Raw genomic sequence first — 72,089 nt, 5'->3', positions numbered from 1 at the left:
GGAGGAGGAAGCCAAATTGCCCCGGTACGCCACTGTAGCAAAACTGTACACTGTCAGCAACAACACCATCAAAGCAGTGGAACCCTTGATCCCGTCCGACCAGGCGGAAGACAATGGCTCCAAGGGGCAGCTGGAAGACTGGTGCCAAAACTTACATGTGGGCACCGACTCCACCCCCTCACACCAAAAGCATGGGGTTTACCGGGTGGTACAGGAGTACGAGCGGGTCTTCAGCAAACACCCCCTAGATTTTGGGCAGGTGAAAGGGGTTAAACATCAAATCCCCACGGGTGATCATCCTCCCGTTAAAGAGAGATACCGCCCTGTACCCCCCGCACAGTATCAGCGTGCCAAAGAAATGTTACGGGAAATGAAGGAGGCTGGGGTTATCAGAGATAGTTGTAGCCCCTGGGCAGCTCCACTAGTGCTCGTAAAGAAAAAAGATGGTACAATGAGAATGTGTGTAGATTACAGGCAAATTAACCGCATTACACATAAAGATGCTTATCCACTACCCAGAATAGAGGAGTCACTAACAGCCTTAAAGTCAGCTAACTATTTCTCCACCTTGGATCTCACCAGTGGGTATTGGCAGGTTCCCGTGGCAGAGGCGGACAAGGAGAAGACTGCATTCACGACGCCAATGGGCCTCTGCGAGTTCAACTGTATGCCATTCGGGCTCTGCAACGCCCCAGGGACATTCCAACGGTTGATGGAGTGCTGCTTGGGCCACCACAACTTCGAAACCGTGCTGTTGTACCTGGATGACGTCATAGTCTACTCCAAGACTTATGAAGACCACCTGAAGCACTTAGCAGAAGTGTTTGAGTCTTTGTCAAAATATGGCCTGAAGATCAAGCCGTCCAAATGTCACCTCTTGAAGCCAAAGGTACAGTACCTGGGTCATGTGGTCAGCGCAGAAGGTGTGGCACCTGATCCGGAGAAAGTCACCGTAATCAAGGACTGGCCAAGACCCACCACGGTAAAGGAGGTGCGGCAGTTCCTTGGGCTGGTGGGCTACTACCGAAGGTTCATTGATGGTTTCACCAAGATAGCAGCGCCCCTTCAAGATCTCCTGGTGGGCCAGCCAAAGCAGGCTAAGAAGCAGAGCCCTCCCTTTGAATGGAGCAGCCAACTAGAAACATCCTTTGTCCAGCTGAAAGGGGCTCTCACGGGAGAAGAAATTCTGGCCTACCCTGACTACAGCCAGCCGTTTGTACTGTATACAGACGCCAGCAACGTGGGCCTGGGAGCCGTGTTGTCCCAGGTGCAGGGAGGCAGAGAGAAGGTGATAGCGTACGCCAGTAGGAAGCTTCGGCCCACGGAAAGGAATCCAGAAAACTACAGTTCCTTCAAGCTGGAGTTCCTCGCTATTGTTTGGGCAGTGACTGAACGCTTCAAGCACTATCTGGCGTCGGCCAAGTTCACCATCTTCACGGACAACAATCCGTTGACACACCTGGCAACAGCCAAGTTAGGTGCGTTGGAACAGCGGTGGATGGCCCGGCTGTCTAACTTTGACTTTACCATCAAGTATCGGGCTGGCAAGAAGAATAACAATGCTGATGCGCTGTCCAGAATGCCCCACTTACCCGAATCTGGAGAAGACCTGGATGAACTCGAAGAGATAGAGTTACCGGCTTTCCATCATCAGGGTGTTTCCCAGTGTGAGCATGCTGTGGGAGTGAAGCGCTCGAGCCAACACGAGGTCTCGGTTAACCCATTACTCCACCATAATTGGGAAGAAACACAGAATGGTGACCCGGCCGTGCGATTGGTCAAAGAGAAGCTAGCGCAAGCTGAGACCCATCTTGGCCCAGACGCTCCAGAGGAAGCCCAGCAGCTGTGGAAGGAGAGGGGACGACTGTTCACCTACCAAGGCAAGCTCTGCAAGAGATATGTCAACTATCGAACAAATGAACTTGTCTGGCAGATAGTGGTTCCGCAGAGGGATGCTCCAATGGTCCTAGCAGCGTATCATGATAACGCAGGACACTTCGGGTGGAAGAAGTTGGAGGCCTTACTCCGTGATCGGTTCTACTGGGTGCACATGAGAAAGATGATCGAGAAATGGTGCCGAGACTGTGGCCCGTGTAACTTGAGGCGGAAGGATGATGCCAGCCAAAGGTCTCCCCTACAGCCAATTGTCACGAAGCAGCCCCTGGAGTTGGTGGCCCTGGACCACGTGAAGTTGACACCAAGTCGGTCAGGATATGTGTACGCCCTCACCATTGTGGACCATTACTCTCGTTTCCTGGTAGTAGTGCCTGTGAAGGACCAGACAGCCAGGACGGCAGCTAGAGCGTTCCAGGCATCCTTTTGTCGACCGCACGGCTATCCGGAAAGGGTACTGACGGATCAGGGTCCTGCATTCGAGGCTGAAGTGTTCCAAGAGTTCTGTAACATGTACGGTTGTAAGAAAATTCGAACCACACCGTACCACCCCCAGACCAATGGACTGTGCGAGAAAATGAACCATGTGGTTATTGATATGCTGAAGACCCTACCGCTGGAAGAGAGGAACCAATGGCCAGAAAAGTTGCCAGATCTGGTAGACCTGTACAACCACATCCCAGTGACTTCGACCAACTGCAGCCCCGCTTACCTGATGCGAGCCAGACCAGGCAAGTTGCCTGTAGACTTTGAGATGGGGACTGTGTCGCCTGAGGCGGTTCAAGAAATAGAGGATTGGGATGCAGAACGGCAGCAGCGGTACCGTAAGGTCCAGGAGTGCGTGGAAAGGAGCCTGTCTCAAGCAAGAACGAGACAAGAACAGCATTACAATCAAACAGCCCCAGCAACTCCCTTAGCACCTGGAGAACAAGTCCTCAAGAAGAAGCGGAAGACGCATAAGTTGGATGATCAGTGGGAAAACGAGCCCTACACCATTATCCCCTCCAACTTTGACAATAGTAAGGTATGCCTCATAAGCAAAGATGAAGGCAAGACCTGCCAAGCAATTTCCCGAGACCGCCTGAAGACGTGCCCTGAGCGGTGCAAAGTTCAAAAGGAAGTGGAGGAAGTTCGAGAAGAGGGGGAAGAGATGATACAAACAATCCTCGGCAAATTCCCCAAGACTTGGACCCGCATAAATGGTGCCGTAGTGGTACCGGTCCTGACGTTCCCACAGTTGGTCGAGCCAGAAACAGAACAGGTTCCGGATCCACCCAAAGAACCGTCCGCCCCGACACGAGGTGACACGCCAGCAGTGGAACAGGAGGATCAACCCCCTGTCAGTGGTGAACCTGTCATACCCTTGGCGACTCTTAGACCACATGGGCGATCATCATGCATACCTATTGGGGTTAGGCCTACCGGTAGTGCTGAGATAGGAGACACACTAAGTAGTCAGGGACAAACACCAGAGCTACGCAGGTCCCAACGCAGCACTCGGGGACAACCCCCTCTAAGGTATAGGGAATCAAATGTATAAAGGAGAAAGAAAGAGTATTTATTGGAATGTAAATAGTTATGCGAAATGTCTGTAATGTTGTGTACAAAATGTTTTTCTTTTTCTTTGATTGTGAAAATGGACAATTGGGCCACTGGACTATGGGTGGCCAACACCTAAATTGTTCATAGTTAGCACCAGTGTGCTCGACACCCCTGAAGAAAAACCCGTCCGGCGTGCATAGAGTGGGGTCATCAATGCTCTGACGCACGCCCAGAGCCTACGTTGGGGGTTTTATCGCGGCGGGTCCCCCATGGAGCAGTGTAATGGACACCCGGCAGGGAGCCACACTGGACTCTTATAGTACTGTTTGAATTTGTAACGTTAAAGAGAATGTGCCTCCCATATTGGGATGAAATGTATGACATGTTATGTTTTGTTTCCACAGTCCGGGAGTACTGAATTTAACTAAGGGGGAGTGTGGCGCCCTAGGACCTGGTCGCCACAACAGCATTGCCCTCCCAAAGGGTTAATGCTGAGCCTGGAGGTAATTGGGAGATCCATTGGCCAGCAGGTTTAACACCCAACACAGTTCTCCCTCCGGCCAGCAGGGGGAGCTCTGAACCTGGAATTCCAGGGAGCCTTCCTCTACCTGACCAGAGGGAGGAAGTGGAGTCAGTCTGAAGGGAGTAGTGGAAGTGAACAGACGCAGAGTGAGCTGTCCTGTGAATCTGGGGCCTAGAGCTGGAGCAGCTTGGCCCAGAGAAGTAGGAATAGCTGAGAGGCAGCAGAGAGACTCAGACATCGGAGTCTGTGGTTGCCAGGGTATAAAATCCGTCCCTGGTAGCCGAGTCCGAAGGGCAGGAGAGCTGCAAGCCCCTGGCCCAGAAAGATCCAAGGTACAGCTGCAGCATCAGGGCCCGGTGTGGACTCCAGCGGAGAAGCACCAGAGAGAGGGTCTGCGCAGCCACCTACAGAAAGAAGGGACGTGCCATCGGTCCCAGCAGCAAAGAGGGCCATTGCTGGATTCAGAGAAGCAGGGTCCTATCATCACAAAGCAAAGTACAGGAGTAGGCCTCATACTCAGCTGGCCAGAAAGATCATCCCAAGTACTTCCAGGCCGACCGGATCCCCATCACCACCTGTAACGGTCTCCCAGGACTGGACTGTTCCCAGAGTAAAAGAGGAGAAGGTAAAGAGACTGTTGTTTGTGCCTGGTTCTTTCCTCGCCTGTCGGCCCTGCACCGTGTTAGCCACACAACACCATAGACTTTCACGGGCACCAACGGTATCCCGGGGCATCGCTCCACCTGTGGGGAGCAGTACCATCATAGCTGTCATAACATCACCCCGGAGTTCTCCCATAACAGCGGCGGCTTAATAGCCGCATACCACAGGTGGCGTCACGAACATTAACTCTAACTCATCAGCCACATATTCAACTGACACCCACCAGGGCCACGGAGCCGGGCCCAGCCACCACTGACTACCACCGGACTAGTCCGGCCCGGCACCGGGTGTCCCATAGCCCTGGGGTGGGCGAGTCATTATACTTGATACATCTTTGACTTGCATGAATATTATCATATTTCCCTGAAAATAAGCCCAGCCATAAAAATAAGCCCTTGCAGGAATCTTCGGCCAATTCAAAGTAAGGCTTAAATATAACCCGTACCCCGAAAATTGCGGTTCTTTAATGAAGTGTCCGTGCAGCTAAAAAAGTTAGAGATACTGCAGGAAACTTCATTAAAGACAGCAGATACCCCCAAAAGAGAGAAGACAGAAGACTCTGCAATCATACTCACCAGACCGGGACGCTGTGGAATGCGAGGACCTGCGGTGGAACACAAACATATAAAGTGATACCTTACTGCAATGGTGACCATGGGCGCTGTGGTACTCGAGGACCTGTGGTGGTACGCAGCGAAGACCTGCGGTGGGACACAGCGATGTGTGTTTCACCACAGGTCCTCGATGCACTCCACCGCAGGTCCTCACCTTTACAGCGTCCCAGGTCACTCTGTCTGCCGGCATCTCCATATGGATGTGTGTGAGTGCCGGCCGGCCAATAACACGGGAAGACCGCTGTTAGAAGACATGGACCTGCAAGGAACCCACGCTGAGGACCGGGAAGCAAGGGAGATATCTGTGATCTGTTAAGTATGACTCCCCTGGGGGGTCTGCTTTTTTGGGGGTAAGCTTACACCCAACCCGTGCTTCCCCCAAAATTGGGATGAAAATATTCCGAACTTTGTAAAGAAAGATAATAAATTGGTTTGTGTTGCTAATTTCCTAGATGCATAGCTTTATTTTCTGGGGGCTCATAGAGCTGTGCGAGGGTTTATTCATTGTGTGGTCATTGTCATTTTTTTTTTATTGGTACCGTTTGGGGGGCATACAACATTTTGCTTTGATTTTCTTCTTTACCATATGAGTTAATTAACTGAAATATCATTCAATTTTCAGTCTTTCATATCCGATCCACTTTTAACCCCTTAACACTTCATAACTCAATTATGCCATGGAGTAATATCAGGGACTTCAGACAGGTCTCAGAATCAGAGCTCGCTCCACACAGGGCAGATGCTGGCTGGATTACATGGCTGACATCTGCCTTTAACACTAGAAGTCCCAGGAATTTCGAGCTCCATAGGGTTCCAATGGTAGAAATGTCAAATGACCCCTCTCTGCGACTTCTAGTGTTAATAGCAACAATCAGTGCTACTGACAAACATTGCTCTTATCCTCTTAAACGCCTCTGTCAACTATTCACAGTGGTAGTTAAGCACTTTGTTTCATCCCGTCCATCCGTTCACGTGCTCATTGTGTCCCCTGCGACACATTCGCAGGAAGCTGATGTGCTACTATGACAGCCGAGAGCTGAAAATGCAAACACAAAAATTAGCTGTGCCTTTAACCCCTTCAGCCCCCGGGCACTTTCCGTTTTTGCGTTTTTGTTTTTTTGCTCCTTTTCTTCCGAGAGCCGTAACTTTTTTATTATTCCGTCAATCTTGCCATATGAGGGCTTGTTTTTTGCGGGACGAGTTGTACTTTTAAATGAAACCATAAGTTTTACCATATATTGTACTGGAAAACAGCAAAAAAATTCCAAGTGTGGAAAAACTGCAAAAAAAGTGTGATCGCACAATAGTTTTTGGGATGTTTTATTCACCGTCTTCACTATATGATAAAACTGATCTATCTATGTGATGCCTCAGGTCGGTGCGAGTTTGTAGACATCAAACATGTGTAGGTTTACTTGTATCTAAGGGGTTAAAAAAAATTCACAAGTTTGTCCAATAAAAGTGGCGCACGTTTTGCGCCATTTTCCGAAACACGTAGCATTCTTATTTTTTGGGATCTATGGCTCAGTGATGGCTTATTTTTTGCGTCTCGAGCTGACGTTTATAATGGTACCATTTTTGTGCAGATGCTACGTTTTGATCGCCTGTTATTGCATTTTGCGTAAAACTTGCGGCGACCAAAAAACGTAATTTTGGCGTTTGGAATTTTTTTGCCACTACGCCGTTTACCAATCAGATTAATTGATTTTATATTTTGATAGATCGGGCATTTCTGAACGCGGCGATATCAAATATGTGTATATTTATTTATTTTTTAACCCTTTAATTTTCAATGGGAGGAAAGGGGGGTGATTTGAACTTTTAGGTTTTTTTTTTTTTTTTTTTTTTCAAACTTTTTTTTTTACTTTTTTTTTATTTTACTAGTCCCCCTAGGGGGCTATAGCGATCAGCAATCCGATCGCTATTATCTATCTACTGATCACAGCAATACAGCTGTAAACAGCAGACTCAGTCACTTTGATTTTCCCTCTGCTCTCGGCCGAGGCAAAATGAAAGTGAAACATCATAGCTGCAGGCGTCATCACATGACCCTGTGCTACGATGGCAACCACCGATAGTCACGTGATAACACACGTGACGTCCGGTGGGGGCGGCGGTAAGTAAAAAACATGGCCGTACGCATTTAGATCTTGCTGCCAGACTTTGGCAGCAAGATTTAAGGGGTTAATGGCCGCGGGTGGAAGCGATTCCACCCGCGGCTAGCAGGCACACATGTCAGCTGTTGAAAGCAGCTGATATGTGTGCCGATCCACGCCGCCTGCCCGCGGCAGGGGGCGGGGCTTAACGGGACACGATCCTGGACGGATAGATCCGTCCAAGGTCGTGAAGGGGTTAAAGGGAATTTGTCAGCAGGTTTTTGCTACCTCATCTGAGAGCAGCATGATATAGGCAAAAAGACCCTTAATGCAACGATGCATCACTTACTTTGCTGGGTGCAACCGTTCTGACACAATCAGAGTTTTTAGATTCAGAGTGTAGTAGAGCTGAGATCTCTCTCTCTGTACAATGTCTATAGACAGTGAGCTGCTAATCACAGCAGAAGCAGAAGGCATGGTAGACTAGTTGACCTCTAGCTGACTTTTTCAGGCAATGGTAATCTCCTGAAACTAAAACAAATGTACCAGGTAAACAACAGCACACAGTGTGATAAGAGAATCATGAAATCTCTGTTAACCCTTATATCATGCTGTCTTCAGATTACATAGCAAAAACCTGTAGATAGATTCCCTTGAAGTGGTTGCAAACACAAGAATAACAAAAGTTTGTATTTTTATTTAGTTATTTTTTTAAATTTCTTTATTTTCAAATAGGGACAAGTGGGTGATTTTAACTTTTAAAACTTTTCCTACTTTTCGCTTATTATTTTAAGGGGTCTTGATTTTGAACCTGGGACCATTTGAACACTTGTATTATATAATTTAATCACAATCTTATATGATGGGTGGGGAGTATTAAAGATGGCGGCTGCCATTGCACCCTGTGTTTGCATCATGGGACTGGTCTATGGGTGCCAGAATGAACACCCACCACTCAAATACTGTTGTCAGAGATTGCAACAATTAAGTGTTAAAAACAGTAATGATAAGAGCTAGCTAGCTCTGGTCACTGCTGTTAGAGGCAGGTGATCACTGTATAACACAGCCTGCAACTGCCCTGCATGGAGCAGGTTAAGCACCCAACATAGCGTGTTCTATTAGGGGATTTCTAGAATTATAGCTATTTTTTCATTAAAAATAGAGACTGTAAAAAATACAATGTATTGAGCAAAAACAAGCCCCTGTGTTGCTTCTTGGCCCTAATTCCACGTACTATATAAATGCTGTGTCTGTGTATGCTGCAGTGGCCCCAACATTCCTCATACAGTGCCATTGTGAAAAATACAGAAATGCTGCCCTCTAGTGGATAAAACTCTACAGAGCAACTCAGCTGGAAAATGATGTTCTATATTGGTGCTGATCCTCAGAGAAAATGACCAGCATGCATAATACAGAATAAGGTTGGTTTCAGTTGTCTGTGTTTTAGGTACATGTGACATCCGTTTTTAACACGGATGTCACACGTACCCATGTTACCCTATTGTGTACTCACACAGTCGTGTTTTCACAAGGACCGTGTGGCTCCGCTATTTCACCCAGAGACGTGCCCGTTTTTTCTCCGGCAGCACGGGTGTCACACGGACCGCACACTGATGTGATCCGTGTGACATCAGTGTGACACGTACCGGAGAAAACACAGGTTTTTAAATAAAAAGATTTTCTATATTCACCTGTATCCAGCGATGCTGTCTACGGCTCCGGACCCCCGCATATTATTTTCATTGATTATTCACCGCAGTGACCAGCTGGGAGCAGGGGCATTGCGGTGACAGTGTCGGAGACAGCACCGCCGAGGAAAGCACCACCGAAGACAGCATCGCCGAGGACAGCATCGCTGGGGACAGCATCGCCGAGGACAGCATCGCCGAGGACAGCATCGCTGGGGACAGCAACACCGGGGAACAGCATCGCTGGGGACAGCATTGCTGGGGACCTCGCTAGTGACAGGGGAGTATCCTGCCAGAAGTGTGTGTGCAGGGACGTCCAGGAGGTCATCGGATTTCCCAAATAACTCTGATGACCTCCTGATGACACCCCTGCGACAACTGCGCTACAGCAAGTGTCACGAGGGTGACTTCCAGGGGTTCATGAGAGTTCATTGGGAACTCCGATGACCCCCTGGATGTCACTGCACAAACTGCTGTATACTCACCTCACTCAGTTTTGGTAATGAAGTAGATTGTCCACAGAGGAGAGAAATGTCCTGTATGTTCTCTCATTGACATGGAGAGAAGGCAATGGAACAATGGTCTTAGGCGGGCTTTGTACACTACGACATCGCAGCTGCAATGTCGGTGGGGTCAAATCGAAAGTGACACACATCCGGTGTCGCTGTCGATATCATAGTGTGCAAATCCTTTTTGATACGATTAACGAGCGCAAAAGCGTCGTTATCGTATCATCGGTGTATTCTCCGACATTTCCATAATGCCGCTGCAGCGACAGGTCTGATGTTATTCCTTGTTCCTGTGGCAGTACACACCGCTGTGTGTGACACCGCAGGAGCAAGGAACATCTCCTACCTGCGTCCTGGCTGCAATGCAGAAGGAAGGAGGTGGGCGGGATGTTTACATCCTGCTCATCTCCGCCCCTCCGCTTCTATTGGCCGCCTGCCTTGTGATGTCGCTGTGACGCCGCACAACCCGCCCCCCTAGGAAGGAGGCGGGTCGCCGGCCAGAGCGACGTCGCAGGGCAGGTAAGTGCATGTGAAACTGGCGTAGCGATAATGTTCGCTACGCCAGCAATCACAAGATATCGCTGCTGTGACGGGGGCGGGGACTATCGCGCTCAACATCGCAGCATCAGCTTGCGATGTCGCAGCGTGCAAAGTACCCCTTACTGTGCTTGTATGAACTATTCAACCATTATTTGAATTAAAATATTTTTTTTGTCAGGGTGTACCCAGTAAAGGGGTCCCATTTCACTCAACACGATATAAAAAGTTTTGTAGATACATATCTGTGTGTTCCCATGTTTCCCTGATTACCTTGGATGGATGACATTTACTCTGTGTATATCACAGTTGGAGATTGGCGCATGTGCTCAAAGTTGTGGAAACTTCTCACACAATAGGGAGTAGAGACCCCAAATCACATGCAGAGGTTCACAACAGTACAGGTGTCCATGGAGGATTTTACAAACATCGCTGACTGCCATGGCGTCGGCGGGATCAGTTCAGACTACAGATTCTGACATTCCGCCTGATAACTTCTCTGATGTCTGTGATTAGCGCAGGGAGACTCATGTTTCGACCAACAGATTGGTAGTTTATAAGCCAGCTAGCAAGACTTAATCTCTGCTGGTCTGCATATCAGTCTTCTTTCATCACATGTTATGTGCGAGCCAATCACATCTACTCACCTCCTATATATGCTGGCTAGATCCTTACTTCTATGTCAGCTATAGTTTATCTAAGCTGGTTTGGTGAGGTCTTGTGATGCAGACTAACTGGTAGTTGTAGTACTTGTTGCTTTGTGAAGTTGTGGAGTTAACCCTTGTTATCTTTTGTTGCTATACTCCTGCTCTTGCTTTTCTCCTGGGCCTCTCACTATTTGTTCCTGTGAGTTTTAAGTGTGTCAGAGTTATGGTTTTCCCCCTCTCTTTTCCATCTCACTCCTGCCCCTTCCTTCCCTGATGGGAGGGTGAATCAGATTAGTTCTGATCAGGAGCATAGCCAGGCACAATACTCAGGCATCTCCACTATTAGGGGTAACCCCAAGGTTAGAAATAGCCTAGGAACCCCTAGCGTGAGGGACAGCATGCCCCTCGCTATCCTACAGTCACATCGTGACAATAGGTCAAAATGTGGAGAAACATGAATGTAGCAGGGGACGTCATTCATATCAATTAGGAGAAATAAAACCTGAAAACACTAGAAACATTGAATCTGGGTATTTGTCAAGCAGACATTTGAAGCCTCATTTGTATACAATGCAGATGATTTATGTTTTTACTTCATTACTGCTGTGGAATAACATTCACAGTTGGTAACCCATTTCAATAGGTTCAATAGAGTATCCATATACAAAAAATTCTGGTGGGAACTTCTGTGGTGGTAGCATTAACATTAACATAACATTAGGGGGGCCTTGTGGCACTACTAAAACGATCTTGTGATCCACCATTTGTGAGCCACCATGTAGCTAAGGTCATCCTGTGAAGTCATCCTACACAGTTATTAAGGAGTTACATAGTTATATAGGCTGAAAAAAGCCCTTGGTCCATCTAGTTCATCCTTCCTCCACCAATTCTACATTTTGTCATTAAGTCATATATAACCATCAATGTTGTGTGTACTGAGGAAATCATCCAGCCCTTTTTTAAAAGCTGTTATAGTATCTGCCATTACTACCTCTTGTGGTCGGCATTCCACAGTCTGACTGCTCTAACTGTAAAGAACCCTTTCCTATTTAGCTGCCGGAATCGCTGTTCTTCCACTCGCAGTGTATGCTCCATGGTCCTTAGTATTGTCTTTGGAAGGAATAAGTCATGTTAACAGTGTGAAAAAGGCGGTTATTTTCACCTCTGACATTCATGAATATCTGGACCGGCAGGCGGACTCCCGACTGAATCGCAACAGCTTCATATACAGTGCCTACAAGTAGTCTTCAACCCCCTGCAGATTTAGCAGGTTTACACATTCGGAATTAACTTGGCATTGTGACATTTGGACTGTAGATCAGCCTGGAAGTGTGAAATGCACTGCAGCAAAAAAGAATGTTATTTCTTTTTTTATTTTTACTTTTAAATTGTGAAAAGTTTATTCAGAGGGTCATTTATTATTCAACCCCTCAAACCACAAGAATTCTGTTTGGTTCCCCTAAAGTATTAAGAAGTATTTCAGGCACAAAGAACAATGAGCTTCACATGTTTGGATTAATTATCTCTTTTTCCAGCCTTTTCTGACTAATTCTGAACTTGTGAACAGCACTCATACTTGGTCAACATGGGAAAAACAAAGGAGCATTCCAAGGCCATCAGAGACAAGATCGTGGAGGGTCACAAGGCTGGCAAGGGGTACAAAACCCTTTCCAAGGAGTTGGGCCTACCTGTCTCCACTGTTGGGAGCATCATCCGGAAGTGGAAGGCTTATGGAACTACTGTTAGCCTTCCACGGCCTGGACAGCCTTTGAAAGTTTCCACCCGTGCCGAGGCCAGGCTTGTCCGAAGAGTCAAGGCTAACCCAAGGACAACAATGAAGGAGCTCCGGGAAGATCTCATGGCAGTGGGGACATTGGTTTCAGTCAATACCATAAGTAACGTACTCCACCGCAATGGTCTCCGTTCCAGACGAGCCCGTAAGGTACCTTTACTTTCAAAGCGTCATGTCAAGGCTCGTCTACAGTTTGCTCATGATCACTTGGAGGACTCTGAGACAGACTGGTTCAAGGTTCTCTGGTCTGATGAGACCAAGATCGAGATCTTTGGTGCCAGCCACACACATGACGTTTGGAGACTGGATGGCACTACATACGACCCCAAGAATACCATCCCTACAGTCAAGCATGGTGGTGGCAGCATCATGCTGTGGGGCTGTTCTCAGCCAAGGGGCCTGGCCATCTGGTCCGCATCCATGGGAAGATGGATAGCACGGCCTACCTGGAGATTTTGGCCAAGAACCTCCGCTCCTCCATCAAGGATCTTAAGATGGGTCGTCATTTCATCTTCCAACAAGACAACGACCCAAAGCACACAGCCAAGAAAACCAAGGCCTGGTTCAAGAGGGAAAAAATCAAGGTGTTGCAGTGGCCTAGTCAGTCTCCTGACCTTAACCCAATTGAAAACTTGTGGAAGGAGCTCAAGATTAAAGTCCACATGAGACACCCAAAGAACCTAGATAACTTGGAGAAGATCTGCATGGAGGAGTGGGCCAAGATAACTCCAGAGACCTGTGCCGGCCTGATCAGGTCTTATAAAAGACGATTATTAGCTGTAATTGCAAACAAGGGTTATTCCACAAAATATTAAACCTAGGGGTTGAATAATAATTGACCCACACTTTTATGTTGAAAATGTATTAAAATTTAACTGAGCAACATAACTTGTTGGTTTGTAAGATTTATGCATCTGTTAATAAATCCTGCTCTTGTTTGAAGTTTGCAGGCTCTAACTTATTTGCATCTTATCAAACCTGCTAAATCTGCAGGGGGTTGAATACTACTTGTAGGCACTGTAGGCCAAAGAGGCAGCATGAGCAGATTATGTGCCCCATGTTCCACATCATCATCACCAATGATAACTATGTGGCCAGACCATTCACCTTTTTTTGTAATTTGTTGTTGAACTTTAAATCAGTTAGCGTATGAAAATAAATTTGGATTAAAATGTTTTTTTCCATTAATAACTGGGTGTATGAGTTCATCTCCCAGAACGTCTACCATGGCATTATTAATCTATGCTATATTTTGGATTGACACCTAGTTTTGGCTGACAAATACCGATGTACAATAATTGAGATTGTGGACTGTTCAGTTTTTGAATTGGACGCTAATAAATGGTACAAACCCACGGTCATGATGATAGAGGACGGCAAGAAACTGGGGCTCTTAGACTGGCTCCCAGACTAGGGGGCCTAGCTATCCCTTATCTCAGAGTTAGCGCTGAAGGTGAGGATGTCTGAGCCACCAACCTGACCCTGCTCTCAACCAGCCCTGATCTTATACCCCCTCCACCCCACTCCAGGGGAAGGCTGGGACACGAGTGTGAAAGAACCAACAGAGATAGACAAACAGGGGAAACCAAAACTCTATTTCACAGCACTCTCACACAAAGGTATAAGACAATAAGAGGTAAGGAGGAAAATAAGAGCAGGGAGGAAACATCAAGACAATGAGATTCCACAACAACTCCAAGTGACTCGCCCCAGGGCTATGGGATACTCAGTCCCGGGCTGTGTATTACTGGGATGTGTCACTGGGTGGCCGTTGCCTGGTTCCGTGACCCTGGGGTCGCTTGAAACGGTTCTGTACAGGGGAATATTTAATAAAGTTTTTATCATGACTCCACTTGCAGGTTGTGGTTATGGAGATGGAACCGCCGCTGCAGAGTCTCTCACCGCTGGGGCTGATGGTAATGGCAGCCTGGATGTTGGGCCCTCTGCAAGTAGGGTCGAGGCCCCAGGGGATAGTTGATGGAGTTAGGCGCGGAAAGAAGGTAGGCCACACGAGGGATTGCAGTGTAACTGGGTTCTTTACTCACAGCAGTTTGATGGCTGGCACCCGGAGGAAGGCTGGTGTTCACCGCTGGTTCCCTTAGTCCCAGCGCCAATTTGGTGACCTGGTGGCTTTTTTCCCCTGGTGGGTCCCCGAGGCTTGGAGCGTCTCTCAGTCTTTAGTCTGTACGGCGAGCAGTGTGAACGCTGTAGGGTCGGTGTTCCGTTCTGGTCCCTGGTTCTCCCATCACCGCTGGTGCCCCCGGACTTTACAGTCAGTGAGGTCCTGGATGGTCCCCTCACTGTGCAGATTTTATCAGGTCTGCCTGGAATGTTTGCCTGACCTACGGTTCTGTACCCTGTCGGTGCTATGGTTCCGAGAGTACTCCCGCGTACTCCACCAGCAACCACACGCCTGAGCCTGACAGGTCACTGTTACACACTCCCGTCAGTGCGGTTATGTCCGTCTCCTCTCACTTCCACTTACTAACTGTCTGACCCCCTCCTCCCTGGTTGTCATCTAGTGGACTGGATCGGCTCCACCACTGGTTGGCCATCCATTGGGTCCAACTCTAGTCTGTCACCAGTCCTTGGGAAAGGGAAAAACTGGGATTATATATGTGTTTTGGTGTTACCGGCACTGGTCCTCCAGGTTCTTCCAGGTTCCTAGGGGTAGGCCCTGCATCTTTGACAGGATGCAGTACCTTGTAGCTCCTGATTATCTCAGGGGCGCTACACAAGCACCACGCAATACAATCACCAGCAGGACTGCGACACACCAGCACACAGACTGACACAGCAATAAACTATAGTCGGCTTGGGAAGACAGATTCTACCATCTTAAAAAGGTGGGGAGTAAATGTGATAGGTTTCCAATAACGTGATCCCAGAGGTAACCAGAGGTTAATGCTTGCTATCCTGACCATTACTGAGCACACAGCTGGACAACGCCTGAGCAACTCAAACACCAGAGAAACCATAGTGTGGAGTGTCAGAATCTGTAGTGTGAACAGCGTCTGATGCTGCCATGACACTTTGTGAGTTTTGAGTACAACCTCATGTGTCAGCCATATGCACAATAATATTACTGCTTCAATTTTTAACTGATTAAAAAAAATGTAAAAATGAACAAATGTAACATTTCAAGGTTGTGGAAAACAATGACGATAGGGAATCAGACACTTTAAAGTTTTATTTACATTTATTTGAGGTATTTTACAAATTTTAAAGCAACCACCACACCCCCAGAAATATAAAGCTCTGTAATAAAAAAATATATATATATTGTTTGCTTTCCTTTCCCCCTCTTACCTGAATAAAGCATTTATTTAAAAGGAATCTATCTTTGCTATGAATCTCTTCTGGCAATGTAATATGAGAGCATCATGATGTAGGGACAGAGACCCTGATTCCAGCAATTTATCACTTAATGGGCTGTTTGTAGCAGTTTTGATAAAATCCCTGTTTTCATTGCTGCCGATATAGCGGTTCTCTGATTGCTGAGCTCTGTATAGCTCCACCCACACCACTGATTGGCAGCATTCTTTGTACACTGTGCATAGTAAAAAAAAAACTGGATATAAAAAGCGCATATTGGGTCTTACCAGGATAACAACAGTAAGAGTTAATGAAAACCACTCATCTGAGATGGTTGTGTGACAGACAACCAGTATTAAAGCATGTATCAGCTTCTGCAGACTCCACTTGCCAAAGGCAGAAGCAAGAAAAAAACAAGGTTACGTCCGCACTGCTGTGCCAATAAAGAGTTAATTCCAAATAAGAGCAATGCAGGGTGGTTTATTCTACGCGTTTCGGAGATAACCCTTCTCCTTCATCAGGAAATCCACCAAAAATGGTCATTTTTGGTGGAGATCCTGATGGAGAGGGGTTATCTACAAAACGCGTAGAATAAACCACTCTGCATTGCTCTTATTTGGAATTAACTCTTTATTGACACAGCAGCGCGGACGTTTTTCCACTTTTATCCTTGTTTTTTTTCTTACACTGTGCATAGGCAGAAAGCTGCCAATCAGTGGTGGGGACAGAGTAACAGAGCAGGAGGACTAGTCCTCAAGTGATATCTCCTACTGATAACATAGTGATTTTATTGTAACAACAAACAGCCCAGTAAGTGACACATTGCTATAATCAGGGTGTCAACCCCTACACTGTGCTGCTTTCAGATTACATAGCAAAAACCTGGTGACAGATTCCTTTTAATATATTGATTTTGAAGGCAACTTTTTAAAGGGGTGTTCCAGCTTAAAACATTATTATGATGAACAAATTAATTTGCAGGACGGTGGTTCGGCGTTCAAGTCAGTACTCTGAATAGGACACCTGGGAACCACTTCTTACTTGCCGGTTCATCGTTTAATTAGCCGTCCTGGCGTTACGTTATTGCGGCAAAGTGGCGCACACAATATATTGTTCCAGGCTGGCTAATCAAAGGAGGAGTCGTGGATGGCAGACGGTAGGGGGTTGTGCCAGCGGACACGGACTACTGACCTGGCCATAGGAGCAGGGTACTACTAAGGTATTCACCCATCTCTGTATATCCTATCCATAAATACTAGAGCGTAGTGGTCCGAAAATGGCACAACCCACTGATGGCCAGAATGGAGGACACCATTTCTTGCTATGACTATGGCTAGGTGCAGGGTGAGTACAGTCAGTGACGCTCAGTGAGCTCTCCGCCACTCTGTTTACAGTCTATGGCATCGAAGCAAACAGTCTTATAGTGAACACTTCTTCCATATTCCTCTGATCTGGCCTGAACAATCCTACATTTATACATGACCCAATTGTACATCAATGGTTTGCACAGTACCCTAATATTTCCGTCTATGTATGACATGAATACCGGCTTCCGGTGCTCCTTGTACAGTGTCATAAACCAGTATCCATCTTAGCAATATTTAATAACTGTATATCTGTATTTACGCAGACGCACAGCGGATTATCCAGTGGATCACTACTCTAGAAATAGATATTTAAATACTAAAAAAAAGAAAAACTAACTTTGCTAAATAAATTATTGAACATGAAGCCCCATTTTCTAGAGATTGACAAGCGCATGCTTTTAACAGATCTTATTAAAATGGTTGCGCTTCTGGCACAATAACGGAGCTTTCAGTTGTCATCCCTCTAGCCCATCAGGACTAATAGAAACATGGAAACCTATAGTTAACTCCATTTTTTGGTGGCTCACTTCAAGATTAAAGACAGTATATATAGCTGGCACAATAATGGAGCTTTCAGTAGTCAGCCCTCTAGCCCAGCAGGACTGATAGAAACATGGAAACATAAATAGGGATGATTGAATACCAAAATATTCACCTTCGCGATAATCTGATGATTAGGTCGCCGCTATGCGAATATTCGATGCGCAATGTAAGTCTATGGGAAGCCCGAATAATTGTTATTCGGGTTTCCCATAGACTTACATTGCGCATCGAATATTCGCGAATAGTCGAATAGCGGTGACCTATTCGGCGAATAATCGCAAAGGCGAATATTTGTGGTATTCGATCATCCCAAATAATTAACTCCATTTTTTGATGGCTCACTTTAAGATTAAAGACGGTATACATAGCTGGTACAATAATGGATCTTTCAGTTGTCATCCCACTAGCCCAGCAGGACTAATAGAAAAATGGAAACATATAGTTAACTCCATTTTTTTGATGGCTCACTTTAACATTAAAGATGGCATACATAGCTGGCATAATATTGAAGCTTTGAGTTATAATCCCTCTATCCCAGCAGGACTAATAGAAAAATGGAAACATATAGTTAACTCCATTTTTTGATGGCTCAATTTAAGATTAAAGATGGTATACATAGCTGGTATAATAATGGAGCTTTTAGTTATCATCCCTCTATCCCAGCAGGACTAATAGAAAAATGGAAACATATATTTAACTCCATTTTCTGATGGCTCACTTTAACATTAAAGATGGCATACATAGCTGGTATAATAATGGAGCTTTCAGTTGTCATCCCTCTAGCCCAGGAAGACTGATGGAAAAATGGAAACATTTTGCAAACAACTCCATTTTTTGGTGGCTCACTTGAAGATTAAAGACCGTATACAAAGCGGTCAGTCACTACATATGTAGTTTTGAAGCCTCATGTACATTGCTGCAATACAGCCGGGTAAACCTAGATGTGTAAGAACACCAGAAGCTTTATAAAGTCTTTGTGCAGCCTCTATTCACACCACTCTGTTTGATTTTCTATATTTCAGACCTATCAAGATGGCGTTTTACGTGTTTTTGTGCCATAATTTACACGGTTCTATATATTATTTTGTATTATACTAACTGATATGTCAGCTGTAGCTCAGAAATAGGGATTGCTATTAATTATGCTACAAAAGGTTTATCGAGCCGTTACCTACTAAATACACTCGACTAGAACAAAGAAAAGCGAAAAATGACAAAACTGTACCAAGTAAACAATCAATAATCGGACATTGGCACGGGTATGCTTTCACATGGTTCTTATCGGCTGGGAATGGACATAGATGGACATGATGGTGCTTTTCTCACTACTGGTAGGTTTCTACTATTAGTCCTCTAGCCCAGCAGGACTAATGTGGGCTGGAATAAGTAAAAATTACATTATTTTGGTAAAGATAACATAGTATGGTCAAAAAGTCAACATAAAAGAAGCAAAGTAGAACTGACTCATGTATACACTATAGGGGACATACATTGCAGACATAGCAAGATCAGTCTTTGGAGCGTTGCGTGCCGCTGCAACATAGCACTCCTCAATAGGCATGGCGATTGGGTCAACAATCATTTCACGTATACTAAATTGGAAAATGTCTAAAATCGGCCACTAAGGAGACACTGTTATGTTGTCTGAGGTTCTGAAATAACAGTATGAGCCTCATAGAAGTCCACGGGAAAATTCTCATCAAAGGTTATCACTGTGCTGGCATATGTAGTTCACTTATAACGTCCCACTAATGGCCGCTTCAGTCCAAAATCTTGTTTTCTGACAGTAAACTTGTGCTTCAGAGATGGAAAGCAATGATTGTCATCAGCAGCGTCACAATCAGCGTGTTCCCTGCGCCTAATAGACTGCTGGCCGAGTTTCTTGGTAAGAACAGGGCCGCCCTCGCCACATTAGACGGCTCGGATTTCAGATTTGCTTTGTCTATAGCAACCAAGGCGAAGTAAAAAATGGTGCCGTTTTTAATAGTGGTATTGTGAGGAGTAAAACGAAATTCTTCCCGCGAACCGGATGATGACGGCGTCAGACTGGAAATATTGACGGCCGTGCCGTTTTCAAAGTCGTCCAAGAGCGTCTCGCTGCTCAGGCTCATCCGTAAATCGTAACTGGTAGCTGAAAAGGAAAAAATACAAACCATCAAAAACTACAGAAACGGAATAATCTCTGTAATACACAACGTTTCATAGACTTAAAGGGGTATTCACATCGCCAAGATCCTATCCCAATAATAAGAATATTAGCAAATATTTTCAATTAGAAATGTAGTATAGTTCTCCTGATATAGCCACGTCTCTTACCTCATGTGCAGGGCATTGCAGTAGCTTAGGTATTCAAGGTTACGACGACTAGCAACGTAACTAACTGTCCCCATCAGTGGTTGTAATAACCTTGGATGCCTAAAGGAAACCTGTCACCAGATTTGCCGATTATTATGAGCTGCGGCCAGCATTAGTGAGCCCTTATACACAGTATTCTAGAATACAATATATAAGAGAACAAGCCGCTGTGTAGAACGTAAAAAACACTTTTATATTACTTACCTAGAGAGGCAGTCCGGTCCGATAGTCGTCGCTGCTCTCCGATCCGGCGCCTCCTCTCTGCTGCGGTTGCCGTCCTCCTATCCAGCCCAGGCCAGCAATGTGGTCCTGCACAGGCGTGCTTTGATCTGCCCAGTTGAGGACAGATCAAAGTACTGTAATACGCAGGCGTGAGGAAAGGTTACAGACCACCCGCGCATGCGCACTACAATACTTTGATCTGAGCACGGCAGATCAAAGTGCGCCTGCGCAGGATGACCTTGCAGGCCTGTGTGGATGACGTAGGATGCGTCATGCACAGAAGGAGGAGGACGAAGATCGCCGCAGAGGAGGCGCCAGACTGGACAGCAGCGACTCCCATCCGACTAGACTGCCCCCTAGGGGAGTATTATAAAAGTGTTTTTTACGTTCTACACAGTGGCCTGGACTCTTATATACAGTATTCTAGAATGCCATATATAAGAGCTCAGTGGTGGTGGCTGCAGCTTATAAGGGAATAACCTGGTGACAGGTTCCCTCTTAGCGACTGTAATGCCCTGCACATAAGGTAAGTGACATGGCTATATCAGGAGAATGATACTACATTTCTAATTCGAGGTATTTCCTAATATTATTATTACACCTACTACATATTGGGATAGTATCTTTCATATGGGAATAACCCTTTAAAGGGGTATTCCCATCTGCAAGTTCCTATCCCAATATGTAGTAGGTGTAATAATAATAATATTTGAAAATCCGTCCCAATTAGAAATGCAGTATAGTTCTCCTGATATAGCCATGTTTCTTACCTCATGTACAGGGCATTTTAGATTAGATATCCATGGTTATGACCATGAACAACTAATTGACTACATAACTGTCACTATATGAGTGGATGTAACCAAGGATACATAAGGTCCTGCAATACCCTACACATGAGGTAAGTGACATAGCTAATCAGGAGAACTATACTACATTTTTAATTGGAGGAATTTAATATTATTATTATTATTATACCTACTACATATACGGATAGGATCTTGGAGAATATTCCTTTAATTTCATGTAATTTTCTAAGTTCATTATTATAAATTAACCCTTATTTACTTATTTTTTTATTTTTTACTTCCTTAGCCAGTTTACTAGACCACCCCTGACAATAGCAGCACTATGATTATATTACATATCATACAAACCAAACTGATCAAAATTCATCAACAAGCCAAATGATTTCAAGCCAAACGCTCATTTTCAAAGCTGGAGTGAATGAGAGCCATTGCCTTACTTATCATGAGCCATTTATAACACTGATTTTTTTTTCCACAGACCCATTCATTTGAATAAGTAATTTTAATTTGCAAATTGGATAATAATTGGTCTATGAAAAAAAAAATGCACTAGTGAATATAACCATTGACTATAATGTACTGCTGGTGGTTTTGGTACTGCATTTATGTACTAGTGGTGGTTCTGGTGCTGTATGCATGTACTGATGATGGTGATTCTGGTACTGTATTCTTATACTAATTGTGGTTTTGCTGATTAATTTATCTACTGAGCACTGAGTTCTGGGCATTAACTATAATCTAGCTTCTCTACTCTTTCAAGTTTTGCGGAAAGAGCAAGGATTATCAGATCTAATTTATCATGTCTGATGGTTAGTGTAACTTTTAGGATATTTTGAAATAAGATATGCTTCCAATTGAGACTTATACTTCAAATGTATAATGTTGTACCAGCAAGATGAAATAGTGAAATATTCATTCATTTCAAAATATGAAAATAATGCACTTTCATAAATGACAACCAACACATACCATTCCCTTTATCTTCATCATCACCAGTGGCTGTCCAGGTCAATACAACAATTTTGTCCTCAAAGTCCGCAAACAAATCGGTGATTCTACTAGGTTTAAAGACATCTGGTAATGGGCCAGCTGGCACATTGGACACTACAAAAGCACCTCCTGAGGCTGTACGGCTAAAATTTCCCAAATTCAGATCTTCAACAGTAATTTTTGGTTTTGGAGGGTTAGAGAATAAGGTACCTGTGAATAAAAAAAGAAAAATAAGGTAAAGGTGACTGAAAGTAATAGAACATCTTATATATACACAACACACAGCACACAGCCTATATACACAGTCTATAAACATATATATCCACAGCCTATAAAAAAATAAAGTAAATAAAATATTTTATATATATATATATATATATATATATATATATATATATATATATATATATATATATATAAAAAATATATATATATATGTATATATATTTATTTATTTTTATATACAGTTAGGTCCAGAAATATTTGGACAGTGACACAATTTTCGCGAGTTGGGCTCTGCATGCCACCACATTGGATTTGAAATGAAACCTCTACAACAGAATTCAAGTGCAGATTGTAACGTTTAATTTGAAGGTTTGAACAAAAATATCTGATAGAAATTGTAGGAATTGTACACATTTCTTTATAAACACTCCACATTTTAGGAGGTCAAAAGTAATTGGACAAATAAACCAAACCCAAACAAAATATTTTTATTTTCAATATTTTGTTGCGAATCCTTTGGAGGCAATCACTGCCTTAAGTCTGGAACCCATGGACATCACCAAACGCTGGGTTTCCTCCTTCTTAATGCTTTGCCAGGCCTTTACAGCCGCAGCCTTCAGGTCTTGCTTGTTTGTGGGTCTTTCCGTCTTAAGTCTGGATTTGAGCAAGTGAAATACATGCTCAATTGGGTTAAGATCTGGTGATTGACTTGGCCTTTGCACAATGTTCCACTTTTCTGCACTCATGAACTCCTGGGTAGCTTTGGCTGTATGCTTGGGGTCATTGTCCATCTGTACTATGAAGCGCCGTCCGATCAACTTTGCGGCATTTGGCTGAATCTGGGCTGAAAGTATATCCCGGTACACTTCAGAATTCATCCGGATACTCTTGTCTGCTGTTATGTCATCAATAAACACAAGTGACCCAGTGCCATTGAAAGCCATGCATGCCCATGCCATCACGTTGCCTCCACCATGTTTTACAGAGGATGTGGTGTGCCTTGGATCATGTGCCGTTCCCTTTCTTCTCCAAACTTTTTTCTTCCCATCATTCTGGTACAGGTTGATCTTGGTCTCATCTGTCCATAGAATACTTTTCCAGAACTGAGCTGGCTTCATGAGGTGTTTTTCAGCAAATTTAACTCTGGCCTGTCTATTTTTGGAATTGATGAATGGTTTGTATCTAGATGTGAACCCTTTGTATTTACTTTCATGGAGTCTTCTCTTTACTGTTGACTTAGAGACAGATACACCTACTTCACTGAGAGTGTTCTGGACTTCAGTTGATGTTGTGAACGGGTTCTTCTTCACCAAAGAAAGTATGCGGCGATCATCCACCACTGTTGTCATACGTGGACGCCCAGGCCTTTTTGAGTTCCCAAGCTCACCAGTCAATTCCTTTTTTCTCAGAATGTACCCGACTGTTGATTTCGCTACTCCAAGCATGTCTGCTATCTCTCTGATGGATTGTTTCTTTTTTTTTCAGCCTCAGGATGTTCTGCTTCACCTCAATTGAGAGTTCCTTAGACCGCATGTTGTCTGGTCACAGCAACAGCTTCCAAATGCCAAACCACACACCTGTAATCAACCCCAGACCTTTTAACTACTTCATTGATTACAGGTTAACGAGGGAGACGCCTTCAGAGTTAATTGCAGCCCTTAGAGTCCCTTGTCCAATTACTTTTGGTCCCTTGAAAAAGAGGAGGCTATGCATTACAGAGCTATGATTCCTAAACCCTTTCTCCGATTTGGATGTGAAAACTCTCATAGTGCAGCTGGGAGTGTGCACTTTCAGCCCATATTATATATATAATTGTATTTCTGAACATGTTTTTGTAAACAGCTAAAATAACAAAACTTGTGTCACTGTCCAAATATTTCTGGACCTAACTGTATATATATATATATATATATATATATATATATATATATATATATATATATATAAAAACACACACAGCCTATATACACATACAGCACACAGCTGGTATACACAGATTATCTACACATATATGCACAGCCTGTATAACCATACACATATACAATACACGTAATACAACTTATACAATTACCATCACAAGTCTGCATTCCTGTGTTTAATAACTTTATATGGATAGTGCAGTCATTTTGAGAGTCTTGATAGAGTAGACATCATACTAACATTGAGGGACCCATAACATTGAGGACCATAACATTGCAGGACCCATAACATTGAGGAACATAACCTTGAGGGACCCATAACATTGAGGATCATAACATTGAGGGACCCATAACATTGAGGAACATAACACTGAGGGACCCATAACATTGAGGAACATAACATTGAGGGACCCATAACATTGAGGAACATAACACTGAGGGACCCATAACATTGAGGAACATAACATTGAGGGACCCATAACATTGAGGACCATCACATTGAGGGACCTATAACATGGAGGAACCTATTCAGCTGCCAAGGCCAACTATTGTCAGCTCCCAGATAACCCCTTAAATCAGGGGTCGGTAACCTTTTTGGCTGGGAGACCCATGAACGCTACATATTTTAAAATGTAATTCCATGAGAGCCATACTCACCAGGGGTGAGCGGTGGTGGTGGATCGGATCAGAAGGTCCCAGGAGGAAGGGTCGGCGATGCTGCGGGCATGGAGGGGCGGGGAGGGAAGTTGTGACTAAGGAGGGTCAGTATGCTGAGGGTTGGTGATACTGCTGCAGGCTCGTGGGGTGTCACGGCGGCGGGCGCCATTGATTAGCCGGCGGGCTGCTTTGGATCTCCTGTAGTTGACGAGACCAACTTCAAGAAAATGGCCACGTCGCGTGCGCAGATCGACGTGATGAACTTCAAGAAAATGGCTGCGGAGTCCTATCTGTGCGGCCATTTTCTTGAAGTCGATTTTGTCAACTGCAGGAGATTAAAAGCAGCCCACAAATCAATGGCGCCCGCAGCCGCGACACCCACAAACCTGCAGTATCGCTGACCCTGCGCCACCACTGCCACCCCGGTAAGCCATATGCGGTTTGTAAGACGCACCCCCATTTTCCCACAGTTTTGGGGGAAAAAAGTGCGTCTTACAAACCGGAAGATTTGTCTGAGAGCAAGATGTGGCCATCAAAAGAGCCACATCTGGCCCGCGAGCCATAGGTTCCCGACTCCGGCCTTAAATGGTACCACGGATTTAGTAAAAGTTGTTTTTTTTCCACAAAATTAATTCGTAAGCATTAGACTGACATCCGAGTATTAGCATTTACATGCTAATCTTACCATTCTCAATATAACCAGGGAGGTACAGCGCCCGACTCTTTGGTACGGTGGCTTTGCTGTCTGTCTCTTGACTTTCTACACGTACTTTCAAGTTATACCTGCCATTTTGATGGAAATCTGTGAAGAATCTGGAATATATTCCGTCATTCTTGATGATATCAGCACCTTCAAAGGAAGCAAAGATTATTTAAAGAAAACGCAACACTTTAACACTTTGTTATCAAATAAAAAAATCAATATCAATAAATTATCAATATCAAATTTTGTTTAGAAAAACACAAGTAATTGCACAAATGAAAGACTATGGACACCTGTACACAGAAGTTTTGTTATCGGTCATTTGCTTTCATGCCGGAATCAGAAAAGATGGCTGTCAGCCTAATGGTAATTCAGCCGACACCAAACTAGTTGGTTTGGTATCTCAAAAGGGAGGAGGTTGGACACAGATCTGCAGGAGACAGTGGGGAAAGCATCTAAAGTGTCATGGAGAGCAGAGAAAACAGGACTCAGACATGGAGGAAAGCATGCGGAGGGGAATTTACTTTGCTTGCAATATGATGTTACATTAAAACATAGGAAGACAGAAGCTGCCAGGATATACATAGGGCTCATATCCAGCCTGTATTACTGGCAGGGATATTTCTGCAAGACCAAAACTTTATATATTGAGACTCGGATCATGCTACAAACCAATATGAAAATGAATAAAGACTGCAGACTGAAACTTTGATTTCTATTATATTACCAAAATGTAACTACTAATATACTGTATGTAAAAATCATTTTTAAATGTCAAAAAGTGTCCAATGCCTTACAGGGAAGTAGTCACGTCCCAAAACACTAGTAATCTTCAGATATGGGGTTAATCTGCAGGTTAAAAGCGTTCTATAGATATTTGGCCATCACACTGAAAGCCAGGCAGCTTGAGGCTTTACAGGGAATCTGTCACCAGGTTTTTGCTACCTAATTTGAGAGCAGCATGATGTAGGGGCAGAGATCCTGATTCCAGCGATGTGTCACTTACTGGGCTGTTTAGTGTAGTTTTGATAAAATCACTGTTTAATCAGCAGAAGATTATCATTCAAAGACTACTTGGTACTCTGCTAGGTAGCCCAGCATATCCATGAGCTCTATATAACCGCTAGATCCGCAGCAGAGAAACTATTGATTTTATCACAGTTACAGCAAACAGCTCAGTAAGTGACACATCGCTGGAATCAGGGTCTGTGTCCCTACATTATGCTGCTTGCAGATGGGGGAGCAAAAACCTGGTGACAGATTCCTTTAAGTCATAGAGGTGCACCTGGGACAGCGTCAGTCACTACTTAGAACATGTAGATTAACCCTATATCTGCAAGATAATAGCGAGGTTTTTTTATATGACAGGTTTCCTTTAAAGGGAATCTGTCAACAGGTTTTTTTCTATGTAATCTGAAGGCAGCATGCTGCAGGGTTAACACAGAATTCAGAGATGTGTCAGTTGTCAAGGTCCGAACTGTTGTTTACTTGCAATGTTTGTTTTAGCTTCAGGATCTTATCACTACTTGACTATATTAACTCATGCCTGGCAGTCCGGCACACCTCCTTCTGTGATTATTAGCTCACTATCTATAAAAAGCCTCGTGTGGGCGGGTACAGCTTTCTCAGTTCTGCTGCTTTGCTAAATCTAAGCTTTTATTGTGTCTGAACGATGGCACTCAGTAATGTAAGTGATACATCATTGGAATCAGGGTCTCTTTCCCTACATCATACTGCTCTAAGATGAGGTAGAAAAACCTGATGATGATTCCCTTTAAGAATAAATTTGACAGTACTACTAATTCCCAGCAGGTGGAGCACAGAGACTGTTGTTTAGAACCGTTAGCATGGCATAGGTTTCATCTTCCCAATAAGAAAGTTGTCTGAAGCTCACTGATACAGAAACACCATATTTGTTTAGATTTTGGGGCACTATGGTACCATCCATATAGATTTCACTTGACTGTGTGTATTGCATTCATGTACAGGTATATATTTTGCAGTGTTGTTACCTGTACTTTCGTAAGCACCATCAGCAAATAGATATCTTATAAGTATAAAGTGGTTGCTGAGCAGCTGAATCTTTTGAAATGTGCAAATATATATATATATATATATATATATATATATATATATATATATATATATAGTGGAACCTTGGATTATGAGCATAATTGTTTCTGGGAGTGAGCTCTTAAACCAAGTTACTCTTATATCAAAGCAAAATCTTCCCGTAGGAAATAAATCGGGCTTTACAAGCTGCGATATCGTTAGTGAATTATCGTCGGGGTCACGGTGTTTGTGACGCACATCCGGCGTCATTAACGATATCGCAGTGTGTGACACTTACGAGTGACCTTAAACGATCGCAAAAGCGGTCAAAATAGTTTGCCGCGGAGAGGTCGTCCTGAAACTAAAAATCGTTTTCTGCTTATTAGCGATGTTGTTCCTCGTTCCTGCAGCAGCACACATCGCTGTGTGTGACACCGCAGGAGCGACGAACATCTCCTTACCTGCCTCCACCGGCAATGCGGAAGGAAGGAGGTGGGCGGGATATTCCTCCCGCTCATCTCCACCCCTCCGCTTCAATTGGACAGCTGCCGTGTGATGTCACAGTGACGCCGCACGAACCGCCCTCTTAGAAAGGAGGCGGTTCGCCGGCCAGAGCGACGTCGCAGGGCAGGTAAGTCCGTGTGACGGGTGTAAGCGAGGTTGTGCGCCACGGGAAGCGATTTGCCCCTGTCGCACAACCAACGGGGGCGGGTACGATCGCTTGCGATCTCGCTAGCAAGATCGCAGCGTGTAAATTACCCTTTACTCTAATGCAGACAATTCGTTCCACATCCCAAAAATATTTGCTGCATTTATACAAACGTATTACAGTAATACAATATAATGTCCTGTATTCATATACAATTATTAAAGTACTCTAATACAAAATACTGTACATTAAGAAACATAAAACAGATTAAACTGCACGTTAGTTTACAATAGAATTGTTGGTGTGCGGGATGTACAGTAGAGAGAAAAAAATGCTATATAAATATGACAATCTTTATTCTAGAACAATGCATAAAAAACACCCCCCCAAATCAATTCTCCCCAAAATAAGGGCAGAACTAAGCCAAATGGGGGGTAGGAATACTGAAGATTACAGTACAAGCAATGAAAGAAAGTACAATACTGTATTCACAAATGCAAACTGATAGACATGCTATATAGTGTATACTGTACTGTGCAATGGTGTACTGTATACAGTACATATGCACAGAACGTTACCTCCAGAGCGGGTCAGAGTGTGGTGAAAGGACAGAACCGGAAGTGTGCACGGTGAGGATTTGCTCTTATTGCAAATCATTGCTCTTAAACTAAGTTACAAATTCGTAAAAAGCTTTGCTCGTCTTGGAAAAACGCTCTCAAACCAAGTTACTCTTAATCCAGGGTTCCACTGTATACATATACTGTAGGTACTACAATTACTAGATGAGTCTGATGGTCGCACCTCCATGACTATGAAGTGCTACTCTATGTAACTAGAACGATATTGTAGAAATCATTTTCCTCACTGAGATGATTTTCCTATTTTACTAACCTGCACCATTGTCCAAAAGTGGCAGCGTAATCACTTTTCCGTTTTGCGGCTCAATATAGGCAGTGACTTTTGCATGCAGAACTGGAGCCAGTCCCTGGGTGACTGTGGCATACACGATCATTGGAGTAGGGAAGCTGTTGGTGTCAGCATTCATGTATGTTTCTGCGATGATTGGGGGAACATTCGGATTGGCGGCTCTGGAATTTACGGTCAAACCGAGAACTTGTTCCCCTGTATAAGTATTACATATACTGTATTCCCAATCGCCTTTCTAAAATGGAATATATACAGTTTGTTAGATTTTCAGCTAAGTACATGGGAAACCTTATACATTTTGATGATAGATAGATAGATAGATAAATGTATACAGGTAAATAGATAGATAGATAGATAGAGAGAGAGATAGAGAGATAGATAGATAAATGTATACAGGTAGATACGGTAGATAGATAGATAGATAGAGAGATAGATAAATGTATACAGGTAGATAGATAGATAGATAGATAGATAGATAGAGAGATAGATAAATGTATACAGGTAGATAGATAGATAGATAGATAGATAGATAGATAGAGAGATAGATAGATAAATGTATACAGGTAGATAGATAGATAGATAGATAGAGAGAGAGAGATAGAGAGACAGATAGATAAATGTATACAGGTAGATAGATAGATAGATAGATAGATAGATAGATAGATAAATGTATACAGGTAGATAGATAGATAGATAAATGTATACAGGTAGATAGATAGATAGATAGATAGATAGATAGATAGATAGATAGATAGATAGATAGATAGAGAGATAAATGTATACAGGTAGATAGATAGATAGATAGAGAGATAGATAAATGTATACAGGTAGATAGATAGATAGATAGAGAGATAGATAAATGTATACAGGTAGATAGATAGATAGATAGAGAGATAGATAGATAAATGTATACAGGTAGATAGATAGATAAATAGATAGATAGATAGATAGATAGATAGAGAGATAGATAGATAGATAGAGAGATAGATAGATAAATGTATACAGGTAGATAGATAGATAGATAGATAGATAGAAAGATAGATAGATAGAGAGATAGATAGATAAATGTATACAGGTAGATAGATAGATAGATAGAGAGAGAGAGATAGAGAGACAGATAGATAAATGTATACAGGTAGATAGATAGATAGATAGATAGAGAGATAGATAAATGTATACAGGTAGATAGATAGATAGATAGATAGAGAGATAGATAAATGTATACAGGTAGATAGATAGATAGATAGATAGATAGATAGAGAGATAGATAGATAAATGTATACAGGTAGATAGATAGATAGATAGATAGATAGATAGAGAGAGAGAGAGAGAGAGATAGAGAGACAGATAGATAAATGTATACAGGTAGATAGATAGATAGATAGATAGATAAATGTATACAGGTAGATAGATAGATAGATAGATAGATAGATAGAGAGATAAATGTATACAGGTAGATAGATAGATAGATAGATAGAGAGATAAATGTATACAGGTAGATAGATAGATAGATAGAGAGATAGATAAATGTATACAGGTAGATAGATAGATAGATAGAGAGATAGATAGATAAATGTATACAGGTAGATAGATAGATAAATAGATAGATAGATAGATAGATAGATAGATATATACAGGTAGATAGATAGATAAATAGATAGATAGATAGATAGATAGATAGATAGAGAGATAGATAGATAGATAGAGAGATAGATAGATAAATGTATACAGGTAGATAGATAGATAGATAGAAAGATAGATAGATAGAGAGATAGATAGATAAATGTATACAGGTAGATAGATAGATAGATAGATAGATAGAAGGATAGATAGATAGATAGATAGGTAGATAGATGGATAGATATAGATCAATAGATATATAGAGATAAATAAATGCATAGGTTGATGGATGGATAGATAGATAGAGGTAGATAGTTGTATAGATATAGATAGATGTATAGAGATAGATACTGAAGATGTATAGCGATAGATATATGTATAGATAAATAAATAGATAGATACAGGTAGATAGATGGATAGCACAGCTCCGAACACCGTCTAGTGGCTGTTTCCAGTATTGCAGCTTGGCTCCTATTTACTCTGTTAGTAGTTTAAGAGCAGTACTAACAATGTTCACTACACAGTATATGGCGCTGTGCGCTCTGAGTCCATACATTGTTCACTTTGGTCTGGTGCTGTAAATGGCTGATCAGTGGGGGTGGCAGATGTCAGACCTTGGACCTTCACTGATCTGATATCGATGACCAATCCCAAGTATAGGTCATCAATACCTATGTGGAGGCCAAAAATGTTAAAAAAAAAATCACAAGGGGTTATATAAGAATCTCTTAATAGGGCAGTTTCAGTTATATTATTTATAAGGTGTTCTGTAATGCTTTTCTGTGTAATACACTTCCTTTCATACTTCTTTGTGTTGTTCTGATAGGCATCAGGGTTATTATACAGTCTTACATGCTAAAGACAAGGCATGATAAAGGGTATTGGCAAGTCATACATTATGTTACTTCTATCTTATCCCTCACCCACTTATCTAAAATAAACAGGCTGTGTCTGGGATGGATTAAATTGGTCACAGCAGCATTTATAATAACAAACAAGAATAACGTATTAATCATACTAAAATTAAAAATGGAAGGTGGTCCTTGAAGCCCCTGACCTGTAACATGCAGTATATACACACAACTGTTCAGACTGTAGTTTACCTTTAGCCATTTTATCACTAGTTCAGAGGCAACTGTTAACCAACCTGACTTTCTTAACATAGACAGCTACCCACGGGCCCTTCAAGGCCTTAACATGGGGCTTCCACTACCTGCCACCACTTAATAGAGTCGACTTTGAAGGTGCAGAACCTTGCGCCCCTCCATTGATCCGCCACTAACCACATCACCAGCTTGGAGGACCTCTGCCCCTTGTCACACTGCTATTACACAAAACATTTTAAAACCCAAACAAAACAACGACAAATAACAATATATGCAACATTTGCCTCGCCACCACTTTTTGGTCCCAAATACTGTCTCAAAAATTGCCCAGTAAATGCAATGGAGGGTGGGTGGGAGATTACTTCCTTCAAGGATGTGCCTAAAACGGCTGTCTTCACCTAACGGTCCTCCCCTTATAAACCGTCAGGTCATCTCCTCCCTCGAAGTCCGCCCCATATTGATGATTCACCTCAACTTACCTTGACCCTTCCTGTACCTAATCCCCCTTTTCACTTAATTTCTTGTCCCAAACCCTGTCACGTCTGCCTCCCTTTTGTGTTGGGCCCAGTATGGTCTGACTGGATCTGTGCACGAGATGAATCCTAGTCATGTAGGAGCATATGTAGAGGATGAGAGTAGTGTGCGGTTACCTCTGCTGTGCCTGGGATCTTGAGACGAGTGGATTTGGAGATGGCATCACTGACAAATTGGTCGTTCTTATATTCTTTCCCTTTTGGATCTGTGAGCGCAATACTTGGTATGAGACTTATCCATGTTACTAAAAAGAAAGTGTCATTTCCCACAGTATTATCAATGGTCACTTTGCCAGTCAGACATTTGCTTGGTTGGATTCCTGTTGCAGTACTTTCAATCTGTTAAGTAAAGGAAAAGTAGAAAAACATTCAGTTGTGAATGAACTCTGTGAACTACTGTCAACTTTCAGGAAAATGGCCTCCAAACTCTGTAAAATATCTAAAGAAATGTCAAACTCAGTAGGATCTCACCCTCCTTGGGTCTAGTGCCGGATCCGCACTGTTGCTCGGTCTTTTAGCCGCGATAATGACATCATGTCAACAGCTCTGGTTGCCACTCAAGCCGGTCACTGAGCTCAGCGGCTCACGCTCAAGGATCAGTGTTTGCGCCAAGATGAACCTCATACTCAACTGAGCTAAGTGATTGGCTAAAACAGTGACGGGTATTGTAGACATGACGTGAGTGCCTCAGCCAAAACACAGAGAGCCCAAGCAACGTGGTGCTTAACCGAGGGAGGGAGTGTACAGGTTTAAGTATTGTACAGCGTTTTAGCCCATTTCCCTTAAAGTGGACAACCCCTTTAAAGTTACGTAAACTAACATATTGGCTATAACTAAACCCAATCCTGATGCTATTAATCCCCTGTATTGGCACATGGTGGCATTGTAGCTGTTCCTTTTCATGCGTCATGCAGTGGTACATACACGTGACGAGGAGCAGACCTCATTCCATGCACTATATTGATGATTATTCATCTGAATAGCAACATATAATACTGCGTCCCTTGTAATGGACGCCACTGAAAAAATAAGTGACCACTCCCACTATCTCTGGCACAATAATCTAGTGTAAATCACAAAACCAGGTCGAAACGCTTACAACTGTGGTGCACGAATCACAGGATGGGCACCAGAATCAATGAAGAGAAAAAGATCGGCACTGACAAATAAAGTTCCTTTTTGCAGAATTTATTCAATTTGTTTCATTCCATTTTCTTCCAAAAAAAATGTGTACAAGATGACACGTTTCGGTCAAAAGGTGCAGACCTTTCTCAAACAATGTACCAATGTACATTGTTTGAAAAAGGTCTGCACTTTCTGACCGAAACGTCTTTGTTAGCAGAATAATCCGGGAGACTCTGTGAAGGGACTACCTCTTTAAAGAAGAGGCAGCAGCTTATAAAGCAGGAGGAGCCGACCAGTTTTGTATGTAATTTTGTGAAAAAATGTCAACACAACCTGTGTTTTCTTTAAATCTGTGCTTATTCTGGGCTTTTGCAGTCAATTAGGTGGTCCTAATCATTGATTATCACCCTTCTGTGATGATGAGTCACTTCTCACAGACAAACAGTGAGGCGGGAAGTCAAGGAGTCCAAGGTCAAGTCAGGAGGGTATGCGAAAGACAAAACGGATAGTCAGAGAGCAATTCTGAGGTCAGTTAATAGGTTAGGCCGCATCAAAGGCAAAAGGGGCAATGCAAGAGAGTAGTCAAAAGGCAACTCCTAGGTCAGGTCAGCAAAGAATCAGAACAGTAGACAGGAGATACACACTCCACAGAGTAATCTAAAACTAACAAAGGTCTGACCATTGTAAACTGGCTAATTAGCCAGATAATTATCCTAAATAGGTGACAACTGGAGGAAACCAAGCAGACCTGGCCAGATTGGGCAGCTGGTGCCATTCACAATACTGGCAGTCCAACAAACCCCTGCCACTGGTTTGGTGGCGGAGCTCTCACTAACAACTCATGATTCAATAGGACGGCTAAGCTGTCACTCACTGCGTTCCCTGGACACGGATAGTGGTGAAATCATGACAACTTCTTTATATAATTGCATATACTAAGAAGTCGGTCAGTCACCCATTAGGACCACTCACTTGACTGTCCAGAATAAGCAGAGGTGTAAATGAATGTTATAAGGAGACCTCTCCTATAAAAAACTATATCTTAGTTTGCTGATCTTATTTCCAGAATGCCATGTGTGACGACATGGACTCTCATGGGTTAAAGTTTCTTAAAATTCAGCCAGACAGCATGATAGATTGTTTATAGACGGGGAGAAGTCCCTCATTGTTTTTACAAGACTCTTGTTGACTCAATGTAATTGTGTTGGCCACTGAAAGCCAGACATATTGTTCTCCAGACTTTTCCAGTAACCATTGTATTGTAGTTGTGTATTGCCTTAGTAGCCATTGTCGAGTCTGTGACTTGCAGACTTCATGTAGATATCTTCAGTCTTTCTGTAGACATCATTTGGATGAACATTGTCCATGCAGCTTGAGATTCATCCAATGGGAGAGGCGCTCTTGTCCAACCAATCAATGAGGACGCAGTGTATCTGAGTGAAGGCTGTGGCTATAAAAAGGGACTTCTTTAAGCCACCAGGTTGATGGATGCTGATGGATCCAGTCTAAGCTCCTCGGAGCTGACTAGAGGATCCGGATATCTTATGCTTCAATCTAGGGACTCCGGTTGGAGACCATATCCACAGCCTAGGGATTTCGACTCCGGCTGCCAGGATTTTAACATCAAACCAGGACTACCTAAGGAGGACACTCAGGTTGGGACAGTTCAGTCACCTGTTACAGACTTTGCAGACCTCAGACAGCTTCCTAAATCTGGCATTATTCCTTTCTCGGTGGGTGCCCGCCAAAAGCGGGGTGCTGCTGGATTGGAGTAAGCGGCCCTGGAACCTCTGAGGCAAGGACATCCTAAATCCCTGGTGAGCCAGCGGAAGGGTGAGACTCTGTTGCCTGTTACATTTGTGTGTTTTGCTGGTTATGTGCCGTTAATTGTTTGGGGATCCAATAAAGTCTAATTATTGTGGTTCCCTCACCCTGTGTTGTCTGAGTAGTGTTACTCCCACGGTTAAGGAGGCCGGCGTTCAGTTGGGATGAGCCCTGAGCCACGCTGTCTTTCTAAAGGCGGTGGGTTTTAGTGGACGAGAGCACCCACTGAGCCCCGTATCTCCACACCATGATCATGCATCAAGAGTTTTGAAGAGTTCAAAAACAATGTCTTTTTCAAGAAAATACGGTTTCAGGAAACTCCTGTTTCGAAGAGTTTTAAGAGGGGGTTGTTCTTTTTTTCTAAAGCTGTTTTGAAGAATTTTTGGATAGCTTTGCTCTAACTGAATTTTTTTATGGCCCTTTGAAGGGATAAAGTCTTCTTTGTAGAGGTTTCCTTTAGGATCCGCTTCAAACCAGTGATATTTTTTTTCGTTAGGCATTTTTCAAAACCTCTTTAAGAAAAAAGCTAAAAAAACCCCTCAAAACTCCTCATCTGAATAGTAAGGGAATTGTCACGCTGATTTTTTTTGGTGTTTTTTTACAGTAGAAACAGTGAAAGCTGTACAAACTCTCCTCAAAAATATGGAATTTCTTATTAGTTTCTGCTATAAAAAGTCAGTAGAAAGACTCCAAAGTGGATTTTCCCACAAACATGAATTATAAAAGTTTTCAAAGAGACTTTCATGCAGTTTTTTATGAGGATTTTTGTAGAGGATCTGCTCTAAAATTCAATGTGAACATAGCCTTACACACTGTTTGCAGATTGTACTCCATTTTCCATTTTCTATTCCCCTATACTTTGCCCTGGTCAGACCCCACCTGGAATACTGTGTACAGTTCTGGGTGCCCCAATTCAAGAAAGGTATCGATATATTGGCGCAAGTCCAGAGAAGAGCAACCAAGATGGTAGAAGGTCTGCAATCCATGTCATATGAAAAATGGATAAAAGAACTAAGGATGTTTAGTTTGCAAAACAGAAGGCTGAGAGGAGACTTAATAGCGGTCTACAAATATCTGAAAGGTAGTCACAGTGCAGAGGGAACTACTCTATTCTCATAAGCACAAGGAGGTACAAGAAGCAATGGGATGAAACTTAAAGGAAGGAGATTCAGATTAGAAATTAGGAAAGACTTTCTGACAGTGAGGGCGGTCAGAGGGTGGAACAGGCGACCACAGGAGGTGGTGAGGGCAGTCAGGGAGTGGAACAGTCTACCATGGGAGGTGGTGAGCTCTTCCTCAATAAAAATTTACAAGCGGAAACTAGATAAACAGATAGCTGGGATGATTTAGGAAAGTCTGCACTCACAGGGGGTTGGACCCGATGGCCCTTGAGGTCCCTTCCAACTGTATCATTCTATGATTCTATGAGAAAACATATGCCATACATTTTGCATACCTGAATAGATTGCTGTATAACATCTCCACTGCCAGATTTAATCCCACTGAAGGAGTCTATCAAACCATTTGCGTCAACGTTATCGGATGCGTAAAGTTTTAAGCCCCCTGTAGATAGATCATATTTATTTCATTATGCTTAATATTATTAAAAATTGCATAAAAAAACACCAACATTCTAAAATGAGCAAAGTTGTGTATTATGTTCTCTATACAAGATTTTAATACACAAAAAGAATCCAAATCACATATGCCACCAGCTATTTCGGCACCATCATCCCTCAGGATCATGTTCATGAAAAATAATGTCATAAATTTAAATTCTCCCCATAATTTAACAACTCTCCTGGAAAAAGGTGAGACCACCTCAACTCCCAGTGGAGTTAGCAAATCTTAGTCTAAGTTTAAAGATCCTATTTGTCAGCTTGCTTTGTGCTAGAAATCAAACCAATTTAAAAGAAAGAACCAGAAGCCAAAGTAATACAGCAAGAATAATCTTTATTGTGAATACTTAAAGCAAGAGGGTGTAATAACAGAATGGTACACAAGATGGCAGCGCTGATCAACAGGAGGCGATGGGAGGAATCACCAAATGAAAAAAGATGTATAAGAAATTATACAAAACCAGATCCAGATCCCAATATAGTAATTCCCAAAGAAAATATAACTGGCTATAGTATGAGGGAATGGACGTGCTGATAACAAAACATCAAGATAATTAATAGGCCTGACAAAGGCTTCTGCCGAAACGTGCGTTGGATAGTGGCTGGCGCCATTCCAACAGGAGGAGATGTCAACAGGTTAGTTTCATCTTCTTCATATTGGTTATCTTGATGTTTTGTTATCAGCACGTCCATTCCCTCATACTATAGCTACTTATATTTCCTTTGGGTATTACTATATTGGGATCTGGTTTTCTATAATTTCTTATACATCTATTTTCATTTGGTGATTTCTCCCATCTCCTCCTGTTGATCAGCACTGCCATATTGTGTACCATTCTGTTTTTACACCCTCTTGTTTTAAATTTTCACAATAAAGAGTATTCTTATTACTTTGGCTTCTGGTTCTTTCTGTTAAATTGGTTTGATTATTTTATTGGAACCTTAGCATAGCCATATTTATTTTTTGAGTTTGGGTGGTGGAAATAAAATAATTTATAACACAGTATACAGACACCTTTTTATTTGGTTCCACCCTTTTCTCAATTTTTTGGTTGAAAATTGGTGGGTTTCTGCTAGAAATTTAACACCACAATTCTAGAGCCTTTTTTATGTACATTTTTTGGCCACACCTACTTTCTGGTAAGCCATGCCCCATTCCAGAGAGGCCACGCCCTGTTGTCTAACACATTATAAATATGGTGCAAGACATGAATCAAGATTCATATGCCCCAATGTGTTTTTTTTCTTTGTTTGCAGGGATTTACAAGATTTGCAAAATTTAAATTGAATTTATGAACTGATACATTTTCCTTTTCAAAAACAAAAATGAATCAATAAATGCCTATTTTCCATTCACAAAATGTCCACTTTGAAAATATTTTACATTCAAGAACGTTCGATTGAAATTTAATTTACATTTTAAGTTATAAAAATGCACATATTTGATCACTTTCTCTAAATTTTCAAACCATAGCTTTCCCCCAGAATTTGCAGATATCACCCATATCAACTGAAAGGATAAATGTGCATGTGGATTAACAATATAAATATCATTCAACTGTCTACCGGAAGTTTTTAGTAGCCACCGGCTGCACGACAACGTAGCCCAATAGCTAACTAAAAATTGCTTTGGAAACAAACCAATATTATCTGACAATCCGAATAAAATATGATTTAGAGCAATATGACATACCTGTAATATCAGCCAATACTTCCAGCCCTTTATCGGCACTATTGCCCAGAGCGATGGTATGAATGATGGCACCACTGGCCTTAACTTCATCAAAGCAACTGCTGATACCACCGTCTTCTCCATCAGTTAGCAGTACTATTTCTGTACCGTATGTACTAGTATCAAGTTTTCTGTTTACCTAAATAAGAGGGAAAACAGAATGTTCTTAAAGAGACTGCAAAACTCTTGTATCGCTGGCGTCCCTGCACTGCTCTGTCTCTCCCCAGCAGGGACACCGACTCACTCACTGCTGCGGTCGGATTGCACCACCTTGCTTTGCTTCCTCACGGTCCTCCACATGTGAATCTCCTGCCTCCTGCTACGTGGCTAGACAGATCTTCTGGAAAAGCACTTATGGTGCATGTGTCTGCCCTGATCTTGAAGGTCCAGCATGCTATTTCCCAAAAGTGCCTCTCAGCCAATCACTGAGAGGCACCACATACTTAATGTGATGAACTACCACTAGGTGTCACCAGATGCAACTAGTGACGGAGAAGTCAAACAAACCAGAGGTCAGGAGATCAGGAGCCAGGAGGTCACATATGGAACACAGGCATGAAGCAAAGCTGAGGTCAGAGCAAAAGCCGGAGGTCAGAAGCCAGGAAGTCATGTAAAGTACATTCGGGGGAAGCGGAGCAGAGTTCAGGGTACAATCTGGAGGTCAGGAGCTGTGTAACAACGTCAGAGTCAGGGAAAAGAGAGTAGAAGGGGAACAACAGGTCCTGGGTAGGAGGACAAGATGAAAGCACAAACGGGAGCCAAAGCACTTACTGCAGGCAGGAATTATGACTGTGAGAACACATCTCAACTGCTACAAGGAATTTTCAAACGATTTCCATTTACATATTATTATTTATCATTCACAAACATAATATTTGCAGGAATATGTCCATGTCGATTATTATGTCACTGGTACATTACCAGTAAGAAAAAACATCCTTCCACGTGCCAATGTTTATAGGAAAAAAAAACAAACTGTGGAAAGACCATACTTTACCTCCAATCCCTTGCGAACTCCAGCACAAATATTTGTGCCTCCATTAGCTACTTTTGGGAGGAGCTGCTTCAGTTGTTCACGCTGAAAAGTATCAAGAATTTTAACCAGTTCAGATTTAACTATCGCATCACTGGAGAAATCGACAATGCCAACATAGGATCCGGATTCAACGATTTGCATGATGTAAACTTCTGAGGCTTGGTAGAGACGGGCAATGCGGTCATTCTACAGGGTAAAAAAGTCAATGATTATACCGATATGGGTTATTTAAAGCTGTTTTCATATAATCTGAAACTTGTAAAATTGCAATGTATTTAGTAAAAATGGTTGAAAAGGTTCTTAAAAAAATGTAAGTAAATTTATTTATGTTTAGTGCATTATGTGGTTTCTTTCTTTCTGTCTACCTGATTATACCCATTTAACAACATAGAAACAAAAACCTATTTAGCTCAACTGCACATGGCTTTATTTGTCTCATGTTCTTTAATTTTGGCAATATTGAAAACTGCTTGTAAAAAATATAAGAAGGTGAAGTCCAGCACCAGGTTTGATTAAACTCTTGTCTTTATTGAATACAGTTAAAACAGAGTGTGATTAAATGAGCTGATACCTGACGCGTTTCGGACAGTCCTTAATCATAGGATTAAGAACTCTGTTCGAAACGCGTAAGGTGTCATCTCATTTTAATCCCGCTATGTTTTAACTGTATTCAATAAAGACAAGAGTTTTAATCAAACCTGGTGCTGGACTTCGCCTTCCTATACCTCTACTCTGTAGACTCCAGACACATAGATCCGTGCACCTCCCCTCATTTGATCCACTAAGGCAACTTGGTATGGAGTATTACAAACTTCTCAAAGTGAGCTGATATTTATTTTTTCCTTTTTCCTTTTACATATAAAAATAGGCAGCTTTGCACATTATGTTTCATTAAAAATCCCATCTATTTATAAGAATGGAGGGATTTTTATTATATACTGCTTCTCATCTAAGTTAATGGCCACCCCTGCAGTCTAGCAGCAGTGGATGAACATTTCAAATGCTTACAAGTGCTGCTCCAAAGCTTGGTGCATTTTGGGTGGAAGTGGTGCAAGGATATTGCTATTCTGAACTGTCAATCAAGCAGGAGTGCATCACTTATCAAATTTCTGTTTGCTGTGGAGGGGGCTATAGACTCTTACTTGATTGACTGGTCATCTCTTGCTAAAAAACCTTTAAAGTATCACTCCCATCAAAGCTGTTATCCTCTTAATATATTGCAATCATCATATTATATATCACTATGTACTTACAATTGCTCATTTTTCCTTTCTACCCAGTTAATTCTTCAGATTTCCACCATTAAAAACTGACTAGCTGAATCTTTTGAGCTTTATGTAGAAACTGAAGTTAATTTTCCATGCATGAGTCATCACTGTAAAAGTCCCTGGTAGGAGGGAAAAGAGGAGCAGCTGGGTAAGGAGTTGGAGGGGAATGATTCATGCAGGAACAAGAGACTTCATGTTTCTATATAGAGCAGAAAAAAAGAGAAGAATTTACTGGGTAGAAAGGCAAAATAAGCAATTATAAGTACACAATGCCATATAATATGATCATTGCACTATATTAAGAGAATAAAATTTTGATGGCAGTGCATATTTAAGGATCTTATGAACTTTCTTCCTGGACAAAAAACCCCCCATACATTTAAGAGGGAAAATTTCTTAAAAATCATATGATGATTTTAAGGTGTAAAAATAGGTTTGTGCTTTATCCTCATGGATTTTCTAGTTTTCAAACAGTTTTACCATCATATTTGGAGAACATGAATTCAAGTACAATCATAGAAGAAAAACAAAAGAGCACTTACCCCACCCATACTCCCGGAAACATCAAGAACCAAGGTGACCACTCTGTCCTTGTATTGTAGAATAGAGAATGTAGGGTCGGGAATATTGGTGTCGGCTAATGGAGCACTTGTCTTCATGTCTTGAGAATTCATGATGACTTCCCATGTGCTCTTTCGGTTACATAATCTGTTTTGTTGATTTGGAGCCTCTTTATTATGAGATTTTTCATTGCAGAATGAATGGACCTGAAAATGAACAATGATAGATATTAATTGATTGTGCATGATGCAAGGTTCAAGATGGAAAGGATTAAAAGTCACCAAAATGCCCTTTAAACCCTTACCGATGCAGCCAATTTTATTTTTTTTGTTAAAAATTGTTTTTTTTATCGCCATTTTTCAAGACGCATAATTTTTTATTTTTTTGTTGACTAAGCTCAGTAAGGGCTTGTTTTTATACGTGGCAAGCTAATGTTTTTATTGATTTCATTTTGGTAAAGATACAAGGTTTTCATCGATCCCTAACTGTATTTTTTTTTGCTGTAACCAAATTCAAACTTTTTTTTTACGGTGTTTACTGATCGTGTTAATTGATTTTATATTGTAGTGGACCGGACATTTATAGTGATACTAAATATGTGTATTTTTTAAAAAAATATCTTTAGATTTAATGGAGGAACAATTAGTGGTTCAAATTTTTATGTTTTGGTTTTTTTTAGTCTCTTTAAGAGGTCTTGAACTTATACTATATTATACAATACAACACAACTGTATTGTAGTATTTAGTAGAAAATATTGTTTCCTATGAAACCCGGAGATAGGGTCACGGTGACTATAGGATAGTGGGGAACCAGGGCTTCTAAGCTGTTCCTCAAACTAGGGGGCACTATGCTATCCCTAATCTCAGGGATGGTCCTGATGGTGGTAAGGCGTGAGTCTCCTTCCTGGCCCTGCTCCTGACCAGTCCTGATCTTATTCCCCCTAACAATGCCCCCAGGGAGGGACAGGACAGGAGTGTGATGAAACCCACAGAAAAAGACAGACAAGGGAAAACTAAAACTCTGTCACACCGTATGCACACACAAAGATTAAAAGAATAAGAGATTCAGAAGCAAACACAAAGGCAGGAGGGAAGCTACACAACAACATGGATAAACTCAACAACTGCACCAAGCAATAAACAGAACTACCTCCAGAAAGTCTGGGACACCACACCTAACAGACCAACAAAAAACAAACTATAGCTGGCATTGGAGTAAGGATTCAACCAGCATAAATAGGAGGGGAGCAGATGTGATAGGCCTCCCCACAACATGTGATCAAAGGAGCAAGCAAACCAACAGAGTTTAACTCTTGATAGCCTGCCTATGAATCAGTACACAGGAGGTCCACACCCAAGTCTGCCTGTGTTGATTCCAGACACCAGAGAAACCAACAGGTAGAGAGTCAGAATCTGCAATCCTAACATAGCCCAACGCCGCCATGACAATTGGTGAAGTTTATGAAAAATTCTGTGTGACACATAGGCTGGGTTTCAACTGCACATGTAATGGGTTTCATTGGAGCACTGTCACAACAACCAAGCAACACCCCCCAATTGTGATCTGAAGGGAACCAATAACCACGTGGAACGGCAGCGTAAATGTGTTGATAATATTATCTTTTAAAGATGACCATGGAAGGTGGATTGTGCTGATAATAACATATTTTGATAGGTAATCTAACATGTTCATGCTTATGGGGAAATAAATACTCACTCTGGGATACAGGCCGGGGACAAGTTTTCTTATTTTCTGCCCCCTGGGGATCAATTATTAATTCTGAACCACTAGTGTACACCGTGTGCACAATTATTAGGCAAATGAGTATTTTGATCACATGATACTCTTTATACATGTTGTCCTACTCCAAGCTGTATAGGCTTGAGAGCCAACTACCAATTAAGTAAATCAGGTGATGTGCATCTCTGTAATGAGGAGGGGTGCGGTGTAATAACATCAACACCCTATATAAGCTGTGCTTAACTATTAGGCAACTTCCTTTCCTTTGGCAAAATAGGTCAGAAGAGAGATTTGACGGGCTCTGAAAAGTCCAAAATTGTGAGATGTCTTTCAGAGGGATGCAGCAGTCTTGAAATTGCCAAACCTTTGAAGTGTGATCACCGAAAAATCAAGCGTTTCATGGCAAATAGCCAACAGGGTCGCAAGAAGCATGTTGGCCAAAAAAAGCGCAAAATAACTGGCCATGAATTGATCCAATCTGACAAGATCCAATTTGCCACCAGTTTGGCCTTATTTCAGAGCTGTAACGATACTGGAGTATCAAAAAGCACAAGGTGTGCCATACTCAGGGACATGACCAAGGTAAGGAAAGCTGAAAAACGACCACCTTTGAACAAGAAACATTAGATCAAACGTCAAGACTGGTCCAAAAAATATCTTAAAACTGATTTTTCAAACGTTTTATGGACTGATGAAATGAGAGTGACTCTTGCTGGGCCAGTGCCTGGATCAGTAAAGGGCACAGAGCTCCACTTTGACTCAGATGCCAGCAAGGTGAAAGTGGGGTACTGGTATGGGCTGGTCTTTTCGGGTTGAGGATGGAGTGAAGCTCAACTCCCAGACCTACTGCCAGTTTCTGGAAGACAACTTCTTCAAGCAGTGGTACAGGAAGAAGTCGGTATTGTTCAAGAAAAACATGATTTTCATGCAGGACAATGCTCCATCACATGCATCCAACTACTCCACAGCATGGCTGGCTAGTAAAGGTCTAAAAGATGAAAAAATAATGACATGGCCCCCTTGTTCACCTGATCTGAACCCCATAGAGAACCTGTGGTCCCTCATAAAATGTGAGATCTACGGGGAGGGAAAACAGTACACCTCTCGACACAGTGTCTGGGAGGCTGTGGTGGCTGCTGCACGTAATTTTGATCGTAAACAGATCAAGCAACTGACAGAATCTATGGATGGTAGGCTGCTGAGTGTCATCATAAAGAAATTGGTCACTAATTTTTTGGGGTTTTGTTTTTGCATGTCAGAAATGTTTATTTCTAAATTTTGTGCAGTTATATTGGTTTATCTGGTGAAAATAAACAAGTGAGATGGGAATAGATTTGTTTTTTATTAAGTTGCCTAATAATTCTGCACAGTAATAGTTACCTGCAAAAACAGATATCCTCCTAAGATAGCCAAATCTAAAAAAAGCACTCCAACTGCCAAAAATATTAAGTTTTGATACTTATGAGTCTGTTGGGTTGATTGAGAACATAGTTGTTGATCAATAATAAAAAAAAATACTCTAAAATACAACTTGCCTAATAATTCTGCACACGGTGTATAGCATAAATACGGTCTAATAAGAAAAGTGATTTTTCCAGCTGGCATACTACTTTTGGGCTTGCTAGCCCTCATATTGAAGTCCTGTCTATTTGGTAGAAAGGCTTTGGTAAATGTTGAAAAAGTTTAGAGAAAATATTCTGTCTTTTTTTTTTAAGAAACAAAACAGCATTATCCTTTTCTGTTATTGCAGCTCAGCCCGGTTCCCTTGCACAAATTGAAAGTTACATTTCCACACTTGGCTTCCTAACCCTGGAATTAATTTAGTCAGTAACAATAAAGCATTTATTATAGGAGCACTTACGGGATCCAGTGCTTGTCCGTACATAACAGATTCATGGACATTTCGGTCCACTATAGGGATAAATGAACATTCTTCTTCAAAGACACCGGTTAATGGGTCTATTTCACAGTCTATTTTTTCACATTTTGTTCCTGTACAAATATCAACTTTATTTACTCCTTGTAAGTTCAGAGGACACCTTAGGTAAAAAACAACAAAGAAAGGAACATGTTAGCTCTTGCAGACTGCAAATTCCTCCAGTCTTCTCTTTACACGCTACAATATATCCTACGATGTGTCGGCGGGGTCACGTCGTAAGTGACGCACATCCGGCATTGTAAGGTACATTGCAGTGTGTGACAGGTACGTGCGATTGCAATTGAACGGTAAAACGTTCATCGCATGCACGTCGTTCATTTCCTAAAAATTGAATGTCAGGTTGTTCATCGTACCCGGGGTAGCACACATCTCTGTGTGTGACACCCCGGGAACGATGAACAGATCTTACCTGCGTCACGCGGCTCCCGCTGGCAATGCGGAAGGAAGGAGGTGGGCGGGATGTTTACGTCCCGCTCAGCTCCGCCCCTCGCTTCTGTTGGCCGGCTGCCGCGTGACGTCGATGTGACGCCGAACGGCCCTCCCACTCCAGGAAGTGGACGTTCGCCGCCCACATCGAGGTCGTATGGACGGGTAAGTACGTGTGACGGGGGTTATTCATTTGAGCAACACGTTCAACAAATTGAACGTGCCGCACATATGATGGGGGCGGGTACGATCGCATACGATATCGTATGCTGGATCGTATGGTGTAAAGCAGGCTTAAGACTATATATACATGCTGAGAAATACTGTGGCAGTGAGACTATAGCTAAGGCTTGATAAGTGCGGTTTAATTAAAGGGGTTTTCTAACTAATGAATAATTGCGCTAAATGGACTTTGAATTGTAAGTGACATCCTTTATTAATACATTTCAATAAGCACAAGTGCCATGATCTGCTGGTCGGAGCTTGACCCCTTGCGCTGCCTGTTTCCTATGTTGGCACATGACTGGAGCAATAAGTGAAGAGGGCCGGGTAACACTCACACTGGCTTGGACTGGCCAACAGGAGAGCAGGAGAATCCCCTGGTGGGCCCCTTTGCAGTATTATGTAACTTACCCCTGCCGCCTCAACATAACCGGTAGTTGGTACAATACACTTGTTTATAGTTATAAAGGAGGCATCTCATCATTCATTTTACAAACTACACAGTATATTATTATATAGAAGCATAGGTAAATTTGTGAATGTAGTATTAGCATGTAATTGGTCAGTAGGTCCCCAGAGTCATTGTTTCTGCTGGGCTCTTGCTGCCTCAGTCTGACAATACACTCCCATGATCAGAGTAATGAGTCATGAGAACCAGCTAACTTCTACTTGACCGGAGCAGTAAGTGAAGGGGGCTGGATGACACACACACACACACAGGCTCGGACTGGCCAACAGGAGAGCAGGAGAATCCCCTGGTGGGCCCCTTTGCAGTAGTTTGTCACTTGCCCCCTCAACACAATCAGTTGCTGGTACAATACACTTGTTTCATTATATAGAGATAAAGGAGGCATCTCATCATTCATTTTACAAACTACCCAGTATATTATTATATAGAAGCATAGGTACATTTGTGTATGTAATATTTGCATGTAGTTGATCAGTAGGCCCCCAGAGTCAATGTTTCTGATGGGCCCCTGCTGGCTCAGCCTGACAATACACTCCCATGATCAGAGCAAAAAGTGAAGAGAACCAGCTAACTTCCACTCTACCGGAGCAGCGAGTGAAGGGGGCTGGCTTACCTTTTCATCACATGCGCAGTCAATAAAGGGGGCTGTTTGATTTTCAACAGACCACAGCAACGTGTGAAGGGGTGATTTACACCTGATTTCATCAATGAGAGAAGGGGGCTGACTGACTGGCACTTGACCACAGCAATAAGTAAAGGGGGCCAAAATACTTTCATGTGACCGGAGCAATAAGTGAATGGGGCTATCTGACCTTTATATGATCGAAGGAGTGAATATAGGGGGCTGAGTAACTTTTATTTGACAGTGAATTAAATGAGATGGCTGACTTTAACATGTCCAGAGCAGTGAGTGAAGGGGGCTGGCTGACTTTGAAGAGATAAGCAGGCCCTTTTTTGGATGTATATCAACCTAGTGTAGGCCTAAAGCACAATAATTTGGGGTACTCTGAGTGCATTATATGTTAACATGGCCGAACTTGATTGGCAGCTTGGCCCGTGCACCTTCAATTATATTTTTAATTGTAATTTTCAATTCAATTCAGTTTTAATTATCAGATGTTAAACAGTAGATGAGTCTTCCAGCAATGAAATAACTAATAAATACAATGGCAATCTATATAGTATGTCTAATATTTCATATGAGCATATGATTGGTGCAATCTTAGTATATAAAATGAGACAATACAGTATATTAAGCTGAGAACTAACCCTATTGTTTACTTTGAGATTCGTTTTCTTACAATATGCTATAAGGAAGTTAACGGAGGTGGATTTTCCCATACAGGGATTAGCAGAGGCTTTTTATCAATTAATTATTTTCTCTTCACCTTGAATGAACTGTAACATATTAGTGACGTTTGCACAATCCTATTCACAGCAACCGAAGAGGAAATCCAGTCTCTAACAGCCTAAACCTATATCAAATGCTCCGAGATTTATGAGAATCAAACCCTACTTTCTTGAGAAATCACCACTGATAACTGGTCCTCTATTTACAGTGTTAGGTGACTGTACACATTAAATTATGGGACTATGCCATTATAATGTAGTGCTTATAATATGTTGTTTATGGGGTCCCCATTATCAAGCAACCAATCACACTTTCATTTCTATACTATATACTACAACATACAGTATATTCAAAGCCTAAAGTCTCATAGGAATGGCAAATTAAATTCACAGTCAAAGTTCCAATAAATTGGGTCTGTAGATCGAAGTAATATTTTATATACAGTACAGACCAAAAGTGTGGACACACCTTCTCATTCAAAGAGTTTTCTTTATTTTCATGACTCTGAAAATTGTAAATTCACATTGAAGGCATCAAAACTATGAATTAACACATGTGGAATGAAATACTTAACAAAAAAGTGTGAAACAACCGAAAATATGTCTTATATTCTAGGTTCTTCAAAGTAGCCACCTTTTGCTTTCATTACTGCTTTGCACACTCTTGGCATTCTCTTCATGAGCTTCAAGAGGTAGTCACCGGAAATGGTCTTCCAACAGTCTTGAAGGTGTCCCAGAGATGCTTACCACTTGTTGGCCCTTTTGCCTTCACTCTGCGGTCCAGCTCACCCCAAACCATCTCGACTGGGTTCAGGTCTGGTGACTGTGGGGGCCAGGTCATCTGGCGTAGCACTCCATCGCTCTCCTTCTTAGTCAAATAGCCCTTACACAGCCTGGAGGTGTGTTTGGGGTCATTGTCCTGTTGAAAAATAAATGATGGTCCAACTAAACGCAAACCGGATGGAATAGCATACCGCTGCAAGATGCTGTGGTAGCCATGCTGGTTCAGTATGCCTTCAATTTTGAATAAATCCCCAACAATGTCACCAGCAAAGCACCCCCACACCATCACACCTTCTCAGTCTGGGAGTCTTTCATGTGTTTTTTTGCAAACTCTATGCAAGCTTTCATATGTCTTGCAGTGAGGAGAGGCTTCCGTAAGGCCACTTTTTGCCATAAAGGCCCGACTGGTGGAGGTCTGCAGTGATTGTTGAGTTTGTGGAACTTTCTATCATCTCACTGCTGCATCTCTGGAGCTCCGCCACAGTGATCTTGGGGTTCTTCTTTATTTCTCTCACCAAGGCTCTTCTCCTACAATTGCTCAGTTTGGCTGGAGGGTCAGGTCTAGGAAGAGTGCTGGTGGTCCCAAACTTCTTCCATTTAAGGATTATGGAGGTCACTGTGCTCTTAGGAACCTTGAGTACTGCAGAAATTATTTTGTAACCTTGGCCAGATCTGTGCCTTGCCACAATTCTGTCTCTGAGCTCCTTGGGCAGTTCCTTTGATCTCATGATTCTCATTTGGTATGACATGCACTGGGAGCTGTGAGGTCTTATATAGACAGGTGTGTGGCTTTCCAAATCAAGTCCTATCAGATTAATTAAACACAGCTGAACTCCAATGAGTAGAACCATCTCAGGCCTAAAACACACGTCCTTGAAAACCACGCACGTGTAAAATGGGCCGTTTTTCGGGTCCGTTTTCCGTTTTTTAGGTCCGTTTTTATGGTATGTGTGGCCTGCGTGTGTATCCCGTATGCTAGCCGTATGTGCGTGTGGAATGTCCGTGTGTGCGTGAGTGAAATAACTGACATGTGTTTGTGTTGTCCATGTGAAATGTACGTGTGTGATGCAAAATGTCGTTACTACATGTCGGAAGACAGAGTAGCGGGATGAGAATGAACTCGGGTGAACTTCACCCGACTTGATTGTCATGCTGCGGCTCTGTCTGTGTGCCGTGTACTGATTAGCGGTCACCTGTGAAGGATTCACCGGTGACCACTAATCCCCCGAGTGACTGAAGTGTCCCCCCCTCTCTCATACTCACCGATCCCCGATCACCGGCGCTGCACGGCGTTCACAGTGCTCCGGCGGCTTTTTCTAATTTGAAAAAGCCGGCCGCTCATTAAACAATCTCGTATTCCCTGCTTTCCCCGCCCACCGGCGCCTATGATTGGTTGCAGTGAGACACACCCCCACGCTGAGTGACAGGTGTCTCACTGCACCCAATCACAGCAGCCGGTGGGCGTGTCACTATGGAGTATAGAAATAAATAAATAAATAATTAAAAAAACCGGTGTGCGGTCCCCCCCCCATTTTAATACCATCCAGATAAAGCCATACGGCTGAAGGCTGGTATTCTCAGGATGGGGAGCTCCACGTTATGGGGAGCCCCCCATCCTAACAATATCAGTCAGCAGCCACCCAGAATTGCCGTATATATTATATGCGACAGTTCTGGGGCTGTACCCGGCTCTTCCCGATTTTCCCTGGTGCGTTGGCAAATCGGGGTAATAAGGAGTTATTGGCAGCCCATAGCTGCCAATAAGTCCTAGATTAATCATGTCAGGCGTCTCCCCGAGATTCCTTCCATGATTAATCTGTAAGTGACAGTTAAAAAACACACACACCTGAAAAAATAATTAAATAAAAAACACTAACACATTCCCTCATCACCAATTTATTAACCCCGACAAAGCCCTCCATGTCCGGCGTAATCCACGGACCTCCAGCGTCGCATCCAGCTCTGCTGCATGCAGGTGACAGGAGCTGCAGAATACACCGCCGCTCCTGTCAGCTCCACGCAGCAACTGAGGTGAGTAGCACGATCAGCTGAGCTGTCACTGAGGTTACCCGCGGCCACTGCTGGATCCAGCGGTGGCCGCGAGTTACCTGACTGACAGCAGCTGATCGCGCTACTCACCTCATTTGACATATTCTGCTGCTCCTGTCACCTGCATGCAGCAGAGCTGGATGCGACGCTGGAGGTCCGTGGATTACGCCGGACATGGAGGGCTTTGTCTGGGTTAATAAATTGGTGATGAGGGAATGTGTTAGTGTTTTTTATTTCTAATAAATTATTTTTTCAGGTGTGTGTGTTTTTTAACTGTAATTTACAGATTAATCATGGAAGGAATCTCGGGGAGACGCCTGACATGATTAATCTAGGACTTATTGGCAGCTATGGGCTGCCAATAACTCCTTATTACCCCGATTTGCCAACGCACCAGGGTAAATCGGGAAGAGCCGGGTACAGCCCCAGAACTGTCGCATATAATGTATGCGGCAATTCTGGGCGGCTGCTGACTGATATTGTTAGGCTGGGGGGCTCCCCATAACGTGGAGCTCCCCATCCTGAGAATACCAGCCTTCAGCCGTATGGCTTTATCTGGCTGGTATTAAAATGGGGGGGACCGCACGCCGGTTTTATTAATTATTTATTTATTTATTTTACTGCACAGTATAGACACGCCCACCGGCTGCTGTGATTGGGTGCAGTGACACAGCTGTCACTCAGCGTGGTGGGCGTGTGTGCCTGCAACCAATCACAGGCGCCGGTGGGCGGGTAAAGCAGGGAATACGAGATTGATTAATGGGCGGCCGGCTTTTTCAAAATAGTAAAAGCCGACGGAGTTTTTATAACAGCCGTGCAGCGCCGCGCTGGAGATCGGGGAACGGTAAGTATGAGAGAGGGGGGGAACTGACCGACAGACCGCGAGAGGGACAGATAAAACAGAGAGACCGACCGACAGACTGAGGGAGAGAACGAAACAGAAAAAGAAAAAAGACCGACATCACATGAAAAAAGCACAAAACGCACAGGGAGCAAACAGAGATGTGTCCGTGTCGCTCGGATGTGCGCACAGACCCATTGACTTTCATTGGGTCCGTGCTGCGTGTTGCGTGCAGAAAACGGACATGCTTCTGTGCAAAACGCACACAGGTACGGATCACGGACACGGACAAACGGACATGCATCAAAAACGCACGTGGAGCTTTTATCATACAATAACATTGGTGCACGTTTGGCCGTGTCTCCAGTATACACGGAAACGGACCAAACACGCACGTGTTTCACGGATGTGTGTTTCAGGCCTCAAGGAGGATCACAAGGAAATGGACAGCATGTGACTTAAATATGAGTGTCTGAGCAAAGGGTCTGAATACTTATGACCATGTGAGATTTCAGTTTTTGTTTTATAATTTTGCAAAAATTTCTACATTTCTGTTTTTTTTCTGTCAAGATGGGGTGCAGAGTGTACATTAATGAGAAAAAGAAATAACTTTTCTGAACTTACCAAATGGCTGCAATGAAACAAAGAGTAAAAAATGTTAAGGGGTCTGAATACTTTCTGTACCCACTATAATTGTATATATATATATATATATATATATATATATATATATCTATATATACATATATATATATATATATATATATATATATATATATGTATATATAGATAGATATATATATATATATATATGTATATAGACATATATATATATATATAAAATGACTGCCTGTTTGTGTGGAATGCTGGTAGCCCTCAAGGACAGTTTTGAGCAGGCCACTCCATCTGGCAGGTGACAGGGAATCCCTGGAATTCACCCGTTAACCCCTATACCGGCATTTGGATTTATGCAGGTCCCCTAAGTTGAGTTCAGAGGGTTGCTGCTGGCTGGTGAAGCGGGCTGTCAGAGGATGTTTAGATTGACGAGTTATTACCAAGAGGTCAGAAACAAGAGCAAAATTGTAAGGCAGGCAGGTAGTTGAATTAAGAGCCGAGGTCAAGGACAAAAATAGTAGACTATGTCAAAGAAATGAAACAGAAAGCTAGGAGTTTATATTGTGCGTACTCTCATCCAAGAGTAAATAAGGAAACGATGCAGGAATTACCCCAAGTTTTCTGCCGGTAAAAATCTAGAAAACAGAACTGCTTCAGCGTCACTCAGCATCATCCACAGCACAGGTCCACCCCGCAGGATTGAGCACAGACATGGAAGTAACTGACTTTTGAAAATACTGTTTGGTCCAAATTACAGATTGAATGTTTTTGTAGTTCTACCTTCAAAAGCCATCCTCATGTAGTATGCTTTACAGAAGTTAAAATGTAATATTCAATATAATCACCTTGTTGCTTCAACATTGCCCCGTGCACTGATGTAGAAAGGAATGTCATCATTGTACTCATCGAAGACTCCCCACCTGAGATGAGCCCATTCATGGACGAATACTCTACCTGTTAAAATAATGCACATATATTAGGGATCTTAAATCTGTCTATACAGAAGAAGGAGCATTTCTAACAAGGTTGTTTACTTTAGAAAACCAATTTTTATACATCCTATTAGGAAACTCTGAGTTAATAGAGGGGTGAAGTGCTCAGGATCCTCATCTCTTGGCCAGAATGCATAATGGTTACACAGAGCACCTGGGAGGACCTGTCCTGTTCTTCACTGTACAGAAAGCCCTTGATTTTAAAAGGTGTTGTCTAGTACTTTTACACTGATGGCCTATCATTCGAATAGGTCATCAATGTCTGGGGTCCAACACTCTGCACCCCGCCGATCAGCTGTTCTCAATGTCGGCAGCCGCAACCGGAAATTCTCAGTTCCAGAGAGGCTCCGTCTTCTGATATAAAGTATTACACAGTGCCCATTAAAGGGGTTGTCCCCTACTTTTACACTGATGGTGTATCCTTAAAATAGGTCATCAATGTCTGATAGGCCGCTGTCTGACACCTGGTAACCCCGCTAATCAGCTGTTCTCGGTGCTGGTGATGGCAGCAGGCAGCCGGAAATGCTCAGTTCCGGAGCTGCTCCTTCTTCTGATAGTGCCCATGGCCAGGTACTGTACACCCGCCTCCTATTAATCTGACTAAGAGGCGGATGTGCAGTCCCTGGCCGCAGCCACTATTAGAAGATGGAGCAGCTTTGGAACTGAGCATTTCCGGCTGCCTGCTGCCATCGCCGGCACCGAGAACAGCTAATCAGCGTAGTTACCAGGTGTTAGACTACGGCTGATCAGACATGGATCACTTATCCTAAAGCGGGCTTTACACTCTACGATATATCTAACGAGATGTCGGCGGGGTCACGTCGTAAGTGACGCACATCCGGCATCGTTAGTGATATCGTAGCGTGTGACAGCTATGAACGAGCAGAAATACTCACCTTCTCGTTCATCGTTGACACGTCGCTCATTTTCTAAAAATCGAACGTCCGGTTGTTCATTGTTCCCGAGGCAGCACACATCACTCCGTGTGACACCCCGGGAACGATGAACACAGCTTACCTGCGGCCGCCGGCAATGCGGAAGGAAGGAGGTGGGTGGGATGTTACGTCCCACTCATCTCCGCCCCTCAGCTTCTATTTGCCGGCCGCTGTGTGACGTCGCTGTGACGCCGGATGTCCCTCCCCCTTCAGGAAGTGGATGTTCGCCGCCCACAGCGATGTCGTTTGTAAGGTAAGTATGTGTGCCGTGGGGATACAACATTGTGCGGCACGGGCAACAAATTGCCTGTGCCGCACAAATGATGGGGGCGCGTGCAATCGCAAATGCGATCGCATGAGAAATCGACACATGTAAAGCAGCCTTAAGGATAGGCCATCAATGTAAAAGTAGGGGACAACCCCTTTAATGGGCACTGTGTAATACTGTATCTCTCCTGTGGTGGCGCTGCAGTAAAGTTGAACACACTGACAGGTCCCTGATAGATTGGTGCTATTGCTCTAACACCAGCAGAAGGAAACTTTTCGATAAGCTTCATTTTAAGACACGCGTTTGACAAAATATTGTAGGCTTTGCCCAAAGTTCAAGATTCTTTTAAACAAAGGTTTTCTTGATAACCGATTTATTTTGAAAATAAATAAATAAAATAAAGGATGTAAGCATTGCCTCTGTCTTATCTAATTACAGTATTTGTGCTCTTCCAGATATTTTCTATGTATACAGGTTATTCTATCATTGGGTTCCTGGCTGTGTGTATAATGCAGGTAATGACGTGGTGCCCAGTGCCAGTCACGTGAATTCCCAGTAAATTCTCAGTCCGTTAATCCCATAACATTCAGTAATTAATCTTCTATATCCGGGTGCTTAGGAGACATTTCAATAATACACCACATTTTATCGTCTCTTTCCTGTTGTTTTCCTAGCTGTGGTATATGCAGTTCGCTTTCTGCTGACGACAGATAACAGTGGAGCTTAAGAAATGAGAGTAAGTTTGGATCCGTTCCCGTGGTATGACTTCATGTGACACTCCCACTCAGTTGACAGTTAAAGGCTGGTTTTAAGCCACTCACTACAGATCTATATATAACCTACACATACAGTATACATTATACACAAGGTCCCCACTGACGGCGGTACATGGAGATGATTGAATCTGACAAGATTCAATTTAGAAAATTGTGGATTTTACAGGGAAATTCTATTTGCATAGAAGTTGTGAATTACATGTTTTCTTTGTATCAAGTTCTAGGGTCTCTATAGACCCCAAATCATAAAGAATGTAGGAGTCAAGACAAAATAAAAACATTTACCTTAGCACCCACTATGCCCACCGCCTCTGCAGCCCATCGTCTGGTCCACTTTGCCTCTTTTTTTGCCTTCCCCCCACAATGTGCTTCCTCTCCACCTTGCTTTACTATATGTTGGGTCTCCTAGCACCGAGGAAGCCTCTGACATTACTGTGTGTCATGCCATCGCAATGCATGACAGGACGTCACAACATTATGACATGAGGGACATCAAAGGACCAATCTCTCTGGAAGACCTGACTCAGGGTGAAGAGAATGGTCACAGCAGGGGAAGGCAGAAAGAAGAGACATGGAAAACCAGACAGCAGGCAGTAGGAAAGGTGACTTTTTTAACCTTTTCCCAATCCTTTACAGTTCTGCAAACTAGCAGCTGTCAGCCTCAACAGTGAATTCGAGCAGAACAAATTGCTATGTATACTAATTGTTGGGTCCGGTTCGTTGGGCTCTTGTACCTCCTTTTGGTCTTGATCGCCATCCACCTGTGATGATTGACGTGTATGATACCTCCGGCACCATCCATGTAGCCGGGTGAAATCTTGCACCTATGCAGATACATTGTCAGTTCCTGCAGGCGCACTTCGCTCTGCCCTATTGTGGGCAGAGCCATAAACATCAGTGCAACTGCACAAGCCGGTGAGTTCTCTGCGCAGATGTGAGAGTTTGCTCAGCGAGGTGGTTGACGTCACCTACGTCATCCACATAACCGGGCAAAATCTTACGCCTGCACAAGCCGGCACTGACTGCACAGGTGTGAGATATTGCCCAGCTATGTGGATGGTGCCGGAGGTGTCATCCATGTCAATCATCAAAGGAAGGCAATGATCAGCGAAAAGGAGGGACAAGAGCCGCAAAATAGGATGCCCATCGGACCAGACCCAACAATTAGCATACATGGCTGGAGATTTTATAAAGGAATTTGTGGGGTCTACAGAGGAAGTCAGGGGGTAACATGCGCCTTTACAGAATGTAGCACAGGTACTACTAGAGGTGCTAGTTTTGGTTTAGAACTAAAAAAATCTGGTGACAGGTTCCCTATAAACTCGTAGAGAAAAAATTTGTCCTGAAAGCAAATATACAGCTCTTAATGTAAAAACCTCCCTCTATCCAAGGACACATTCAGCACAAGAGACCTCAAATATTAAGCAATAAAATGTAATAATATATTAAGTTTTCTTTACCTCTGGGTCCATATATCCGCAGTATTTTGTCATTCAAGATAAAGTTTGGTGTCAGATGGATGTATTTTCCTCTCTCTCCGCAGCCACCATATTGTAAAGTGTAAGGAAAATCTCCAGAAATAAAAGGATCCGCTATGATAATATCAGCCTTATGGAAAAAGAGAGCAAGTAACATGTAAAACAGAAGGAATAAAATCAGTGTATACCATATTTATATACCAAAAAATAAGTCCCCGCACATGTCTCCAAGAAAGACCGTCCTGCTCCCATTTCTTCTTTTTCTGACCCTAACAACTAAAGGGAATTTGTCAGCACAGCATAACTGTTCAAACCCAGCACAGTGGCTCAGTGCAAACTCAGAAAAGCCAAACAGCTCAGTGCACGGATACTGTAGATATGGTTTCCTATGATATGCGCCATTATTTTACATCCCTCCCATGGGCCTTTATGACCCATTTTTCTACCCTGATGACAAGTAACCTCCTGCACTTGCTGCCTTCTGGGAGGATTTGGCAGTGCCCTAAAGATTCACCAAGTCTTCCCGGTGTCCCACAGATGTCGCCTTTTCTCAAGAGCTTCGAAGACATTCCAGGAGAGCTGGGGAATGTGTTTTAAAGCATAACTGTCATTTTACTTTTTATTTCATAAATCAATAGTAAACATGAAAATAAGCAACTTTGTAATAATCTTATCAGACAAATCTGCTCTTTCTCTGCCAGAATTGATCAGTCACTATCAACATTATCAGCTCTGAGGTCAAATCTGTATTCAGTGAAGACTTTCCCATTACTGAGATAGGAGATGGCGGTTGGTGCTGATGAGATTCTATGACGTCGGGAGGAGAAAGGAGTTAAAGGCAGAGGGAGGAACTACAGGCATAGGGAGGGAGCTAGAGGCAGAGGGAGGGAGCTAAAGACAGAGGGAGGGAAGAAGAGGGAGGAGCTAGAGGCAGAGGGAGGAGCTAGAGGCAGAGGGAGGGAGGGGCTATATTAGAGGCAGAGAGAGGTGCTAGAGGCAGAGGGGGAGCTAGAGGCAGAGAGAGGGAACTAAAGGCAGAGGGAGGGGCTAGAGGCATAGGGAGGAGCTAGAAGCAGAGGGGGGAGGTAGAGGCAGAGGGAAGATCTAGAGGCAGTGGGAGGAGCTTGAGGCAGAGGGATGGGATAGAGGCAGAGGGAAGAACTAAATGAAGAGGGAGGAGCTATAGGCATAGGGAGGAGCTATATACAGAGGGAGGGGCTAGAGGCAAAGGGAGACTCTAGATGTATAGGGAGGAGCTATAGGCAGAAGGATGAGCTAAAGAGGGAGATGATAAGAGGCAGAGGGATTAGCTCAAGGCAGAGGGATGAGCTAGAGGCAGATTGAGGTAATAGATGCAGAGGGATGAGCTAGAGGCAGATTGAGGTGATAGATGCAGAGGGAGGAGCTAGAGGCAGAGGGAAGAGCTAGAGGCAGAAGAAGGGATCTAGAGGCAGAGGGAGCAGCTAAAGGCAGAGGGATGAAATAGAGGCAGAGGGAAGGGCTAAAGGAAGAGGGAGGAGCTATAGGAAGAGGGAGGGGCTATATAAATAGGGAGAAGCTAGAGGCAGAGGGAGGGGCTATAGACACAGGGAGGAGCTAAATAGGGAGAAGATAAGAGGCAGAGGGATTAGCTCAAGGCAGATGGAGAAGCTAGAGGCAGAGGGAGGAGCTACAGAGAGCCCGGACCCCTCCTCCCTCTTCTATCTTCATAGAATCTCATCAGCACCAACCGCCATCTCCTATCTCAGTAATGGGAAAGTCTACACTGAATATTGATAATGATTGATCAGTTCTGGCAGCGAGAGAAGCAAACTTGTCCAATAAGATATATTACTATTGATTTAGGAAATAAAAATTAAAATGACGGTTATACTTTAAGTTTTATGTGCATAAAGAGAAACTCATGGAAAAAAAAAATGTAATTTCAGTACCTTTGCAATTATATATACTGAATTTTAATTGCCCAATGTTTGACTATTTATATTATTTTATGGTGTATCACATATCTACGTGTGAAGAAATCTGTTAGTTTTATAAGTGTATCCGCTCACCAGTGCTCCCGCTGTCACATACCGTAGTATGGGTTAAAGTACAGAAGAATTAAAGGTCACGAAGGAGATCCGATAACAGCTATGTATGTGGTTGAGACTGAAACACAGTCACTTAATCTAAGTATATGTGCAAATATTGGCTAATCACAAAGTACAAAGAAAGGAGCTTTTACATCATATGCACCAATAGTCATTGTTATGAAATATGGTTGTGAATTTATTCATAAATTTGAGATAAGAAACTCTTTTTAGATGAGTTATAATAAGGTAAAGTGCCAGGTGCTAATTTCTATACAAAGGGTTGGGCACTTTAAACAGTTTATCTTAATCTGGAGGAATTTATCAACCCGTTTTCAATATTGCTACAGCGCCACTACAGGTGAAAAGAAGCATTACATGATTCACAAAAGAATAATTAGGATCCTTATTAAGGGGGTTTTCCCACAAACAAAGTTCATTTTAAAGTTCATTTTTAATCAATAGAACTTTGAATAATAATAATAATTTCCACCATTGACAATGTTCATGTGCTGAGATAATCTTGATGTGTCCCTGCTGTGTACTGTGTAATGGCCGTGTCTGACCGTACAGGGACATGGTCTGATCATACCACAGCTCCTGGGCAGGGGAGGAATAAAAAAATTATACAGACATTACAGCATGGGATTACAGTTTATTCTTTCTGTGAGGTAAAACATCTCCCTACCTGTTTTTTAAAAAATGTTTTACCTCAATGAAAGAATTATTTCCGATCCCGTGCTGTAATGTCTGTATATTTTTTCTCTTCCTCCCCTGCCCAGGAGCTGTGGTATGATCAGACCATGTCCCAGTACGATCAGACACAGCCATTACACAGTACACAGCAGGGACACATATATAAGATTATCTCAGCACAGGAACATTTTTTTAAAACACATCCAATGGTGGAACTTATTATTATTCAAAGATCTATTTATTAAAATAAACTATGTGGGAAAACCTCCTTATCATACAGCTAATCCTCCAGAATCAGAGATATTCTTTCTAGCTGCTGATGGATAACAGATGATGATCCTTATCATGCGGCACACTCTATTAACACAGAATTGTCTAGTAAGTTGTTGGAAAATGTGTTATCTTAGCCAGGCACCTGCTATAAGGTCACGTAAGCCAAAGCTGTGTACCGCAAACTTGTTTTCCTCTTTCCGTTCAGAACATATACATTCTTGCATGTATGTGAATGGGGGCTGAGAATTTGTCAGACGGCTATTTTAACGGGGTTGTCGGTAAAGGTATCACTTATCCACCTAATTGGTGCAGGTCCGACCACTGAGATACAGTCATGGGAGTAGTATGAGAGAGACTTGCTAGTGGGACTGGCTGGCAAAGCAAAGACAGGCAGAAGGATAGTCAGGCAGATGGATAGCCAGGTAGAGGGATAGTCAGGCAGATGGATAGTCAGGCAGATGGATAGTCAGGCAGAAGGATAGTCAGGCAGATGGATAGTCAGGTAGAGGGCTAGTCAGGCAGATGGATAGTCAGGTAGAGGGATAGTCAGGCAGATGGATAGTCAGGCAGATGGATAGTCAGGCAGAAGGATAGTCAGGCAGATGGATAGTCAGGTAGAGGGATAGTCAGGCAGATGGATAGTCAGGCAGATGGATAGTCAGACAGATGGATAGTCAGGCAGATGGATAGTCAGGCAAATGGAGAGTCAGGCAGATGGATAGTCAGGGAGATGGATATTCAGGGAGATGGATAGTCAGGTAGAGGGATAGTCAGGTAGAGGGATAATCAGGTAGAGGGATAGTCAGGTAGAGGGATAGTCAGGTAGAGGGATAGTCAGGCACATGGATAGTCAGGCAGATGGATAGTCAGGCAGATGGATAGTCAGGCAGATGGATAGTCAGGCAGTTGGATAGTCAGGGAGATGGATAGTCAGGGAGATGGATAGTCAGGCATATGATTAGTCAGGTAGAGGGATAGTCAGGTAGAGGGATAGTCAGGTAGAGGGTTAGTCAGGTAGAGGGATAGTCAGGTAGAGGGATAGTCAAGCAGATGGATAGTCAAGCAGATGGATAGTCAAGCATATAGATAGGCAGGCAGATGGATAATCAGGCAGATGGATAGTCAGGCAGATGGATAGTCAGGCAGATGGATAGTCAGGCAGATGGATAGTCAGGCAGATGGATAGTCAGGCAGATGGATAGTCAGTCAGATGGATAGTCAGGCAGATGGATAGTCAGGCAGATGGATAGTCAGGCAGAGGGATAGTCAGGCAGAGGGATAGTCAGGCAGAGGGATAGTCAGGCAGAGGGATAGTCAAGCAGACGGATAGTCAGACAGACGGATAGTCAGGCAGACGGATAGTCAGGCAGACGGATAGTCAGGCAGACTGATAGTCAAGCAGACGGATAGTCAGGCAGACGGATAGTCAGGCAGACGGATAGTCAGTCAGGCAGACGGAAAGTCAGGCAGACGGAAAGTCAGGCAGATGGATAGTCAGGCAGATGGATAGTCAGGCAGATGGATAGTCAGGCAAATGGATAGTCAGGCAGATGGATAGTCAGGCAAATGGATAGATAGGTAGATGGATAGTCAGGCAGATGGATAGTAAGGCAGATGGGTAGTCAGGCAGATGGGTAGTCAGGCAGATGGATAGTAAGGCAGATGGGTAGTCAGGCAGATGGGTAGTCAGGCAGATGGATAGTCAAACAGATGGGTAGTCAGGCAGATGGGTAGTCAGGCAGATGGGTAGTCAGGCAGATGGGTAGTCGGAAATCAGGTCAAGGTTAGAAAACATATACACACTGTAAGCATAGAGTTAGAATGCAACTAAGTCAGGAGAGCAATAGCTATAACTGGCGGCCAGGAACTGACTGATGAAGGTATACCTAGGGAGGATTCCTGCACCTGGCTCCAGTAGAAACTAACTACTATTAACTATTAAGGTCCCAGAAAAAACACAGAAAAAACTGGTTGGACACATGCGTCAGCAGTATTAGGACTGCATTAATAATTGCTTGTGTTGCCCAGTGGCAACAATGGTGGCAATGCCACGAGCCTAGTGCCAGGTAGCCAGGCAGCCAGAGTTCTGACATGGATGTCACAGATCTGCACTGATCCTCAAAAAGGGGCAATTTTATCCCTGTAAAAATGGAGCGGTGCACATGCTCGACTGCTGCTCCATTCATTCCCTATTGGGCTGGAATGTCATCCACTTAGTCATTTGGCATTTAGGATTAAAGCACCCTATTGAGAATAAAAGTTCCCCATTCTGTTGATTGGTGAGGTTCTCAATGGTGGGTCACACACTTAACAGCTAGTTATCACTCCTCCTACAGGTGGGGGAAAACTTGTTTTCACTGGACAATTTCTTTAAGCTGGCCATATACATTAGATAACTTTCAGATGAAATTATGTTCAGCATACCCAGACACATGGGCGCTCAGCTCACCCAATCATTTATGTGTCTTCAACAGGGAGAGAGAAGAAAGTCACTGCCAAAAATCTCTGGTGGAAGCCTACCTCACTTGGAAATAAAAAGATGAGCCATTGTAATTCCAACCACCCAATACTTCACTTCCCTGACATATATGTTGGGGAGAGTTAAGGAGTCCTCATCCAACAGATGGTCAACCAGTCCCACTGAAATTGCCGGGTTTAACTAAGCTTCATTTAATTTGTATTGAGCCTAGATTGTATTGCCTGCTTTAGGTTTGCACATGTGCTGAAGTATTCAGAATACAAGTAATGTGATGATCAACCACTAGGTGTCACTAGATGTAACTAGTGGAGGGGTAGTCAAATAAGCCAGAGGTCAGAGCCAGGAAGTCACATATGGTACAGAGGGAAGAAAGTGGAGCCGGGGTCAGGGTATGAACCGGAGGTCAGAAGCCAGGAGGGAACGTATGGTACACAGGGAGAAAGCGGAGCCGAGGTCAGAATACGAGTCGGAGGTCAAAAAGCAGGAAGTCATGTAAGGTACACAGGGAGAAAGTTGAGTTGAGGTCAGAGTACAAGCCAGGGGTCAGAAGCCAGGAGAAAACATCAGAGTCAGGGGAATGGGTGGAGAAAGGTCACAAAGGTGCGGGGTAGCTGGACAAGACCAGAACAAAGCACTTACGGGAGCCAGATCACTCACTGCAGAGCAGACTGGCGGCATTCCGGATGAGATCGCTCTCTAATGAAGCAGAGCAATCACTCGGAATAAGGTGCCTAAAAATAGGCTCCTTCGAACACCAGCACAGGACCCGAGGCCGGGAACAACCCGTCCACCTCAGCACAATACAAAACAGAGCATTGGCTTGCAGGAGAGCAGAGTACCACGGATGAGAATCATGACAAGTATTACCTATATTATGGAATGAATGCATTAGATGTCCTGCATTAAGATACTATAAAAATATGGTAGTACATCAAGAAATATCCAAGGCTGGATGAAGACGTGAAGAGTTCTGTGATCTGGACCAGGTCTCCCAAACATTACACATTGAGCAGGTATTGCCAGACATGCAGAATTTCCTTATCCTTATCCATCTTGCACATGACTTACCTTGTCGTACGACTCTGTTTTCGGTCTGCCATATGTGCTGTTACTGGCCCAGGTATTAGGAAGAAGAATTTTTACACTTCTAATAAAAACTCTATTTTCGGTAGCTTTCATCATGTAAGAAGAAGCATCCTTTACCATTATCTAAAAAAAAAAAAAAAATCAAGGAAAAAATAAAAACTTAAATGTTTCCAATCACAACCACATGGCTGGTATTAGAGTCAACCTATACATATAGGGTGCAGAAATTATATATATATATATATATATATATATATATACACACATATATATATATATAGTATATAGACATGAGTATATTGTAAAAATAGGAAATATGTTAAAATACATACCTTAATATTATTAATGAGCTTTTCATTTTGAGGAATCTTTGGGTTTATTGCAATAATAATGTCATCGTATCCATTGTTGGTGAGCTTTACTAATGTGTCACTTGAGGAATGGGTCACTTGCAGCACAGAAATGAGAACAAGGATCCCGAGTATCTTCATTGTTGCAGTCGCAGTCCTTGCAGACACCTATATTTAAGTCCCCGATCCTGAGCTGTTGTCCCTGATGTGACCTGCAATTAGTCAACAGTTTCACAATTTCGCGTCTCGCTTCACGTGCTTAACAAAAGAACTGTGTAATGGGGTTTTCCACTTTCATTTAAAAAGGATGAATAATGAAGAATTTGCATAATTTTATCATCATTTTTTTTTTCACCTTTCACAATATTCTACATTTAGGAAATTTCTGATCTGGTAATAGGACAGAATTAACACATAGAAGGAGATTTATTCTCCATAATAATTTATAAGCGATAATGAGACCAAGACCATAAGAATGAACACAGGGCTATGATAGACCTATTATGATGCATTTTTCTTTTTTTACACAGTTATGGGACTTTTTATGTGTTTTATGCCTTATTATTTCCAGCAGATCTCTATAGGTTCAGGTCTTGAGACCCCCTCCCATTGCCCAAAAGAACACTCTGCAGTGCTCAGCTCGGGAGGAGGAAGGGGCTTACGAGGCAGAAGAAAGTCTATGGCACCATTTAATCATTTGCATTTTATTTTAAGTCACTTCTTTTTTTGTCTTGTGGTATTAACTGATGTTCTTTGTATCAAAATTATGAAAATGGAGTACGCGGTTCATGATTTTTGTGCAAAATAAAAAAAATGCTCATTATTTTTCATCTTCATCCTGTTTTGCAACTTTGAGGCACAAATGTTGCATGTTCACTAAAATGTTACAAAATTTGAGCCAAAATTTTATGCAAATTGTCTCTTCAGAGAGGAAGTAGACAAACTCTAGTGCCACCTATTGGAGGCAGCAATCCTGAAAGTCAAAAGTGACCCTTTAACAAGTCTTGTCAAGGCTCGTTAAAGGGTCACATTTGACTTTTAGGATTGCTGCGTCCAATATTTGGCATTAGAGTTCGTCTACTTCCTCACTGAAGAGACACTATGCATTGTTCCCAGAGGAGCATTGCGGCTTGAAGTCTCCTCACCACTAGCATGGTAGAATAGTGTGTCAATTTCCGCAAGGAGAAGATCTTCCCCCTTAGAAGCCAAAATTTTAGAAATGCATAAAATAACGCCAGGGGAAACTAGAATATGCTTGCAACAAATTCTGCAACTTTGAGAAAAAATAAAAAATTATGAATAAGGCAAAAACATATAGAAACCCCCTAAATGTTGGGCAAAATAACTAGTTTAACTCATAAAAAGTGACTTTAAATTAGGTACAAAAGGAAAGATGAATATGGCATGAAGAAAAAAAAAGATGCAAAACACCAAATACTTGATAAAAGAAATATAATAATGACTATGATTATCTATAGAATCAATACTCTGCACTGTATGCACATAGGTCTGTGACACTCTGTTAAGACCCCTTCCGATCACTAAGAAGACTGCAAGTGCACAGCTCAGGAGGCAGAAGTTTATAGCTCCTTCAAACTTCACTTTCATTATTTAGTCTGAAAGTTTGTTTCAATGTTCTGCGGTAAATCATATCTGATATTGCCAAATACTTGTGTTAAATCAGTACATGTGAAATAGCTTCAGGCGGGAGTACACCTATAATAATGCATGCTGGCTATTATGCTGGTATGCAGGTATTTTCTGCTCCGGAGGATAGGTTACATCCTGCTTCCACTGGTTTACAATGTTTTATAGCTGAATAAAAATAACGGTTAATTGACTTTTCAGGTTTTATATCAGGAATTATTTCTTGTCGTCACCTGTCCACAGAAGTGATATCAAAACATAGTAAATGGAATCTTTAATATCATGTCAATCATCTTTGTTATAGAAAAGAAGCATCAAATTTAAGAATCCTGAACGTCAGTATCAGGGATGGGCAGAACCGGACACTCCCTTTAAAGTATTAATCTATTATATAAAGTTGAGTGTATGTATGTATGTATGTATGTCCGCTAAAGGAATTTGCACTGTTGCATGTATAATCACGAAATTTTGCACAGACACTCCTTTTGTCTCAGGGAAAGTCGTAGACTATGTTTGAGGGGAAATTTGAACCCCACGCTTTACATTTATTCGGCAAAAACCCATTTCCATTAAAGTCAATGGAGCTGGGAGCCACAGTGCAGCCAGAACTTCAGAAGAATGCGCAGCCACACCCTTAAATGGAATGCTGGCATACCACAATGCAGCCAGGGAAAGAGACAGACACAGACAGGGAAAGAAACAGACAGGAAAAGAGACAGGGAAAGAGACAGAGACAGGGAAAGAGACAGAGACAGGGAAAGAGACAGAGACAGGGAAAGAGACAGAGACAGGGAAAGAGACAGACAGGGAAAGAGACAGACAGGGAAAGAGACAGACAAACAGGGAAAGAGACAGACAAACAGGGAACGAGACAGAGATGGGAAAAGAGACAGATGGAAAGAGAGACAGAGACAGACAGGGAAAGAGACAGACAAAAAGACAGACATACAGAGACAGACACACAGAGACAGACAGAGACAGACAGGGAAAGACACAGACAGGGAAAGAGACATAGAGATAGAGAAAGACAGAATAATAGACACAGACAGAGAGAGACAGACAGAGACTGAGAGAGAAACAGAGAGACAGTTACTATCCTGGGCAACACTGGGTACTACAGCTAGTTTTTAAAGAAAAATGCTTTTAACTGCAAAAAAACACAAAAATGCCAAAAAAATGATGTACCGAAGTGTAATAATCCCATTACAATGTCTGGCATAGTGCCATCATTAGTGCCAGGGTGAAAAGCTCTAGCCATTCTCATCTGCTCCCTGTTTAATATAAATTATAATGAATCTAGCGATCACGGTAATAATAAACCTTGAACATAGACATGCGACTTACAATCTTTCAGTTGCAGTATATCCTTCAGAGTGGAGTGAAGTTGCCGCTATGCCGCCTGCAATCTGACATGCAGTACAGGAAAAGACAAGGGAGCTTAAAAACTCCGCCACCCTCCGAAAGAGAAACTAGAGAGGATCACGTGACTCCGTGGCTGGAAATTCCACCGTCTATCAAAGCAGCGACATACAGGGGTTTTGTTTAACTGTCCAAAATGATAAATAACCCAAAACATGTAGAATCCTAGATCTCTTCATATTAATTCGGAATTATTTTAAATAATCTGTTACATTTTCTGTGCTTGTTTTGAAATTTCTCTGACATTTTTGATTGGTAGCATTGATTGCTGCCTAAAAGCTATTGACATCATGATTGTACAAGCTGGCATTCTCTGTTATCAGACTCAATATCCCAATGACTGAGTCTGATTATAACCAACATGGCTTCTTATAAAGAGAATCTGTCACCAGGTTTTTGCTACCTCAGAGCAGCATAATGTAGAGACAGAGGCCCTGATTCCAGCGATGTGTCACTTATACAGAGCTGCTTTCTGTAGTTTTTATACAAGTCAGTGTTTTATCTGCCTCAGATTTTCCAGTTCTCTGAATGATGAGCTCTGTATAATCCCGCTCTAACTTCTGTTTGGGAGCATTCTTTCTACACTGTGCATAGGCAGAAAACTGCAATAAATGGTGAAAGGTATATTTGAACTTCCTGACAGCCGTTTTATTAGTCCTTTAGTGATAATCTGCTGATAAAACAGTGACTTTGTGAAAACTACAGCAAGCAGCCCAGTAAGTGACACATTGCTGGAATCAAGGTCTCTGTCTCTACATTATTAAGCTCATAGATCCTCTTTAAACGGGTTGTCCAAGTAGTGGACAACCCTTTCTCATTCTCTATGTGAACCCCCACAACAATAATTAATGCCTATACTCACCTCCAGTGCCGGCGCAGTTTTGGCAATGTCGGCACTCACGTTCCTGCGGTCCACATCGCCTTTGTGTAACACGCGAGCCCTGAGACCAATCAGCGCCGGCTTCCTTCTCCAGATCTTCGTAGGTTTAATTAATTAACAGAGGAGAGTACTGCGGCAGCCACTCACTTCTTGTTAATTACTTTACGGAATGAACGCGAGGTGAAGGAAGCCGGCACTGATTGGTCTCAGGGCTCGCGTGACATAACTAGGTTCGCGGGAACGCAAGTGTTAACATTGCTGGAACCGTGCCGGCACCGGATGTGAGTATAGGCTTTTTTATTTTTATGGGGGCTAACATGGGGAATGAGAAGTAATGGGCAACCCCTTTAGGGCCTGTTGCCACTATCCTGTGGAGACGCGAGTGTTCTCCACTGGAGAGTGTAGTGGTCCGTGCCCATGATCAAGGTTGGGGGTGCTGTAGACTTTTGCTGTGCTCTCCCCTGAGAACCTTTGTGTGTTTGCAAGCTACGACTCGGAAAGCCGCACCGCATGTCAGTTTATGCCACGGAAAAAAGAAGCACAGTGCGCAGGAGATTTCTATAAATTCCATCCTTTGTGCTTGTACTGTACAACGCAGCATTTAGGATGCATTGAAAACGATGCGTCCAAAACTCTTCTATTCTTGATCGTGGGCACCTACCCAAAAAGTTCAGGAATTACAAAATCATATATACTGCCATTTGCTGTGTGTACCAGCTACAGATACTTGTAAACAGACATATAATGTCATTATTAAAAAACAACTATTTGTAAACGCAGAGGTAATGGCCATACATGAACACCTATCTTGGTGGTACATTGCCTATATTATCAGTATATAGTCATCCCACCAAGGACACCATCTGCAAGGAGTTTGTATGTTCTCCCCGTGTTTGCGTAGCTTTCCTCTGGGTTCTCCGGTTTCCTCCCACACTCCAAAAAGATACTGATAGGGAACCTAGATTGTGAGCCCCAATGGGGACAGTGTTGCCATTGTATTTAAAGCGCTGTGGAATTAACAGGGCAATATAAATGAATAAATATTATTATTATTATTATTATTATTATCCTTCATACTCATGATTTCTACTTATTTATTACTCATTTAGGTTGGGGATAAAAAGTATTAACTTTCCCCTCTCCCATTTATATATTTAATAATTTACGTTTCTAAAATATCCTTGTGGTTATGATTGATCGATATGTTGTAATTTGGTGATTTCCACTCCAATGAGTAAGGAAGACAGATTAAAAGTTAATGTATTTTATTGTTGTAGTAGTTTAGTATGTAGTGGTTAAATTTAAAAGTAACATTCTATAACCTAGAATATTGACATGTGTGTTGTTTACTAAAGTCAGCAATGTATATTTTCAAAACATGTCTGGTTATATTCATATTACTTTGTGTTAAATTAATAAAAACATTTAAAAGAAAAAAAAAAAAAATCCAAAAGGTAAAATATATTTTTTTGAAAAAAAAAAAAAAAAAAAGTATTAACCATAAAGTCACACAGATAAGGACTCTGCGCAAAATTGGATTAATGACGTGTGTCTATACGACAAGAATAGAATGGATTCTCTGTTTAGAAATGATTCCTGTTGTTTATGCCTATCTAATAGTAAAATAATAAATAACAGTACAAGTAAAATATATCTTTGTACCGTGTTAGCCAGTAGAGATAAAAAAAAATTGTTTAAAAGAACTGAAGTCCTCAGTGGTTGATACCTTTTAATGGCTAACTGAAAAGATGGTAATAATTGCAAGCTTTCGAGACTACTCAGGTCTCTTCATCAGGCATGGTATAACACAAAATCTGAAGAGTCACATATTTATACACATAAATGTATAAATAAATAACAGTAATAATAATACATTTGTACAGTTCCTGTGTATAGCAGGGGTGTTCAGGAGTTACTCTATAGAGGCTGCCGGATAAGCATTAGATACAAGAAGTATGAAGACAAGAGCTAGTTATAATAAGCAGAATGTAGGTGATCTTAGCCTAGATCAGAGTCTTATCCTTCCGTCTCTCACCTGAGGGTTCTGTGGAGCACTGCGCAGCTTCTGGCTCTGACACCTCCTGGCTGGGAGCAGATATATATGTGTAGTAGGCAGCGCACATTCCTGCAGAGCACTCCCCTCTGTATCTTCATCCTGTCTGTGGGGTGAGGGCAACTCCCTGTGGACTTCTACTGAAAAGATAATCTGTACTTACACAGCATACCTCTGCGCTGAGCGACAGAACTGAACGCTGAATATTTGTGCTAGTTATTTTAATTGATGCAAACATCCACAAATATTAATACTATGTGAGGATAACAGTTTACAATTTATTTTTTTTAAAAAGAAGAATGTTTGTTAGTATATTCATAGTTATATCAATATATGGCTAATATTATGGTTTCCACTCTGACTTTAAGCAGTGCTTTACACGCTGCGACATCACTAATGATATATCGTGGGGGTCACGTCGTCAGTGACGCACATCCAGCGCCGTTAGCGACATTGCAGTGTGTGACACCAAGGAGCGACGATCGTTCAAAAACGGTGATTGTTGACACGTCCGTTCATTTCCTTAATATCGTTGCTGCTGCAGGTACGATGTTGCTTGTTGTTCCTGCGGCAGCACACATCGCTATGTGTGACACCGGAGGAGCGACGAACATCTCCTTACCTGTGTCCACCGGCAATGAGGAAGGAAGGAGGTGGGCGGGATGTTACATCCCGCTCATCTCTGCCCCTCTGCTTCTATTGGCCGGCCGCTTAGTGACGCGGCAGTGACGTCGCTATGACTCCGAACACCCCTCCCCCTTGAAGGAGGGATTGTTCGGCGGTCACAGCGACGTCGCTGTCAAGGTATATGCGTGTGACGCTGCCGTAGCAATAATGTTCGCTACAGCAGCGATCACCAAATGTCACATGGGCAACGGGGACGAGTACTATCGCGCTCGACATTGCTAGCAATCGCTAGCGAAGTCACAGCGTGTAATGTACCCCTGAGGCTATGTTCACACTGCATTTTTGCAGCAGCTTTTTTCCTGCAGCAAATCCTGATCTCTTTTGTTTTTTATTGCCTTTTTTGCTGCATTCTTTTGCCTTTTGCTGTGATATTGCTGCTTTATTTGCTGTGTTTTTGTTGCCTTTTTGCTGCATTTTTTATTGCCTTTTTTGCTGCATTTTGTTGTCTTGTGCTGTGATTTTGTTGCCTTTTTGCTGTTTCTGTTGCCTTTTTGCTGCGTTTTTTGTTGCCTTTTTTATGTGCTTTTGTTGCCTTTTTGCAGTTTTTTTGTTGCATATTTGCTGTATTTTTTGTTGCCTTATTGCTGCATTTTTTGTTGCTTTTTTAGGTGTTTTTTGTTGCCTTTTGCTATGATTTTGTTGCCTTTTTGCTGCGTTTTTTATTGCTGCATTTTGTTGCCTTGTGCTATGATTTTGTTGCCTTTTTGCTGCGTTTTTGTTGCCTTTTTGCTGTGTTTTTGTTGCCTTTTTGATGTGTTTTTGTTGCCTTTTTGATGTGTTTTTGTTGCCTTTTGCCGTTTTTGGCTGCATTTTTGTTGCCTGTTTCCTGTGTTTTTGTTGCCTTTTTGCTGAGTTTTTGTATCCTTTTGCTGTGTTTTTGTTGCCTTTTTGCTGTTTTTGTTGCCTTTTTGCGGCATTTTTGTTTCCTTTTGCTGTGTTTTTGTTGCCTTTTTGATGTGTTTTTGTTGGCTTTTTGCTTTTTTTATTGTGTTTTTGTTGCCTTTTTGCTGTTTTTTTGCCTCTTTGCTGTGTTTTTTGTTGTTTTTTTGCTATGATTTTGTTGCCTTTCTGCTGCGTTTTTGTTGCCTTTTTTCTGCATTTTAGATGTGTCGTTTGTCTATAGTACATGTTTAATTAAAGTCACCGTAGTTTCATTCATCAAAAGACTCATAAAAAACACAGCTGCGTTTTTCCACTGTCATTGCTTTGCAATGATGAAAAAAAGCAGCAAAACACTGAAAGAATTGACATGCTGCTTCTTTCTAAAAGGCAGCAGGTTTTCTTTTCAGCCAGGAAAAAAAAGCAAGTGTGTTTGTGTGTGCAAGAGATTTCTGGACTCTCATAACTATTTATTTGCATAAAACTAATGGGAAAACATATAAAAATGCAGAAAAAATGCACTGTGTGAACATAGCCTAAGGCTTCGCTCCCATTTGTGTTTAATATGAATGAGTGGAATCTGATAAAAAAAAAATCGGATTGCCCTCGCACCAATGTAATTGAGTCCGTGCTGATCTGTGAGTTTTTCCTCAGCTGTAATCAGCCAGAAGAAAAAATCTCAGTATGCTGTTTATGGCCGCGTATATCAGACTAGACTCACCAATGCAAGTCTATGGGTGCGGGAGAAAAAACGGACGTCACACGGATCATCCATATGCTGTCCAATTTTTACGGATAGATGACCATTCCATAGCGTAGAACACTGGAAGTAGTCCTGAAAATGACTGTAGAATAATAGCTGCTAAGCAAAAAAATGGATGCTAGGGGAGAAAAAAAGCGCACACTCGCATAGCTCTCACATGGCATACGAAAAAGCAATTTTGAGTCATTTATATGGTATACCACTTATGGTTGCTATATTTATTTTTTGCACTTGACACTTTATTATGTATTTTGTATTAAGGC

General features: G+C 42.5%; 1 protein-coding gene across 2 annotated transcripts; it reads right to left on the bottom strand.

Annotated features, from left to right (window-relative positions):
- Nucleotides 1–17,933: 17,933 nt before the first annotated feature.
- Nucleotides 17,934–69,584, bottom strand: LOC142250156 (calcium-activated chloride channel regulator 1-like). Of its 2 annotated transcripts, none has more exons than XM_075322290.1 (15): nt 69,480–69,584; nt 63,481–63,710; nt 63,131–63,271; nt 56,528–56,675; nt 52,942–53,050; nt 45,264–45,441; nt 41,643–41,867; nt 39,794–40,018; nt 38,758–38,935; nt 36,902–37,008; nt 32,614–32,835; nt 29,202–29,472; nt 25,592–25,756; nt 22,085–22,315; nt 17,934–19,860 (listed from the first exon to the last, which is right to left on the bottom strand). In XM_075322290.1, exons 2-15 carry the CDS (start codon nt 63,637–63,639, stop codon nt 19,529–19,531), a joined length of 2,691 nt encoding a protein of 896 aa, XP_075178405.1. In that variant the 5' UTR covers nt 63,640–63,710; nt 69,480–69,584; the 3' UTR covers nt 17,934–19,528. The 2 variants fall into 2 exon arrangements, with proteins under 2 accessions (XP_075178405.1, XP_075178406.1); XM_075322291.1 differs by lacking the exon at nt 69,480–69,584 and adding an exon at nt 66,490–66,536.
- Nucleotides 69,585–72,089: the final 2,505 nt, after the last annotated feature.

Source organism: Anomaloglossus baeobatrachus, chromosome 8 (genome assembly GCF_048569485.1).
Source record: "Anomaloglossus baeobatrachus isolate aAnoBae1 chromosome 8, aAnoBae1.hap1, whole genome shotgun sequence".
Classification (NCBI taxonomy): Eukaryota; Metazoa; Chordata; class Amphibia; order Anura; family Aromobatidae; genus Anomaloglossus; species Anomaloglossus baeobatrachus.
The sequence above is the reverse complement of the archived record's forward strand: the minus strand, read 5'-3'. Positions and strand labels throughout refer to the sequence as shown.

Bases quoted from the DNA above. Each gene is read 5' to 3' on its own strand.
- LOC142250156 (XM_075322290.1), bottom strand. From the start codon at position 63,639: ATGAAGATACTCGGGATCCTTGTTCTCATTTCTGTGCTGCAAGTGACC. The intron at 63,272-63,480 runs GTATGTATTTTA...TTTTTTTTTTAG, and splicing joins AGCTCATTAATAATATTAAG to ATAATGGTAAAGGATGCTTC. The intron at 32,836-36,901 runs GTATGCAAAATG...TTTACTTAACAG, and splicing joins TTATACAGCAATCTATTCAG to ATTGAAAGTACTGCAACAGG.